The sequence below is a fragment of the Cimex lectularius genome, unplaced genomic scaffold (assembly GCF_000648675.2).
Source record: "Cimex lectularius strain Harlan isolate CLEC.00 unplaced genomic scaffold, Clec_2.1 scaffold320, whole genome shotgun sequence".
Classification (NCBI taxonomy): domain Eukaryota; kingdom Metazoa; phylum Arthropoda; class Insecta; order Hemiptera; family Cimicidae; genus Cimex; species Cimex lectularius.
The window spans coordinates 292,455-353,402 of record NW_019394176.1 but is presented as its reverse complement, the minus strand read 5'-3'; the positions used below and the strand labels follow the sequence as shown (position 1 = coordinate 353,402).

At 36.1% G+C, this 60,948-nt stretch overlaps 4 protein-coding genes and 1 long non-coding RNA gene across 8 annotated transcripts; 3 read left to right on the top strand and 2 right to left on the bottom strand.

Annotated features, from left to right (window-relative positions):
• The first annotated feature begins 1,178 nt into the window (after window positions 1–1,178).
• On the top strand, window positions 1,179–1,894 carry LOC106663102. Its single transcript, XR_001339993.1, has 2 exons — window positions 1,179–1,276; window positions 1,364–1,894. It is a non-coding gene; the product is annotated as an uncharacterized LOC106663102 (long non-coding RNA).
• Window positions 1,364–32,990, bottom strand: LOC106663100 (intraflagellar transport protein 172 homolog). 2 transcript variants are annotated; one of them, XM_024229983.1, is made up of 31 exons: window positions 32,456–32,990; window positions 8,665–8,824; window positions 8,460–8,603; window positions 8,288–8,400; window positions 8,040–8,225; window positions 7,892–7,979; window positions 7,627–7,835; window positions 7,399–7,566; window positions 7,152–7,339; window positions 6,933–7,089; window positions 6,759–6,877; window positions 6,523–6,701; window positions 6,310–6,453; window positions 6,046–6,251; window positions 5,758–5,990; window positions 5,504–5,684; window positions 5,241–5,443; window positions 5,024–5,181; window positions 4,820–4,964; window positions 4,557–4,747; window positions 4,403–4,496; window positions 4,258–4,346; window positions 4,047–4,193; window positions 3,647–3,985; window positions 3,399–3,590; window positions 2,937–3,054; window positions 2,666–2,810; window positions 2,408–2,612; window positions 2,186–2,353; window positions 1,915–2,130; window positions 1,364–1,859 (listed from the first exon to the last, which is right to left on the bottom strand). In XM_024229983.1, exons 2-31 carry the CDS (start codon window positions 8,701–8,703, stop codon window positions 1,380–1,382), a joined length of 5,244 nt encoding a protein of 1,747 aa, XP_024085751.1. In that variant the 5' UTR covers window positions 8,704–8,824; window positions 32,456–32,990; the 3' UTR covers window positions 1,364–1,379. The 2 variants fall into 2 exon arrangements, with proteins under 2 accessions (XP_024085751.1, XP_014243162.1); XM_014387676.2 differs by lacking the exon at window positions 32,456–32,990 and having other exon boundaries at window positions 8,665–8,879.
• LOC106663101 (E3 ubiquitin-protein ligase ZNRF2) lies at window positions 13,470–42,277 on the top strand. The gene is made up of 4 exons (XM_014387677.2): window positions 13,470–14,227; window positions 39,838–39,933; window positions 41,637–41,742; window positions 41,804–42,277. Exons 1-4 carry the CDS (start codon window positions 13,912–13,914, stop codon window positions 41,859–41,861), a joined length of 576 nt encoding a protein of 191 aa, XP_014243163.1. The 5' UTR covers window positions 13,470–13,911; the 3' UTR covers window positions 41,862–42,277.
• A 4,671-nt stretch (window positions 42,278–46,948) lies between these two features.
• On the top strand, window positions 46,949–49,039 carry LOC106662961. The gene is made up of 4 exons (XM_014387417.2): window positions 46,949–47,051; window positions 47,846–48,059; window positions 48,116–48,546; window positions 48,608–49,039. Exons 1-4 carry the CDS (start codon window positions 47,033–47,035, stop codon window positions 49,030–49,032), a joined length of 1,089 nt encoding a protein of 362 aa, XP_014242903.1. The 5' UTR covers window positions 46,949–47,032; the 3' UTR covers window positions 49,033–49,039.
• A 2,466-nt stretch (window positions 49,040–51,505) lies between these two features.
• Window positions 51,506–59,155, bottom strand: LOC106663181 (E3 ubiquitin-protein ligase MARCH6). 3 transcript variants are annotated; one of them, XM_014387826.2, is made up of 10 exons: window positions 59,046–59,155; window positions 58,726–58,981; window positions 54,710–54,867; window positions 54,413–54,653; window positions 54,057–54,353; window positions 53,712–53,991; window positions 53,519–53,646; window positions 53,185–53,460; window positions 52,923–53,123; window positions 51,506–52,774 (listed from the first exon to the last, which is right to left on the bottom strand). In XM_014387826.2, exons 3-10 carry the CDS (start codon window positions 54,847–54,849, stop codon window positions 51,680–51,682), a joined length of 2,658 nt encoding a protein of 885 aa, XP_014243312.1. In that variant the 5' UTR covers window positions 54,850–54,867; window positions 58,726–58,981; window positions 59,046–59,155; the 3' UTR covers window positions 51,506–51,679. The 3 variants fall into 3 exon arrangements, with proteins under 3 accessions (XP_014243312.1, XP_014243310.1, XP_014243311.1); XM_014387824.2 differs by lacking the exons at window positions 58,726–58,981; window positions 59,046–59,155 and adding an exon at window positions 58,552–58,587; XM_014387825.2 differs by lacking the exons at window positions 58,726–58,981; window positions 59,046–59,155 and adding an exon at window positions 58,505–58,524.
• Between the last annotated feature and the right edge of the window lie 1,793 nt (window positions 59,156–60,948).

The window sequence follows — 60,948 nt, the reverse complement described above, 5'->3', positions numbered from 1 at the left end:
ATTAGATAATAAAAATAATAACAGATTGGATTTACTCTCCACCCAGATGATACAGTTATGTTAAAAACATTATGAAATGAAAGTGGGTGGCAAGTTGGAATATTGTATGAAAGTAAGCCAGTTGCACATAAATGACCAACTGAAGAACTTGAGAGAAAAGAATTTGTGTTCTCTCTAGATTGCAAATATGTTGCATCAGCCATAATAGGCTTTTAATAGACAACAATCTTCTAACTTATTCTCGATGTATTCGAAGTTGAGAATATATCATTCCGACTGTAAAACATATTTTATGTACATACATAACCCTTTAGGCAAAGGCTCAACCTTTCGAGTGATTTGAAGTAGTTCTAGGTCCTCAGTGTTCATTTCGAAAAGCACTTTTCAGCTTTCTTAAATTTTTGGAATTTACAATGAGATTTAGGCCTTTACCCAAATTCTTTGAATGTTTGTCCGCTAGTGTTTGAATGAGTGTTCTGCGTGCAAGTTCTTTTTTTTTTCTGGAATTTTTGAGGCCGCTGGAGCGGAAAAATGAATTAATGAAAATACAAATTGCGGGGTAATAAACTACAATGCCCAAAATCGCAGTTAAAATAAGATAGCGCCCTCGGAAAAAAAAAAAAAAAAAAAATTGTTTTTTGCATACATTTGGCCTGCCAAATTAAGTATTTTAAAATGATAAATTAAAGCTTTGGATTAGTTTATGAGTGAATTTTTGGAGTCAGAATTTTATAGCACTCAGAAGGGATATAGCTAACCTAAGATAGAAGGTGAATGTTAGGGTGTGAAATGAACTTAGCGACAAAACGCCCTTAAAAATTAATAATAATAACATATTGGAATGGCTATTTAAATATTAAATTGTGAGATAGAGTTATGGCTAATTGGTAATAAGAAAAAAAGTGAGATATCCTCTTGTCGTCTGTACTCGGTCGAGTGTTGACCTGCAATTTGGTCGTTTCTGATCATTTAAGTCTGCCTGTCCTCGATGTTTGGGCCAGGTTCACTTTAGTGGGTTTTTCATTGAATAGAAAAAGTTGCAAACATTCATTAAAGACTGTCTTTACATTTGCAGATTCACTATTATATTTTTTTGTACATAGATACATAGATTTATTTAACACATGTGTGGGAAAAAAAATGAAATCTGAAAAAAATTAAAAACATGTGAGCCGTGATAGTCTCATGTTTTTTTTTTTTTTTTTTAATGGCTTAAGAATTTTTGAAAATCCATATTTTTTGTTAGAACAATTTTGCAAAAGAAACACACATGCATGTAAGTGTTTTTGACTTTACAAATAATTTTATATTATTAAAATAATCATTTGACTTTTCTTTTTTTTTCTTTTTCTTTTTTTTTTAGTTGACCATTTGTTAATTTATAGCAGGGACATTTCTGAAGGGGGACCAGCCCACTTTCCCAAGAAGGATATCACATCAGCAAGGGAATTGTCCGTCGGGTGCATCCTAGACGTCATCTGGAGAGCCGAGTAGTCTTCTGTGTTCGCCGCTCCTCTCCTGAATCTGACGTGTTTATGAAGGACGGGATACCCCGTGACGAGGCAGGGCTGGGCCGGTGCGCCGGACAGTCCTGTGAGAGAGGCCGGGTACACGCCACGGTCGTCAATAGGCAGGGCCATGTCGACGCTCCGATCGACAGAGACAGATAAGACCCAGTCTTTCACCGCTTCTATCTCGTCTGACCGGAGATAATTGCTTTCCGGAAGCGGGACCTGCTGTGGGAAATCTGTCACCAGGAGGTCTGAGTGATCGATAGCTCCTCCTCCGTCTTCCATGGCCTCGATCACATCAAGACAATGATTCAAAAAGACAAACGCATCTGTGTTCATGCCAACTTCCTTTAAAAACAAAATAAAAATAACTACCATATAAATAATTTTTAAATATTTTTACCTTAGCGTCCATCCCTGCTTCAAAATATGCCTTATCTGCCGGTATTATGTCTGAATAGCGCAGTAAAGATATTGAAATCTTTGCCACCAGTTTGTCCGTATTACTCAGATATCTTAAAGCGCTTCTCAATGCATAATAATGCCCGATCATCATGATCGTTTCAAATTCTGTCTGCGTCGGTGTATTCGCATCCGGAGTGTTACTCATATTTTCCGTCTGAAATCGACACAATTAAATTTCTTTTCTGTTTTTTTAATAAAAATTCACTTACTATTTCAAAAAAGAGATCTCTCAGCTTAGCCCAGGATTTGTACGTTTCTTTACTTGTATGCGTCGATATGACTTGAGAAGCTATCGTCCTGTAAATGTTGTAGTTTTGAGGTAAAGGAGCCGCTCCGTGTTGGGCATAAAGGTCCAACGCTTTCATCGCAGAACCAGACTACAAAACGATTCCCTCTTTTACAACAAAAATTTCGAATAAAATAAGTTATACCTTGATCAAATGAGCGGCGTAAAGTGCGAGGTATTTGTTAAGAACGTGTATTCCGTTCGACTTCGCCATGTCTATAGCTCTCTGCCATTGTCCTTGTTCACAGAGCAAATCAAGTCCTGAAATAATATCGACATCCGCCAACTGATCCGCCCTGCCCTGCGACCTCAACGACTCTTTATACCTGCTCTCTACGTAGGGCTCAAAACTAAAGAAATTATTTTTCAAATAGAATTTTATTTAAAGAAATTATTAACAAACCTCGGTTCAATGTCTTTGACTATTTTTAAAGCCTTCTGCCAATCCTCGTTCGCTATTAGAGTATCTAGTGCTTCTTTCACCATGTCCACCGCCATGTAAAGTTGAGCTGCCATGTTGTGCTGTTTCATTTCAACCAATCTTGCACCTGAAATAGTAATTTTTTTTATTGATATATTTTAGACTTTTAATTATAATGATGAAGATGAAGTAAGGAGGATGACATAAGTCGAAAGCTTAACAACAACTCTTTATTCCATTATTTTGAACTAACCTAAAATCCGAGTCACCTCTGTCGCTTCATCCCCGTCTAAATAATTATTTGTGATTCTTGCAGCTTCTGTCAATGCTTTCACGATCGTACTAGCATCTTGACAATTAGATACATTTACCTATAATCAAATATTGTTGATGAATTTACCATTTATCTATGAAAGAAAGTAGACTTAGTTTTCTACATTATATTTCTTGATTTTTCGACCATCCTCAGCAGCCATTTTTATATTTTTATGATTACAAGAATATGCTCAATAATTAATGATGATGAGGCATAATTTGAGATGTTAAGAATTTTATTCAATTTATAAGAAAGGTTTTTAATTATAAAAGTAACACACAGCTGAAATGTCGACGGAGGTGTTAAAGAATGTAATGTAGAAAACACAAACAGGCCGTCTTTCTTCCTTGGACGAACTCTCAAAGAACAAATACTGAAAAATGGAATTTGTGTTCAAACCTTAAGGTAGCACTTGACAGCAGTTATATATTGCCCGCTTGACTCCCATTGTTTCGCTTCGTTTAAAAGTATGGTCACATCACGAGCGCCTCTGTTTCCGACCATTTTGTCATACTCGGCTTGCACTATGGCCAGTTTGGTCGGTAAATAATCCCGACAGACACGCAACGCTTCCATCCACATGCCAGCATCCTTTTTACGAATATATGTTTATATGTTTTTTTTTTTTTTTTAAATCATAAACCGACCTTGTACATTTGAACAATCGCTTCCGGCTTGTGTGCCCTTAGGTTGAGCGTTTCGAATTTTTCAAAGTTTTTCATTCTGAATTCATCCGTCGCTTGGGCATGGAGGACTTCCTGCATGAGAGTCTCGTTCTTAAGCGTCTCGGCCAGGCGTTCGGCGTCGTCCCATCTCTTGTGATCCATGTACATCATGACGGCGTCCTTGACCTTCCCGCTTTTGAGAAAATGCTGTTCGGCAAGTTTCAACTCGTCCTTCGCTTCAAGATACAACGCGTATTTATGATGGATCTCAGCCATTTTCGTTTTCAACCCAGTTTTTGCCAGGTCGAATGCAAACTCAAACTAACAAAAAAAAATTTAATATTACAAGCTTTGAATCGTACAAATTTATGCGTTAAAAGACCTGATTGCTATCACAAGCGTATTCAATACAAGGAGACAGCAGATCGTATCTGTTCAGCAATTTCACAGCTGAATCTCCACCTAAGCTCTTTGCCCATGCAAAAAGCACGTGTCGCGCAGATTGTTCTCCTCCTCCTTGCTTCGCCACCTAAAAATGCACATTTTTTAAATTTAATTATTCATTTTAATTAAAATCCAATGAAATTATTTACTTTGTAAGCTTGTTCCCACATTCCATGAGACCTGAGCATATTGACTGCTGTCGTCCATTCCCCGGCTGCTACATACAGTTCTTCAGCGCCTATAAAATTATTCAAATAATTAAAAATTCACCGGTTAATTTTTAAACAAACCGACCCAAGATGTTTCCCTCGTCTTCTAGTTGTTTTGCTAAATGGAGATTCGTCATGTTCAAAAGATCAGATCTGTACTCTTTAACGAGTTTAAGCATCTGGAATAATACCATTGTTTTAAAAACAACTTAAAAATGTTAAATCGTAAATTGTTTTACTTGATCATGCTGCCTTTGATTTTTATACATGGCTATTGCCGAATCGACTTGCCCTGCAAGTACGTAAAGCGTCTCGGCATCTTTATACTTTCCCATCGTCTCACATTCCTGAGCCTTTCTCAGCATTATTTCGTTCAGGAGGCTACTTTCCAAATGAGCCGATGCAAAATTGTAAGCCTTCTCCCACTCGCCTGTAATTAAATCATTTTATATTATTTCTTTTCTTGGCGTGTGCAATTTTTTTTTTTTTTTTTTTAACAGACCGGCATCAAAATACATTTTCACACCATCTTCCGGCCTTCCGGCCTGTATGAAAAGTTTCTCGGCGACTTGATAGTCCTTCACGGAAGCAAAATGTTGACAGAGTTGAGCGTAATGTGTCGCCACTGAGCTGATATCATGCACCGCCTGAAATTTTTTACAATTAAAAATTTGTTTTGGTCGTGGTGTGGGTTTTTTTTTTTAACCTGAAGAATTTGAACTGCTTTCTTCCACTGTCTTGCTACAATGGCAGCGTCTAGTGCTTTCATGGTCTTCCCCGATTCGATATAATGGTTGATAGCTGCATCAAGCTGCTTACTCTGGAGCAAATAATCGCCCCATTCTTCTTCCAAAGCGACCACGTCTGAAAAAAAAAAAAAAAAAGATCATCGGTGTGTTTTAAGATTTGGCATAAGCTATCACCTTGCGGTGCGACAAATCGTGCCAAGTGTAGCGCTGTGGCGAAAGCGTTTCCTTTTCTGTAACACTGCATCGCTCTCATGTTGTCGCCTGCAGCTTCGTAAACCTGCCCTGCTTGCTGGTAAAGCTCAGCTTTTGTCAGTTCTGCTGTGATTTTCTTCAGGAGCATCGAGTCTTCGAGCAATTCGGGCTTTGACACGACCAACCTGCAATAATCGGCTTAGAAAAAAAAATTTTTTTTTTGTGTTTGTAAGATTTTTATTCACCTTCCAGCTGCCGCGGGTAAACCTGCTGATAAGTAAAGGTCTATCGCTTCCGTATATTGGCCTGATTCTTGTTTTACCTGGCCGGCTTTCTCCTGCTGGCCTGTTTTCATTAACCAGATGACATATTCGTTCTTAAGAAGGCTAAGTTTTGTATAACCGCTGGCTTCAGCTAATGATATCGCTGTAAAAAATCAAAAACTTTGTAACAATCAATTTGATTTATTAGAAATTGTATCAGATTTTTTTTTTAATACCTTCGTCCCATTTATGAAGTTGTTTATACATGTCAAGCGCTTTGTCAAGTTGATTCTGTTCTAGATAAACTGCCTCGGCTGTTTTTAACTGTTTGTTCAGAATGGCCATTCTCGCCCATACCTCAGGACAATCCATTCCATCGCCGCCGTTCGTCCTGGCAAAATCCTCTGCGATCTTGAGAGTCTCGTTTAAAAAGTGAGTCTTTGGTATATCCCCGAGTGCAGCATAGCATCTAAAAGATTTAAAATTAAAGATTGAAATTTTTAACAAATATTTTTTCCACATACCTTAAAGCGACTCTAAGATTGTTCAGCTGTAATGTGATTTCGGCTAAATTGTGCCACATCGCTTCAGTTTCAGTGCTGCTGGGTCCGAGCGACTCGAGGAACAATATAGCTCTGCCGAAATCCGAATCGTGTACTGCAGTTCCGAACTCGACCAACCCTTCGTCGAGCTGATAGCCAACTTGATGAGTTCCTTCTTGAGCTACGATCTGAACAATATTTTGGTATTAAAATGAACACAGGTGTTCTACAACAAAAAAAATTCACCTCGGTTTTTTTATTCTCTCGTACAATGTCGACTATTTCCCCTTTCACTGGAAAATTTGTCACCCTTTCAGGCGTATCGATATTGTACCAGATGCAAGCGTTATTTCTAGACTGTGCTACAACAACATCACTCCCAGGGACCCACTAAAAACACAGAACAAGTTTAAAAAAATAAAATAAAATAACAAATTAATTAAAATTTTAAATAATTACTTGGACATAAGTGCAATAACTAAGGATGACTTGTCGTTCTCCCGTTCTTGTGTCCAATAGGGTCAAGCGCATTTTTTTATCCCTGAAAAGAAGTTTGTGACTCGTCTCGTTCAACTCGAGCCAGTCGATCTTCGAATCGTGCGACACTTGGAGCATCGGTATTCCAAATACAAGATCGACTGAATTTTAAAAATTATTAATAATTAAAAATTAATTAACATTAAAAATTAATTCACCAATGCAGATTGTTTTTCTGTCGAGCAGATAGGCCAGTTTTTTATTGTCATCTGTCGAATTCGGATGTTTCCTTTCGTTCAGTCGTACGCTTATTAGATGCGGATTCATAAACTCAGTCCTGCATTTTTCTCTCATTAATATTTATAAAATTAAATAGTTTAGGAAAAAACTACCTGACTGATGCTAATATTTTATTATTGCCGTATTCGACCAGAGTTAACTCGCCGACATTAAATATAAGACAGACGTTTGGATTGTCCAGGTAGAACTTTTCCTGGCTACCTGTGTCAGTCCAGTTCACCTCGCTCAACAAGTTTCTATGAAGATCTCCTTTATTTAAAAAAACCAAATATTTTAAAAAAGAAAATTTTTAAAAATAATAGATTTTTTACCTAGTAAAAGCGTTTCAGGGGTTCGTGCGACTAGATATCTATCGTTTCCTAGAATCCTTACATCGTCTATTTCATAACCAAATCTAGATCTTAATATGACGCCTCTGGAATTGTCATCTAGTGGTTTTACAAGGACCTGGCTTGCACCAACATACGTCAGTTCAAATTTGTTCTTCCAGATCATTCTCCTGCGATTTGAATGAAATTTAAAATAAGTTCAAAATAAGTGCGTTAGAAGGGGATTTACTTAATGACGGATTCGAATAGTTCGACGGAGCCGCAAAGCGAACCGCACGTGACCCTTGATCCATCTCGCTTCCAGCTTAAAGCAGTTATCGTATAAAGATTTTCAATTTCTTTAACCGGCATTTCTTCCCACATGACCTTCCTCGGGCTCCAAGTGTACGTTCTAATTCTAAAAATTTAAAAAAAAAATTATTTAAAATTTAATTTTAATTTTTTTTTTAGGTATTACCTGTTGAAACTTCCAACTGCGACAGCTTGCCCGCTGGGGCTGCATGCAGCGACTGTGAATTCCTTCTCATTGGCATAATCGAATTGTTTGAACAGATGGCCGTCGGTATCGTAAACTGCTACTTTCCTGTCACACCCTGCTGCAAGGACGAAGCCCCCGGTGGGCCATGCCAAAGCATAAGGAGGTGTTGTATGCATAACGACGCGACACTGGATTAAAAAGTTCAAATATAACGTTCGATTAAAATTCCTAATTTATGACATACTTGTTTTTCCATTGCGGAATCTTCTGCGACATAATATCTAATTATGCTGCCGTCAGCATGGCCGGATAAAAACCCCGTACCTCGCACACTGTTTATAAAATTTGAATTATTTCTTTTCAGCGATTTTTTTGTGATTTTAAATGCTCACTTTGAAGCGAGGGAAACTACGAAAGAATTGGCTGAAAATAGCGTCTGCGTCTTGTTGGACGCCAAATGGGCCGCTCTGACTTTTCCATCCGCCTGTCCGAATATGATCGGACCTTCGCTCAGCCATATCAGACAAGTCACAGGCGACTGCTGCGGGAATTTGGAACAAATGACTTTTTTGTCTCCCCTGAAATTAATATTTAAAATTGACAAAAATTGGATGGGGAATCGAAACAATTTCACTCTTACCAGTCGTCTCCAAGTTTGTAAATATATATTATATTATCTGTTTGTCCGACTGCTATTTTATTGGAATCGGGCGAGAAAGCCAACCCCTTCACTGTATAGCTCATACGGCCATTCTAATCAGATAATTTATTTTCAAAAATAAATTGTATTATTTTTTTATTTTAAAACTTACTTTTGAATTAGCCGGCTTTGTAGGAAATTTATCTTTTCTGTTTCCATTCTCGTCAAATAATAATATACACCTGTCATAATTGCACACGGCTAATTTCAGATTGTTCGGTGACCAAGCGATGGCAAGGATGTTCATTGGCGCATCCTAAAAATCAACTTCAGTGAATTTCCTCTGTGATTTTTTTTTTTAAATCTGTTTCACTTACTTTCGCCTGAAGTATGTTCCTTAAATGTTTCAACTGCATTGTGCGTCAGGGATGAGTGCAGCTAGTCAACCTTCAATGTTTGCTTATCCGCGACCATAGCGACCAGGGGTGAAGCACAAAAGACCAGCAAACAGGTTGCACAATATTGTCTATTCACACTCTTTAAACACTCAATATTACATACAGAATAACAAAAACCCACATGACTTTGCCTTGTGTGTTTTGTTTAAACAAAAAACAAAAAAATCTCATTTATTATAAATTTTAAGTTAAAATAAGGGAGATAACTTTCTTAGCAATGATTACTAATAAAATAATCATTTATGGTTTTTTTTAATACCATACAATGATCATTAATGAAAAACTCAATAATCTACTGTTCAATATGCACAATATTCTATTTAAACATTACTATTGTGTTAGCTGTGATTATTTTTTAAGTGGTGGTTTAAAGTAAGTTTTGATTTATACGATTGATGGAGTAAGACTAAATATTCTGAGGTATCAGAGAGGCACTGGTCTAACCTATTAACCACGGCTGCCAATGGGTCATTTGGCTCGGATTGCATAACACCTTCGATTGGGGAGGATGTTTTCTGCCTAGCTCAAGACCCTGTATGGGAGGTAGTGGATGCTGACTGTAGGCGGGACTAAGTGGTAGGAGTTTGTTCAGTGAGGGATGGTTACGGAGTTTGAGTAAGGGTATTACTCAAACCACTTTAGCCTACTCGCACAGTGCCATATATACCGCGACCAAGACCCGAGGGGTTAAATGCCTGGGTAGACTCGTACCCCATCCCTAAAAGGACTTCATCGGCTCACGTGTCCTGCATAAACCTTCTGGACTTGTTCACAAACCCCAAGATTTTGGACCGTTTTATCTCGGGGAGTGATTTGGTGATGTCCACTCCTTCAAAGATTTCAAATCTAGACCTAGCATACCTATCACACTCTGCGAGGTAGTGCCTTGCCGTTTCTTCTTTTATTTCGCAAAAACGGCAAAAGGGATCTGGTAGGATACCCATTACGAAGAGGTGTCTGCTCAGTGGGCAGTGGCCCGTCAGAATACCACCTATCAGCCTCCTAATTCCCTTCCTTGAGATAGAGAATAGCCATTTCGATTCTGCTGGTTTGATCACCTTAACGAACTCTTTCGATTGCCTGTGTCCGGGGGATAAATTCCACTCCCTAAGGAATTGTTTCATGCCCCAGTTATTGATGCTCTCTTTCGCTGTGCTCGTAGAGTGAGGTAATACCGGTTGTGGCCCGACAAACGCAGTATTAGAACCTTCTTTGGCTAGGCCATCCGCCTTTTCATTGCCATGGTGTCCTTTATGTGCTGGTATCCAAATAAGGGTCACCTTATTCTCAAACCTGAAAGAGATCCTATTGATAAGATCTATAGTTTCCTCCACCAGTCGTGAGGTTGACAAATCTTTTTGTAATGCCCTAAGACTAGCCTGACTGTCAGAAAAGATTTTAATATCTTTTCCCTTAATTTTATTTTCCATAAGTGTTCTACAATACACATTGATGGCCCAGATTTCCGCCTGAAAAGCAGAGGTGTTATTGCCAAGAGGGGAGGAGATGCTGATTCCTAATTTTGGTATGAGGATTCCTGCACCACTCCCTCTTCCTTTGATAAGTGATCCATCTGTGTAGCAGTCTGTTACAATGGTCATCATCCAGACTATAATTATAATCACAAGGGGTGACTACCTGAGCACAGTGCCATAACACGGATGGTCAAATAAAGCCCCAGTCTTTCCTGACAAGGCCTTGATGCGAAACAATTCTGAACTTTGCCACCAATTCCTTAATTGCCTTGGGTTGTCTGGCGGTCTGAGTAGCTGGCTATTCTGTTTACAATGCCTTTTAATTATCTATATTGAAAGCTTTTAATGTAAACTTTTTCTGCCTCTAAATAAAGTTATAGCAATAATAATAATAAAATATACAAAACAATAATGACAATAATATATTTTTTAAAACATTAGTTATTTATAATCGAATGATGTAACCACATGACAAAGAAAAGGACAAAGAGAAAAAATGAAGGGAAAAAGAAAAGGAAGAGGGAAGAAAAGGAGATGATGCATGTCATTTTTAAAAACTCAGATGCCATGGACTTCAAACAAGCTAGCGAAGAAGCAGACCATACTTCCTCAGAAAGCAAATTCTATAGTCTTCACCCTGCAATTGTGAAGGATAAGGCTAAAGAGGTTTAGAGGAGTGTTGAAGGCTTGAGATATGATTATGCATTTGGATAAAGCATGAGGGGAAAAATTTGATACACATTGAGGACATTTATTTAATTTAATTTTAAATATATAAATTAAAACTCTAAGTTATAAGTGTTTAGTATGTTAAGGTTGCTGAATACATAAATATAGGAAAAAATATGTTCACTTGGTTTAAGATCATAACAGTATCTAATATAGGAATTATAAGCAATTTGAAAGCAATGAGCAGTTTGAGAGTCTAGGAAAGTGAAAAATAGCGCTACAGTCAGAGAATAAAGGAATTATTAGGAATTTAATAACGAGAATTTTAGTTTCATGTGGACTGAAAAAGCTGAGGCATCGAAGAGAATGGAGTCTTGACTAGATCTTTTTAATAATAGGGCTCACATGGTCATGCCATGTAAGCTTGGAGTAAAAAATAACGTCGAGATTTCTAACTTTAGGACAAAAAATAGTAGGGCAAATGTTGATATGAGTAGGGGATAATCTGAACTAATTGCTTTATAGGAAATTAAATTTGTCAGGGTTTAAAAGAATGCCGTTATTTCTTGAGAGAATGAAGATCATGCTTCAGAGATGTTGAATGTAGGACATTGGATGTAAAGTTGAGTATCATTGGCATAAAGATGAAATTGGGAGAAATTAAGAACTAATGAAAGTTCATTTAAGAACATGGAAAATAGAAATGACTAAGAATAGAGCCTTGGGGTACACCAGCTGGAAAAAAATATTTTAAAATTAATTAATAATTGTGTTAGTCGAAACGTTGGCATGATAAAGAAAATGTTTCTCTAAAACCTACATTATACCAGACTGCATCTCACGATATCCAAATAATCATTAATAATTGTGTAGACTCCCCAGTGATAAACTCCAATTTTATGTACCTCCTTACCACCTCAGAAGTCAAAAAATATTCTTAATATAAGCATAATAATTTTAGTTAGTTAAAAAAGGTACAAATGTACTATGAATGTAGTTGTAATGCTTTACTATATTATTTTTATATATTTTTTCTATAATTCCTAGTCATTATAATCATATAGATAGGGGTATAATCATATAATTAAATCTTTGTTGTTTTATTTATTAGGATTTTATTTTTTTCCTTGATGTATAGTATTGCGTTTTATTCTTTATTAATGTTGAGTTAGTTATAAGCATTATATTGTATTTTTTCTCCTTGCTTTTGTATATATANTATAATTTTTTTTCAGATAATTTTATGTACCTCCTTGCCACCTCAGAAATTGGAAAATATTCTTAATAATATTATATAAATAATCTTAATATTATATAAATTAATTTGTATACTTTTATTTTAGCCAACAGAGAACATTATATATGGTATTAATTGTTTTAAAAAAAAATATTGTGTCCAATAAACAACAATGGAATATGAAATATGGAATTAAAACCTTTTATTTCGTTATTTTTTCAAAATTTCTTAATTAAATTTCTTTGAGTAAAGAATGTAATAATTTCCAATGCAATTTGTAATAAAAATGAAATAGGAAAGTAAATATTACAAAATTGTCTATATCCCTAGTCACCAGTTAATAAATGATTTGTCATGTATGAAAAAAAGTGTTTATTTCCATTGTGTTAATTTGTTTTTCTTATTTTTTCTATTTCTATTAATTGTTATTCTCATTTATTATAAAATTAATTAATAATTGTATAGATTCCCCAGAAATCCTTGGTAAATTCCAATTTTATGTACCACCTTGCCACCTCAGGAATCAGAAAATATTCCTAATAAAGCATAATAAAAATAAAAAATAAAAAAGGTGTTTTTGTGAACTATCTCATTCTTGACCTCACTACTTCAACTGTTGATTTATTTAATACTTCCATCTCCCCGTTAAAACGTCAGTTACTTACAGCATAATAATTTTATTTAGTTTAAAAAGAATCTCAATACTATGTATGTAGTTATAATGCTTTATTATATTTTTTTGGATAATTCCTAATCATTATAATTATATAGTCGGGGGGGGGGGATTAAATCTTTATGTTGTATTAATTGTAAGGATTTTAGTGTCTTTTTTTCATTGATGTATAGTATAACGTTAGTACAACATATTTTTTCTCCTTACTTTTTTTTGTTGTAAGAAATGGGTTTTTGACCCATGAAATAAATTTTAAAAAAAATTGTGGGACTACATCCCTCAAACATTGGCAGGGATTTTATTTTTATTTTTTTAAAGCTAATAGAGAACATTATAGGCTATATTAATTGTTTAAAAAAATATTGTGTCCAATAAACAACAATATGGAATTTAAACTTTTTATTTTCTTATTTTTTCAAAATTCTTTAATTTAATTTTTCCTTCAGTAAAAACATAATAATTTCTTATACATTTTAATGCAATTTATAATAAAAATAAAATAAATATACTAGGGAAAGTAGATACTACAAAATTGGCAATATCCCTGTTATTTTTGATAGGTTTATTATAAATGATTCGGTCGAGTATTAAAAAGGTGTTTATTTCCATTGTGCTGATTTGTTTTTCTTTAAATAAAAAGACAAAACAGTCTCTCATACGATTTAATTTTGCCAAATGGGAAAAAAATCTCTTTTTTGAAAATAATTTTTTTTTTTGTAGATTTCATTCTTGGATACAGGTTTGAATCTTAGCGCCGTCGGGCTCGAGTCGGATCAATTCGGATCAATGTATTTCTAAAGACAAACGTATTCAGAAACAAATTTAAAAGGTATCGGCCAATTAAAGATGCACAGTAATTCGTATATTGAAATAAAAAGGGGTTGAATAAAAATTAAAAAAAGTTCGTTTAATCGGGAAGGGTGGGATCAAGTCCGCTGGTATAGTAGACGGTAGCGTCAGGTTATCCATACACATACAATATGGCCGCGGCAAAGGACGGGTGTCCTGCAACTTTCGGGAGTTAATATGCGCCGTCAAATCGTAAGAGAAAGGGATTTCTGAGAAGCGAAAGGAACCGAGCGACAAGTCGAGGGACGGCAGATCCAGATGTGATGGGGGCGAAGGCGAGCACGGCGAACGGTGAGGGCCAGAGGGAAAGGACTTTTTCGACGAGCAGTTCCGAAGTCGGCGGGAGCGGCGGTTTCAACATACTCAGGGGTATACCCGGTGTCGTATCGGCAGACAGGGCCCGCTCCTTCTCCAGCCCGGACGGTCGGGAGCTGCAGAACGGCCAGGAGCACCACGCCGCTTTCGAATCCGTCGAGACTGACAGCAGTTCCACGGAGGAACACCTAGACAGCCCCCTCAATCCGTTCCCGAGGGTCTACACGCCACACTCCCTGCCTTCACATATTTTCTCCTGGAACGGTGAGTCGCATTTTGTTCATTTCACCGGCCCGACGGCCTAGCAATAAGACAATAACAATAATAACTGCCAGGTCACATTCTCATACTCTCACGTCCGACCGCATCTTCCATAAAAACAATCTTGACCGACATAATCATCTTTTATTATTACCTAATCGCTCGACTTGAACCCTCCTTTAAAAATCTATAAAGACGAATAAGTGGATAAAGAAATATGGCTTCGTTTATTTTTTTCCTCCTCATATTGGATTTTCACTTTATTTAACACAATCACTTGGTTACATACAAATCAAGCTGTCATACGTGATGATTTAGGCTGAACTGTTCATAGTTACAAGTGTTAAACCTAATCGTAATGATAACATGTATACAGAACATGCAAGTGCTAAACTTACATTCAGAATGTCTGCGTATACGTTTGTACATGCAAAAATGGTAATCTTACATTCAGTATGACATACGTCATCATTCTCCTACTATGCAAGTGCATAACGTTAAACTTAAAACATCATATGATTATTTTACTTACATGTTTTTACAGGCAAGTACTAAACTTACACTCACATAGAAAGTCATAGTGATCTTTCTGCTACCATATTTGTATTGTATATGCAAGAGCTAAAAGTTAAACTCAGAATGATACACTTGATGAAAGTGCTAACATGTTTGTATAGGCAAACGCTAAACTTACAATTAGAATGTCATAGTGATCGTTTTGTTCACATGTTTGAACGTGCAAATGATAATCTTACACTCACATAGAATGTCATAGTGATCATTCTGCTAGCATATTTGTATTGTACATGCAAGTGCTAAACGTTAAACTCAGAATGATGTACTTGATGAAAGTGCTAACATGTTTGTACAGGCAAACGCTGAACTTACATTCAGAATGTCATACGTGACCAAAGTGCTGAAATGTTATATTTTTCATGCAAGGGCTAAACTACGCTCACAATGTCATAGTGATCATTCTGCTAACAGGTTTGTCCGTGCAAGGGCTAAACTTACATACAAAATCGGTCAAATATAAATCAAGGTGTCATAGGTGATGATTTAGGCTTATTTGTTCATAGTTGCAAGTGTTAAACATAATCATAATGCTAACATCTATACAGGACATGTAAGTGGTAAACTTACGTTCAGAATGACATATGTGATCATTCTGCTGCCATGTTTGCATTACTAGAGTACACTCATGTCACAAGTGATAATTTCGCTAACACTTCGATGAATGCAAAAGTTAAAATTAAATTCATAAATAAGTGTTAAACTCACATTCATAATTAACTGTCATACGTGATACATAGTGCTAAACTTGCATTCACTTAGAATGTCATAGTGATCATTCTGCTCACATGTTCGTGCATGCAAGTGATAATCTTACATTCACTTAGAATGTCATAGTGATCATTCTGCTCACATTTTTGAATATGCAAGTGCTAACTTACATTCACTTAGAATGTCATAGCGATCATTCTGCTCACTATTTTGAATATGCAAATGCTAAACTTACACTCATTCTGCTCACATTTTTGAACATGCAAGTGCTAAACTTACACTCATTTAGAATGTTGTAGTGATCATTCTGCTCACATTTTTGAACATGCAAGGGCTAAACTTACACTCGCTTAAAATGTAGTATCTTTTTATTCTGCTCACATATTTTTTGTACATGCAAATGGTAATCTTACATTTAGAATGACATCGGTGATCATTTTGCTAATGTGTTTATACATGCAAGTGCTAAACGTTAAACTCAGAATGTCATACTTGATCAAATTGCTAACATGTTCATACAGGCAAACGCTAAACTTACATTCAGAATGTCAAAGTGCTGACATGTATTTTACGTGCAAGGTCTAAACTACACTCAGAATGCCGTAGTGATCATTCTCTAACATGTTTGTACATGCAAGGGCCAAACTTACATTCCAAATGTCACACTTGATCGAATCAAAAAATATGTTCATACTTGCAAATGCCAATCTTACACACATTCACTGACTTTCATTTAAAAAAATTTTGTGTGATACTTGTTTGCATCATGTTTATACATGTGAGAGCAATGATTTTATGCTATAACTTGTTTAGGCACATGCCAATTGTGCCAAAAAATCATATTGCTATTATATTTTATATTTTTTATTATAAACATACTATAAAATCATATTGCCATATTTTTTTATTGCTATGCTTAGCCATCACAATCACGTACATGTTTGATTTAATTATCAATTTGTACAAGGAAAAATTTCCAGTCTTTTTCCTCTCTCTCTATCTCTTTCTCATGAAAACTAACGAACTATTATTTCTTTAGTTACAAGGGTCATGTTTGATTTCTTGACATATTCACATATATGTTCACGCCATACATTTTTGTCAGAACTATACAATTATATTGTATTGAGATATACAAAATTTTCTATATTTAGTTTGTCTTTTAGGGTTGATAGTTTTAAGGTATCTATTTTATTATTATCTTATTGATAATTCCACAATTTGGGGAAAGTATAAACAAACAACCGTATCAGTATAAATTGACATTATCTTGTCTCGTAAACAAGTGTACTCCGTATCTTGGTCAAACTCCTTGTTGGGTCCCGTTTTTTTCGCCTTTCTAGGATAGATGAAAGGTTTGTGATTTTAGGTTTGAAGGGGCTGGTTTATTTTTCGAGAGATAATTAAATTTTAATTTAGATAAATAAAATCGATCCCTGTTGTCTTGAGTCTAGCGCAGCAGATAACGTTGGGTGGTCAGTTTTATCGATAATTATTGTCATTTATTTATCAAAAGCCACAACTTAAACCTTGAAAGGGACGGGAAGTCTGTTGAAAAGAATTATAATATTCGATAGATTAGATTCCTTTATACCTCCAATAAATATTATACAAAATTTAGATTTTCATTTTTATAATCTTTATGTAGGTAATATATTTTTATAACTTCTGATTTAAGAGGTAAAGGAGCTCAGGAGCTTAGAACAAAAAGAACGAAGATTTTTTCCCATCCGAGGTTATATCATTTGTTTAAAATGTAATTTTGATATAGGTATAATCAATCAGTTTGGAATTTCAAATAATAATTTGATATCGAGTTGAAGCAAGATTATTGGTTAGAAAGTCCCAGGAGCTTAGAACAAAGAGACCAAAATTTTGGCCCATCAGAGGTCATATAATTTGTTCAAAGTGTATTTTTGATATAGGCCCAGTGAATCGGTTTCGAGTTTCAAATGTTAATTTGATATCGAGTTGAAGTGAAATCATTAGTCACAACAGCTCAGGAGCTTAGAACAAAAAGTCCAAACGTTTAGCCCATCCGCGGTCATATCATTTATCCAAAGTGTATTTTTGGTTTAAGGCTAATATTTCATTATGCAGTTTCAAACAATCGTTTGGTATTGATTTAAAGCAGAATTATGGGTTATAACAGCCCAGATTGTAAGAACAACGTGTTCACAGTTTTGGCCCATCCATGGTCATATAATTTGTCTAAATTGTATTTTTGGTATGCGCCAAATTTATCACTTTTTGGTTTAAAATGCTGTTTTACTAGCCATCTGAAGCAAAATAACGGGTCAGAACTGCCCAAGAGTTTCAAACCACTCGATCACATTTTTGCCCCATCCGAGGTCATGTCTTTTGTCCAAAGTTTATTTTTAATATAGGCTTAGTCTCGATCGGTTTAAAGTTTCAAACGATAGGTCGATATCGATTTGATGTGAAATCATTGGTCACAAGAGCTCAGGAGCTGAGAACAAAAATACCAAACTTTCGGCCCATCCGAGGTCATATCATTTATCCGAAATATATTTTTGGTATGGGTCTAATCGATCAATTTTTAGTTTTAACTGATCAATTACTTTCGATTTGAAACAATATTATTGACTAGAACAACCCAGGAACTCAAAACAATGTGTCCACAGCTTTGGCCCATCTGTGGTAGTATCATTTGTCAATGCTGTATTCCCGGTATGCTCCCAATCGAATTCAAATTTTTTTCAAAGGTTTTAAATCATCTTTTACTATTCGTTTGACGAAAACAAGGGGATCAGACTGCCGAGGAGTTTTAAACCACTCGACCCCAAGTTTTGACCCATCCGAGGTCTTTTGTGTATTTTTGGTATAGGCCTAGTCTATTAGTTTTGAGTTTCAAATAATAGTTTAATGCTATATTGAAGCAAAATTATTAGACACAATAGCCCAAGAACTTCAAAGAGACCAAAGTTTTGGCCCATCCTTGTTTTATACCATTTGTCCAAAGTGTATTGTTATATAGGCCTCATCGATCAGTTTGGAGTTTCAATTGAAATTTTTGTACCAATTTGAAAGAAAACATATGGTCGGAAGGCCCAAGAGCTTAGAACAACAAGACCAAACTTTAGGCCCATCCGAGGTCATATCATTATATCCAAAATGTATTTTCTGCATGGCCCTAAATGATCATTTTGTGGTTTCAAATGATAGTTTAGTATCGATTCGAAGCAATATTGTTGGACAGAACAGCCAGGATGTTTAAACCACCGACCAATGTTGTAAACTTAAAACAACGTGGCCAAATTATTATTATATTTGTTAAAAACTATTTTCAATGTGCAATTCTTCGGTTGTGAATTTCGGAACTGCGCTCCGATTAGCACTGCGTTAATTAATTAATGTTGTGCTTGTTAAAATTTCCTCTCCTCTTAGCGAATGTTTTCCTTTAGTCGATTACCAAAGAAGCTTACTTGTTTTATCAAAATTATTCTAGTAGGATAAAATGTCTGTGATATACCGAATTTGTTCGTTTGTGTGATATTTCTGTTGCACAGCAGTTATAAATTTTGCACAGCGGTACTAAGCGGATCCAGGGATGATGGTTCTACCCCCTTTCCCGTTAATATTGGACATGTTCTTTGGAGTTTAGATACGATTTCTTTTCTTCTTATCTCAATCTAACGATGTGATAATATAGGTCATATCACCAAGGAGAGTTAGGTTTGTCAATTACATAACGGGCACTGATGAAAAATCACTGTCCGTCCTTCGGTTTAAATATAAAGTTTCACTTTCTTGTTTTCCTATATCAATCCAATACACGATGTTATTTGTTAATAAACTTTAAATATTATTATGTATTAATAGTGTATGACGGGACTATTTTTAAGTTATTTATTGTTATTGTTACTCTCTCTCAGATCAGTATGGTTGATTGGAAAGTTTGTCTTCCAGAAAAATGTGCCCAAAGTTTTGGCCCATCCGAGGTCATATCATTCATCCAAAGTGTATTGTTGATGTAGGCTTAATCGATCAATTAGTAGTTTTAACTGGCCATTTACTATCGATTCGAAGAAGTATTATTGGTCAGAACAACCCAGGACCTCAGAACAATGTGCCCAAAGTTTTGGCCCATCCGAGGTCATACCATTCATCCAAAGTGTATTTTTTAATGTGGGCCTAATCGATCAATTTGTAGTTTTAACTGGCCATTTACAATCGATTCGAAGCAGTATTATTGGCCAGAACAACCCAGGAGCTCAAAGTTTTGGTCCATCCGAGTCATATCATTTATCCAAAGTGATTTGTAGTATGGGCCAATTAATTATTGCCGCTCGTGGCACTGACTTTTTTATCTCAACCAAGACCTTACATAGAAAGAATAATTAATTGGAAAAAAAAGAATAATAGAATATCGATTTGAAGCATAATGGTTGGTCAGAACAACCCAGGACCTCAGAACAATGTGTCCAAAGTTTTGACCCATCCGAATCAAATCATTGTACAAAATGTATTTCTGTTATAGGCTAAGCGATCAGTTTGGAGTTTCAAGTAATAATTTAATATCGATTTGAAGCATAATAGTTGGTCAGAACAACCCAGGAGCTCAGAACAATGTGCCCAAAGTTTTGGCCCATCCGAGGTCATATGATTGCCCAAAGTGTATTTTTGTTGTAGGCTAAGCGATCAGTTTGTAGTTTCAAATGCTAGTTTAATATCGATTTGAAGCATAATTGTTGGTCAGAACAACCCACGAACTCAGAACAGTGTGCCCAAAGTTTCGCCCATCCGAAGTCCCTCTTCTGTCCAAAGTTTATTTTTGGTATGGGCCTAGTGGATTAGTTTGGAGTTTCAAATGATAGTTTAATGACGTGTTGAAGCAAAATTATTAGTCACAGCAGCCCGGGAGCTTAGAACAAAGAGACTAAAGTTTTGGCCCATCTGAGGTTATATAATTTGTACAAAGTGTAATTTTGCTGTAGGCCTAACCGATCGGTTTGGCGTTCCAAATGATAATTTTGTATCAATTTGAAGCAAAACAAAGGGTCGGAACAGCCCAGGAGCTTAGAACAATGTGCCCAAAGTTTTGGCCAACCGAGGTCATATCATTTTTCCAAAGGGTATTTCTGTTAAAGTCCTAAATGATCAGTTTAGAGTTTTAAATGATAGTTTATTATCGATTTAAAGCAAAATTATTGACCAGAACTTCAAGACTATAGTTATTAATAATTTACAAGCTTAACAAATCCTAAAACTTGCATTATTGGGCCTTTAGTGTTTTTTATTTTTTCAAAAATTATGCTAATGAATTACACAAATCTGCACGGTTTATGGTAAATAGTCAGCGCTGTAATAATTTGACGTACGGTATTAATATCTGTGATGGAAAATTAAATGGATCCTTTCTGTTTAAGGTGATTTCCTATTTGTTTATTCTGACGATACGATTTCAAAGCGTTTGTTTTTAGAAGTTTAACAGAGAGAGAGAGAGAGATGAAAGTTTCCTTTTTCGGAAAAACAGAACGAAATGATTCTGATGATTTTGCACCTGAAGCTTTCTTAAGCAAAATAGCTGAAATCAACAGTCGGTGGCACACTGAGGGCACATTGACAAATGAGCAGCAAACCAACTCAAGACACGACGTCCTTATCCTTCAGCTAAAAAAATCGAGGTCATGAAATATCACGTTCGTCTCTTTTAAAGTATATGCACTTGTTGCAATTGCTCCAGTAAAATCTTTGACCGGTGTCATAAAGTGTGTATGGATGTTCTACCAACGCACCTTTCACATCAGTGCAAGAGTACTCTGTATTCACTCGTCGTTTCATAACAATCAGGGCGCCGATGATAATGGCTCCTAATTTCTAGCTTATTATTAAATTTAAAAGAAATTTAAAGATAAAATTTTCCGGTATTAAATTCAGCTCAATTTTTATACGAATAATGTTGGCCAATGTAGCATGACCTGGCGGCACATTTTTGTCTCGTCACAAAAACAAGGTCCCGCGGCATGTTGCGACTGACGAAGGTCGATTATTAATTATTGTTTATGATAAGTGCACTTTCCCGGCAGTCTGGATTGATTTCGTACTGCCGTTTTTCCGAAAACTGAAATCTCTGTTAAACTTCTAAAAACGAATGACTTTGAGGTCATTCTATCAATTTTCGCGTCGTTGACTATAAAGAGTTACAAACATGTTAAAACAGTGGTTAAACTTAGAACATTTTCCTGTTACTGCTAATAATCATAAAATTGCATGCTTGACGGTGAAGTTTTTTCCCTTCGGCACAAAGTACTTGGCCTATGAACGCTGGAAAAAAAAGGCAATTTTAAACACGAGAAAAATTCTGGTGATGGAGTAGTTCGAGGAGTTGATTCAACTATGGGGGGAAAAGACCTTTTGCCGTCGAGACACGCCAACCCCCCCCCACGATAAACTGAGTACCACCGCGTGCCGGTTTTCCATCACGTCTAATCCGTTTTATGGCTTTTTTAAAACGAATCCAAATGTTTTGCGTTCTACCCGCTCTGGACGGCACCAAATTGAAAACTTTCTGAAGATATAATGTACAGATCAGAGAAGAAAAACAAAGATAAGGGGTAAAAAGTAAATTGGAAGAACGTCAATTCAATTAATCTTATGAAGTAGTATATTTGCGTATAATACTAACTTTTAAGAAAGGCGCAAAAACCGAACACTTGTATTTATTTGTTTATATTCCATAATAATGTTTAAAGAAATAGAACGGTTTTATGTCGAGAAGATCTCGCCAGAAATAGAACGGTTTTATGTCGAGAAGATCTCGCCCGGGCAGATGTATTGTCCAACGATGGACAGTCCGTTACATAGTCAAAGTCCTGGGTGTGCGCAATGTACCATCCATGATCCAACAGCTTAATAATTTCAGCCCGAGCGCATGCGAAATATAACAACACACATTCAATATGCATTCGCACAAATAAATACATTCACACCTACATGCATGGCATTCATTCCCATTAGTTGATGGAGTAGTCAATATTCCTCCATCAATCTGCAAACAATAACAAAATAATCTATTTAGGGTCGACGGAGTACTTTTATAAATATTCCACCATCGACCCAAGTCACGTACACATCTCGAGGAGCGATGTGGATGCTATTTCGCCATCAGCCCTTCGCCATTCACTCTAATAAATACACTCACTCATAGAAAAGCACATATTTTGACGGTTATATATTAAAAAAATTCCCAATTCTCCTAAAAAGCGGAACAGGGGACCCTGAAATTCGCTATCGTGTCCGAGAACAATTCTTAAATCCGGCGGCATATACACGCTCTGTATGGAGACAAGGCATGGCATGCCTCTATTATGTGAGACACATCGAGCAACCTTTCTCTGCATAAGGGTCTCCTCCACGTTGTTCTAAAGCGGTTTAGGGCCACCGGAAGTCTCGATCGAAGTGTGGTCGACCAAGATACGACGGATAGAGACGATCGATATGCTGCTTTTGCCGTACTACGGAACCATCATTTAACGGGCTTCCTTGATAGGTAGTCAACTCCAGACGGTCCGTAATGTAAAGGTGGCTCCAGACATGCGGTATTCGCCGAATGCTGATAGCTGCCCAACATTTGCCAAGTCTCGAGATACTCGTCTTGGCATTCACCAAATAGCATGCCTATGTATACTCACATGCGGGATTCGTACCACCAGCCAGTATTTGTGCTGAAACATCGAATAGGTATTGGCCAAGTGCCATGCGAATCTTCAACGTACTATCAACCGTTATGGACAACAGTGATACGTCATTGCTGCAGCTGCGGTTACTGTTTTTTTGTAGCGGCTGCAAACCCAGACGTAAATCCTTCACAAAGTACTGTTGCCCCATCTTACTTTCGATCTGTTTCCACGCATCGAAAACCTCGTTCCGATGTTTGTCATCAGGAAGAGAAGCGTTCCAAATTATTGGATCAGCTTGGTACAGATCGAGCAACTCCAAGACTGTTACGTTGGGCCAATCCATTCCTTACCGATGGAAACAACACTATGGTGTTCTTTCATTAATTTGTACTAAAACTTTAGTTAGTAATCGTGTATTATTGAAAAATAAATAGCAGCGTTGATTGATGATTACAGTTGATATCCGTACAGTACAGTTAATTCCCGAATGTGTGGATGCTTTGGGTTCGGCGACTTCACGAATATTTATGCACTTTGAAGTAGTCAAGGAAACCAACAATTAGCCTAGCACCGAATATTGCTGCTTGGCGAATAACCGAGCACCCATCCTCACTAGTTGGGATTCGGCGAACCTTTGCTGTACATTTGGTGAATCCCGCATATCTGGAGGCACCTTTAAGGTGAGCTCTAAAACCGTGATCAGGTTCTCTCATACTGGAGAGGCATCGAGTAAAAAGGCGTCTATTCGCAAATCAGCATCTCGCTTGGACACTTGAACTGCAGTTCTCTTATCAGATCCGTGCCGGTTTGGTTTGTGTCAATCGTGGCCGGGACCTTACAAGGAGAAGAAGAGGAGAACGCTTTGCTTCATGTGCCATGCGTTGAATCACATCCTTTTCAAGTACAGTTGGTATTGGGTGGATGACATGACCGTACCGAACTGATTATCATACAGATTCTTTGACTGCACTGAGGTACATTGAATAATTTCCATTCGTTCCATTTATTGAGAACAACTTGTTCATACATGATAATGCTCCGCATGTAGCTCGAGTTGTCACTCATTACTTGGAGGATGTTGTGATTGCCGCAATGAATTAGCCAGCATGTTCCGACATGAAACCCATAAAACAGTCAGACCTGATGCATTGATTATACATTAGACAGGTTCAAACTTCAAGAATGGGATTCTGTTTCACAAGACGAAATCCGATCGGCTTATTTACTCGATACCTAGCCGACATAAAGCCCTCCGCAAGTCCTAGCTAATAAATTGTTAGTTAAATTTTTAATCTAAAATTAATCGAATTTCCTTACTTTAATTTAGAAAGGTATTTTTATATATTTTTATTATTTAATTAAATTCATGAGTTTCTGATCTCGTTTAATTGGGTTTTTCATTGAAATAAGTATGTATTCAGCTGTAATCTCTATGTATATTATTTCTCGGGGTTTGTGCTTTATCATCTCTCTCTTTTCTATCTCTCTCTCTGCCTTCTCCTTTTTTTAGCTCTCTATCTATTTATTAATTTATCTACCTTTATATCTATAGGTATCTTTTTTCTCCCCCTCTGCCTGTCTTCTTCTTTTAGCTCTTTATGCATTTATTAATTTATCTACCTTTCTATCTGTAGGTATCTTTTCCCTCTCTCTCCCTCCCTCACTCTCTATCTCTGCCTTCTTCTTCTTCTTTCAGATCTTTATCTATTTATTAATTTATCTACTTTTTATCTATAGGTATCTTCTCTTTTTCTCTCTCTCTCTCTCTCTCTCTCTGCCTGCCTTCTTCTTCTTTTTGCTCTTTATTTATTAATTTATCTATCTTTCTATCTATAGGTATCTTTTCTCTCTCCCTCTCCATCTCACTCTCTCTCCCCCTCCCTCCCTCCCCACTCTCTCTCTCTCTCTCTCTCTCTCTCTCTCTCTCTCTCTCTCTCTCTCTCTCTCTCTCTCTCTCTCTCTCTCTCTCTCCCTCCCCTCTCTTTATCTCTCTCCCTCACACGCGCGCGCCCACACACACACAGCGATTGTACGTATTCCTTTTACATACGCGTTTGTTTCTTTGACCTTCCTTCTCTTTCTCTATTTGTGCTTTACATTTGGTATTCATTCTTAAAAATTCTATTTTATGCAGTAAAGGATTTTGCCTGGGTACAAAGACGTAGATCCAAAACAATAAATAACTGATATGAGAATTTTTATTGCCTGGAGGAGGGATGTGAGGCGGATACGTTGTACAAAGGGGCCCACTAATCTACGTGTTCACGTATCGTTCAAAACGTCCTGCGTCACAGAGTAAATTGTAAAATTCAAGTTACGCAAGTGTTGTTTGGTAAACATCTCGCGTATCTCCGTTGCTCTTTTGTTTCTTTCCGCGGTCTGTATTGTTTCTGCTTTAGAATTTCGACGCATCGAGGCAGGACTCACATTCAATCAATCCCGAATAAAATAATTCATCGGTAATTGTGACGGATTTACCCCGCTTGCGTAACATTTCATCAAGGTCCCGTCATTTAGACTGTGAAAATCTTCATGATCAATAAACGATCAGTTTTCCGAAAACCTGTTTGCATGAATTGTACTTTTTAAACCTTCAAACATTCAATTAAGTTCAAGGTTCATCATAATTAAATTTATTCGGGTCGTATTTTATGCCTGTTATAAATTCTTTTCAATAGACGACTTCCTTCGACATTCCATTCAATGTTGAATTTTTATTTTATTTATTATTTATTAATTAATGCGAAATTGTCCATTTAAGAATTTACATTTTTTTTTTGCTCCTTTTTATTTTAATCACCTAGTTATGGTGCCGAATGGCAATCAGCTCGTCCAATTTTACCTCACCCGACCTTTGTTTTTGTACTCAAACCATTGGACTAACATGTATTGGAGAATTTGTCAGAGTGGCGGTCAGAGAATGAGCATCTCAGCAATTCATGACTTTTTTTATTGGCGACGTTTCGGACCGATTATAGTCCTTCATCAGTCAAAACATTTAGGATATGGAGACTGCGAAAACATGCTTGCTCAAGTTACCAATCAAAATTCAGAAATCAAATTTTAAAAAAATTGAAAAGGAAGCCTGTTATTGTTTGAATTCAAATTATTAAACATTCTAACTTTTTATTTTCGCAGTCTGCACATCGTAAATGTTTAGCCTGATGAAGGACTAGTATAAGTCCGAAACGTCGCACATTTTCTGGCCGGCAGCCTGACAAATTGTCCAATCATGTATCCGTCATCCGGTCATTCGAGTAACGTTTTTCATAATATCTAGCCGTCCTACTGTCCATTCGATCTTCTTACGTCAAAGGAAGGAAATAATTTTTCTGCCACCATAAAAAAAAAATCAAAATGCCTCGTCCGTTGTGTTGAAATTTAATTTACCGAGGGTTCAGGGGCGCAGTACGATGTTCGTTAGTGGAAATATCATAGATGGAGACCGACAAATATTTCTCATAAACCCGAGGAATCGAATCCACCCTGGCCCGGTCGAAATTATGTTTCGATTGAGAAATTCCAGACGTGGCTGGGAGGTCTATTGGAAAAATCAACCTGGAATTTCCACGTCGAATTTGTACCGATATAATTCCTCTCTGCCGCCCTAATTTTAAAAAACGGATTTAAACAATACAATTAAAATAATTTTTTTTATAAAAGTTAAGTTTTTGTCAGTCCGTCAATCTGTGGTAATAATATAGATTTACGAGTAGTGATAGTGTAGGACCTACTTTCATCTGCCCCTTTGTATATGTGCAAAATGAATGCATGTATTTATTAGCGAGAATGTTTGATGAATGAGGATGAATGAGCACAGGCCGTTCGTCGGATTGTTTCATTACCTCGACGGCCTTTTTCTAGGTTTAGTCTTATGGTATGAATGAGGTTATCGGGCGGAATATCAGTACCCAGGAGGCTCCCTGTTTATCTTTTATTTTTACAAAATGTGGCAGACGAATGAGTGTATTTATTAGCGTGATTGATGATGGATGCACGGGCACTTTAAATACGTTCAGGAATTGGTGTGAATATCGTGTATCCCTGTGGTCCTCGAATTATTCTTAATCTTAGTATGTATGGCATGTGAGTAGTTGAGTGAGTGTATTTATTAGCGTGTTGTAAGCTGTTGTCGGTCAGTGATTTTGGTATGTGCTGGTATGGGAATGGTGCGGATGTGTCCCAGGTCATTGCAACCGAAAGATAAGCATTGGTGACTAATTGAGGTGGAAAATTCAGAAAGGAAAAGTGTGTGAAAAACCTAGCTGTTAGACCGGCAGAAAAACTATCCCCTAACTAATTACAGATTTATCTTAAACCGCCTTTGGCCTTTTATGGCCGAGGATGCTGCAAGGTGGGCTGATTATAAATAAAACTTTCTATAAATACAACCACCTGGAGAACCGTGTCTGACTGAACACCCTCCTGCTCGTCTTGGAAGTGCTTAAAACAAACAAAACCGCCCCTAAAGATAACTCGCGTTAATATTAATTCTAATGCACAGCAAGAGATATTTTTGCAAAGAAAATTATAAAGCATGAGGCCCTGGGTAAATGATGTACTTTGCTCTGATAGAAATAAAGCTGTTGTTTTTTTTGTTTTTTTACCTTGCTTGAAAACATTGTGTAAAGTGTAAAGTTAGGTTGTTTGTTGTTGTTTTTTCTGCAAGACCTCTCTGACTATTAAGTGAGAATATATGACCCCATAATTTAAAAACAGGCTTATTCTTGTCTGGGTTTTTCCTTTGCATACCTTTTAGGTTTAACACTACTGCCCTGTATGTGGGTTATTTAAGGTCAGTCGCCTCCATAATTGTTTTTAGCCCCACGTTATGTCCATTTAAACTTGAAATAGACGATATTCCCCCACTTGGATTAATTTCGCAGATCAGCTGTTTAAGCCGGGTGCGAATCCTTCCTCCAAGGCCTAAAGATAGTGACTGTGAAAGTCGTGGATGCAGAAAAGGCAAAAAAAAAAGTGAAGGAAAATCCTGTCATTTGAGAACATGAGCATCTACAGCGTAAGGGCTTCACGCTACCTTAGGAAAGAATTGGGTGGGTACATTTTGATCATGCCTTTACTTCAATTTCATATTGTATTTTCCTTAAACCTACAATATTCTGTTGGTCGTAATTATCAAATTTTATATTCTCGGTAATTCTTAATCGTAAATAGTGTTTGTCTTTGTGTTCTTAAAACGCGGCCTGATAAGGTCAATAGCGATTAAAATACGCTTGTGTGCGATAAAACTATGTATTATTTTCCACACGTGTCAAACTTATAAAACAGAAGTGATTTGTTAATTATCCATTTATAAATTAATAATAAATTCTCAGTAATTATGGCAATTCTTGTGTTGTTTAAACTCAAGCTAGGCGGGCTGAAATCATAGTATATATATAGAAATGGATATGGGCGTGAAAACCTAGAATCTGACTGGTTTATAATATCGCGTTACTCCATTTCCGCTACTTGTGAAGATTATTTTAAAAAAATCAAAAATTAGGTTTTCCACTGATCAAATCGTCTAAATTTAAACTTTATATAATTTTATTTTTTTTAAACATGGAGATAAGTCAAAAACAAATCGTTATTGAATGAGTCAAGCCAAGTAAAAATGGGAACGGAGCGATTAGGGATCATTCCCTGTCTTAAAAAACAAAACAAAAAAACATGGAAATTCCATCGAGATGGTTGCTAAAACGCCTGGAGAAAACTTGTTCTCATCCGGCGTTTTTTAATACCGGTTTTTCCCCTTGGACACTGTAATTGAGTGATTTTTAAATTTATTTACGATTTTTCTTTATGGTAAAAATGACTGTATATGAGTTGCGAGACCCTTCGATGTGCGGCAAAATTTGTGCGTTTTTTTTTTTTTTTAATCATCCACCAGACATTGATAGTTGATGAATTTGGGGAAAAAACTACCCGCATTAATGGAACAGGTCTTTTAAATGTTCTAATTCGCTTAAGTAACAAGCCAAAATCATTTTTTGGTTGGACGGAAAAAATTGGTGGAATTGGCAGACTTTTTTCTCATCCACCAGAAATTGACAGTTGATAAATTTAGAAAAAAAACCGACCCGCATTAATGGGACAGATCTTTTAAATGCTGTCATTTGCCTGAGTAACAAGCCAAAATCATTTTTCGGTTGAACGGAAAAAATTGGTGGAATTGTTTCAATTAATGGACAACGATCTGTATAAATGAAAAAAATTGCTCAATTGCTTTAATTTGCTAACGTTGTCATTAAAAGTCAGTTTTTTGGTGAGGCGACAAAAATTGGTGGAATTGACCAACTTTTTTCTCACCCACCAGAGATTGGCAGGTAATGAATTTGGAAAAATACCGACCCGTATTAACGGTACAGGTCTTTTAAATGCTGTCAGTTGCCTGTGTAACAAGCCAAAATAATTTTTTGGTTGGACGGAAAAAATTGGTGGAATTGGCAAACTTTTTTTTTCTTTTCAACCATCGGATATTGGTACTAGATCAATTAATGGACAACGATCTGCATAAATGAAAAAAAATTGCTCAATTGCTTTAATTTGCTAACGTTGTCATAAAAGTCAGTTTTTTGGTGAGGCGACAAAAATTGGTGAAATTGACCAACTTTTTTCTCACCCACCAGATATTGGCAGGTAATGAATTTGGAAAAATACCTACCCGTTAACGGAACAGGTCTTTTAAATGCTCTCAGTTGCCTGAATAACAAGCCAAAATAATTTTTTGCTTGGACAAAAAAATGTGGAGGAATTGGCCGACTTTTTGCTCATCTACCAGGTATTGGCATTGATGTATTAATGGATGACAATCTGTATCAATGAAAAAAATTGCTGTAATTTGCTAACGTTGTGATTCAAAGTAAACTTTTTGGTGAGGCGGCCAAAGTTGATAGAATTGGCCGACTTTTTGCTCATCCACCAGGTATTGGCAGGCGATGAATATCCGTTGTTTTAAAGGCAGAACGGAATCTTTTAACTGCTGCAATTTGAGCAACAATCCAAAGTCGGTTTTTTGCTGGGGAGGAAATGTTGGTGAAGTTGGCCATTTTTTCTCACTCACTAGATGTTCATGTTCATGAATGAATTAAGGAAAAATATCCTGCATCAATGGACAGATTCGCTTAATTGCTGTGATTTGATCATGAAGCGATTCGTCAGTCATTTTTGGTAAGCGGCATAATTTGGTGCGGTTGATGAATTTTTTGGCAATTTTTTCGCCCCACCATATTGACACAAGAATATCCGCAGTCTAAAAGGCTAAACGGAATCTCTTAACTGCTATTTGCTTAAGCAACAAACCAAAATCTATTTTTTTGTGGACGGGAAAAATTGGCAGAGTTGGTCATGGCCTGAGTGTAAAATTGGTGACCAGCCTTGTCACATTGGTCTTTATATGTTTCTCAAAAACAAGTTTTTTTTAACTTTAACTGTTTTGATCTTCTCAGGATTGACTCCCAGATATTTCTGAGTTGTTTATGGTCAACAATTTCGGCCATTGTTGTTTTAAAAATCTATGAGTTCTTTGTTCATTTCAACTTGCTTAGTTTCGCACTACCCTATAAATTGAGACATTCTGACCTTATTGATGATAATGAACCCAGTGTTTTTGCAGCCGGAGTTGAACGAAGGATTCTATTTCCGTCGGGTTAATATTCAGTTTTACCCTCATATAATAATAAAGTATAATCGATGAGGTCGATAAGGGACGCTTTTATTCGACCCCTTCCTCTTAACCGACATGTATTTACAGCATATAAAGAGTCCATTCAACTTTTTCAAAAACTAAAATTAAAAAATTTTCCATTTGGCAACTTGGCGTTAAAAGTTAATATTTGTGACAATAGTCTCCAGCGAGGGTTTAGAGGCAGATGTTGTGGTAGATAGGTTGTGGATTAATGGATTGGAAGGTCAGTTAAGAATGGAAACTTTTCAGCGAGTCTGGGGTGGTAAAAAGTATATCGATTGTGTACGTAGGTTCAGTCCAAAAATATTTTGCCAAGTAGTCTTTTCAGAATTTCGTATCATATTTGCCGGATGAATTTGATGTGTAAACTAAATATTGGGATTTGTGATGGCTTTTTTACTCTACATTGAGGGGCCCGGGGTTCTAGAATGTAAAGATAGGAAGTTGAGGGTGTCAGTAAGGAGGTCGATATTCATAGGTAGATGGAGAGTAATGGAAGCAGGTTTGCTCCTCTCGACAACTGGTAAAATGGGGTGAAGCGAAGATGATCAGTTCCTAACGAACCCTACATGCTTGGGATGACATGGAATAAACGATTTGTGTGGTAGGATTAGAGCCCTCATGTCAGACTAGATCCAGATCAAAGGATTGGGTATGTCCAAGAAAACCTTCAGGAAGATTGTCGCAACTCGAGGTAATGTCATTGGTGTAGAGACCAAATAAAACAGAAGAGCTTTGGATGACTTGGGAGTATCGGTTTGTGAGGAAGGATTTAAGGTCAAGACATGGAAATGGAATTCCATGAGTTTGTTGACTCGTCCAATACCTTATTAAAGGCCTGAGTTAAAGGAGAATCGTCAGATGGTATTGTGGATACTCGAGGGAGGTGGCGATGGTGTCGAGGTGAGATAAAATGGTATGTATCGAAGAGATATGAGCGGAAGTATCGGTTTGTGAGGTAGAACTTAAGGGTATAGTAATACATCCCTGAGCTTCCTTACAAGACCTCGTATCTGATGTAAAGCCCACACAAAGAAAAGTGCTCAATTATTATTTAAGGACAAGGGAGGTGGATGGTCGAGTGTGATTGTAACAAAACCGTGATAGTTGAGCCATAGCTAGTATAGCTTTTTCAAGTACTTTGCCGAGGATCGGAAGGTTCATAGGGACGATATGGAAAGTCGAATGAATAAAAGAGAAAAAAGGGGAAGAAGTTTAAAACGTGTAGGGCAAACTTTTAAAATTGGACGTCATGTCTTCTCATCGATAGACGGTTGAAGGAGTCTATGATTATGATGATGACGATTTGTCATGCAACAATGAGTTGAATTAAAACGATTCTACAAGGTCATCAATTCATGGGCGAGTGGACAAAGTTGGTTGCATTTGCTCGTCATGTCTCGCCCACCATATTCACCAAATGCGGCAGATTTATTGGCAATTGGTGGTTGAGTCAACGATATCCGTTACTGCGTTTTTAATAACTCATTGATTAAAATTGGACGGAAAATGATTTATAAAAAGTTAGATCGCCTAAGAATACTCCGGTACATATTCAGGGTATACAAAAGATGATTTTTAATTTTTAAGAAGGATACGTAAATCATTAGTTACATGTTTTGACTGGTGTCCTTGCCATTGCGTAAGTCATTGCAGCCCTGTTGGCATTCCGTGTTGCCTGGGTATATCTCGTACCTCGTAATTCTAGAAATTATATCCCATTCTGATCGACCTTGCTTTAATATGATGCTTGCTTCTGGGGGAACCGCACCGGTTGCGAGGGTGGGTTCTCATTGACCCGGCCGATTATCCTCCCACTGCACCGAATCATGCGATATCGAACATCCCGGCTGGATATGTTTAACCATGAATAATCATAAACCGAAAGTTAAAAAACAAACATTGTAAGAATTTCTGTTTTCGTGGGTGTAAAAAGAAGGAATAAAAGCTCCTGGCCGTGGTGGGGATATCGATTTTGACCGTCTCTTTCATGCCCATTCAGTTGGGCTTTCGTATGCTGAAGGTACACAGCTCGTCGGTCGTCTTCTGCAGAATCAATTTTTCCCGCCTGGTATGAGCAGTTTTTTCAGTTTGGTTATGTGAATTTCACTTGGAACAACTAGACGTCCGGAGGACACAAGGGGAAACAGTGAGGCTATTTTATTTTCCTTAAGACTTCTTATATTATTGGACGCTGTGGACGCTCGCCGGCTACCGACAGGATCCGTTTTAAACTTTCGAATTTAAACACAAAACAACAATAAAATACTTATATTTTCAAGTCCAAATTGAGATATCCATAAACGAATAGAATAAATACAGTGATGCTAATATAATTTCACCCGATATATGATTTGTACCCAAAAGAAATTATCACATGTAAGCACAAAAGAATATTTTTATGCCAGTATTAAATCCATTAGATATCGTGGTCCGATTGACGAAATAACTTCTTTCAATAAATTACTCTTTATGAAAGGTATTGGTTGAGATAAAAATCCTGGGTTCGAATCCCGCTCGTGACACTGACTTTTTTATCTCAACCAACACCTAAATAACGTGTTAGTACTCTCTCTATTTCTATCTTTCATTTCTCTCTCTCTTTCTATCCCTATGTCTCTCTATCAAGCAACCAAAGGTCCAAGAGACTTAACTTAGCATGAAAAAATTGTATCTCTTTTTTTCTCTTCTCTTTCCTCTCTCTCTTTCTCTTTCTGTCTATATTTTCTTATCTTTTTGCTACCTATCTTTTTATTATTTTATCCACTTTTCTATTTATAGGTATCTCTTTTTTCTCTCTTTCTTTCTATATTTTCTTCTCATTTTAGCTATCTCTCTTTTCATTATTTTATCTACCTTAATATTTACAGGTATCTCTTCTCTCTCTCTCTCTCTCTCTCTCTCTCTCTCCCTCTCTCTCCCTCTCCCTCTCTCCTTCTTCCTCTCTCTCTCCCTCGCTCACTCTCTCCCCTTCTTCCTCTCTCTCTCTCCTCTCTCTCTCTCCCTCTCTCNCTCTCTCTCTCTCTCTCTCTCTCTCTCTCTCTCTCTCTCTCTCTTTGTCTATATTCGTTTCTCATTTTTGATACCTATCTTTTTATTATTTTATCAACCTTTCGATTTATAGGTATCTCTTTTCTTTTCTCTCCCTCACTTTCTGTCTATATTTCTTCTCATTTTTGCTCTCTATCTTTTTATTATTTTATCTACCTTTGTAGGTATCTCTTTTCTCTCTCTCTCTCAGTATTGAAAGATATACATATTCGTCCATTTTTATAAACAACAACTCGATTGTTTGTTTTAAACGAAACTATTGTCGCATTAAGTGGCAGTACGGTGCAAAGTACGATTGTTTCCGCTCACTAGGTGTCGATCGATTGTGCTTGTTTTAATTTTTGGTATAAAAAAAAATCAATTTCACGACATCGAATAGACAGAAACAATCTTGAAATTATGGAAGATGCACGGTCTATCAGTCAATAGACGATCGTGTATGAGAAAAAATAAATAGAAATATGCCTGGGGTGTTTCGTTGAGTCGTAACAAAATCCATGTCTGATTTGTGTATTTCTCGTTTTTTCTTAAAAAATGAAAAAAATAAAATAAAATATATAAATAAAATAAATGTCGAATGGGATTGCTGGAGCTAATGGCGAATTGATTAGCCGTTCTATTGTTTTTTTTCTTTTTTTGAATAACACAAACTCAATATATGAAAATGCAAAATCACACATTTATTAGAAAGTATGACAAAACTATTAACTTGTTGTCGTCCCTAATCGGTGAGCTCTTCGAATTGGGTTCATAAAGGCAATGATACCCCTTTGTTGGTTTTTGCCTATTAAAAATAAATAAATACATAATTTGGCAGTTATCGCCGTCTGTGAAAGTCGGAAAATATGGATATTTTTCTTAAATTGGTGTTGAAAAGCTAGTTATTTATTTAAATTCGATGTAAGAGTGTTTTCTTGAATTTAACACAAATACTTTCATAAAAATTATAGTTTTTTATTTTTTCCCCTCCGATTGGAACGACTGTGAAATTTTGAATGTTTAAATAAAAATAAAATTCTCTCAAATATTTAGTTAAACAGCGGTGATTTAAAATTGTTTGTGCTATTTACGAAATGGGTCTGGAGATAGTTTGAAATTTAGTTAGCTTTTAGAAGATGAAGCGTTGGAGTTGCACGAGGGTTCGGCGACACAAAACCTCTAAACCGGCGGCAGTTTTTCAGAGTAAGTTAAATTTAAGTGAAAATATAATTTTTGAAGAAAAAAAATGAAAATTTTAAAAACGAGACTTGTAGGAAAAGGTTTTCAGCTGCGCTTTTTCACCTGATTTGTCTAAATTAAAATAAATAAAAAAAATTATCTGAGATTCCCGAGTAAAATTCTTCGATAAAAGCCTTTTGTGAAATTTAAAAAAAAAGTCCGAGGTGTTGATGCGGTATCGCGAGGAGTTCGTGTCACATCGTAATGCCGGAGTGTCCGTCCAGGGCGTCCATTTTCAACAGCCATCAGTGTTTGGTTTACGTTTTGTGTTTGTCGAAAAGGACCGAGGTGGAAAATGGGCCCGACGGCGACATGACGACTGGAAATGAACCGATTAAGACATGGGGATCATCATCGGAACGTGCATACCCGACGAACGGCCTCCTCAAGACGAAGTTCTACACATACGACGCATCCTCTACGGTAAAACCGGCTTCCTCCTCGACATAACATTTTTTTTCTTTTCCATTCCCGTGCCATCACATTATGCACAATCCATGCGACATCTTCTAGTATCATGTTGCAATCCAAATCTTGATTCTCCAACCAACCCACTTTTTTCCTATTTCTTGGTCTGTGGGGTGATCTGCACATTAGGCTTCCTATCCTCCTTTATCTGATATAAGCAGACCAAACTACTTTTTCCGAAACTTACGTATAAAAATAACTATAACAGTAACAAGTTGCGTAACAATTGTTATTAGAAGTCTTCCAATCTTCCGACAAGTATATGTAGTACGATAGTATGCAGTAAGTGTAATAGCGAAAGCTTGCGGACCGGAATAAGAGACATGCTTTAAACAAACGCCAGTAAAATGGGATTTTATTAGTTTTATACTAGTTAAGTTTCTTTTTCTAGTATTTGTAATGTTTTCATTCTGAATCCAAATACATTTTGTCTGTTTTCTTTTTTCCCTTGGCGTTCTGATATGATTCTTAATTTGTGATGATTTTCTAATTGAATTTGAATTGCCGTTTTTTAATGGGTGTTTATTAATGTAAAAAGCACACATGTTCATGTTGGTCAGGAACAAGAAGCATAGAATTTTAATCAAAAGAGACCTTGGGTGAAATTGTACGATTCTTTTCTTTTGGAAAGGACAAAAACTGTACAAACGCGTAAGAATTGAAAATATTAATCAAGGAAAAGGTTTTTTTTTTAAAAAAAAAAAACGTCCTCGAGTGCATTACTTTACCATTTACCCACACATGCTATTGTTTTCTTTTGAAGATGGCTGGATATGAAAAATATTAACCAAGAAAGGTATAAAAGGCTTCTAATGAAAAGGGTCCACGAGTGATGCCTTTTTTCACAATTCGCCCCTTAATTCGCTTACATTTTTGACGATGGGAAAAACACGAACGGGTCAGAATTAAAAATATTTACCAAGGAAAAGAGGCCATCATATAAAATACTTCTGCGCAGATGTTAAAACATGATGGCCAAACAGCCATCAAAGAACTAAGCTCAAACATAGGTCCCGAGCCATTCTCTGGCATATAGATTTACACTATCAATGAGTACCTTAGGCAAAAAGACAAAATGAAAATGCGGAAACCGTGGAATTCACTCATTGGGAATGAACAATCCAACTAACTTCTCGCACATTTTGGAAATACATCGAAGGAACCTGGAAAAAACTTCAAATCGTAACAGGATTCTTAACAGGACACTCTGCAGACTGTATTGCCGTCTAAAGAAGATTAACAGCGGGGCAGATTCTGCACAGAAGTAGAGGAGACACCAACACACTTTCTAAACCGTGGCAGTACCTTGCAGGAGGAAGTGTTTTGGGATTCTCAGCTTAACCGCAGGAGAAATTCAACCATTGATACCGGGCCTACTAATCAAATTTCTTAAGGAACTCACCAGTGTTCTAGATTCAGAACATTTGAAGGACATCTAGGTCATTTCAGCCCCAACGCATGCAAAAATCTAGTCTAAAACTAACTTCTACAATACAGTCACACAGATAAATACACTCACATCTGTGTACATTGCACTCATTCTGATTGTACTCGATATTTCTCCATTGACCTACATACAATATTAACAGAAGAAACAACAGAATGAAAGAAAGCAGGAAAAAACTTCGAACCTAACAGAATTCTTAACAGGACACTGCAAACTAAATGGACTTCTGAAGAACGCAACACGTGCACATTCTGAGAAGCAGAGGAGACACCAACACACCTACTGACAAACTGGAGCCATATTTTCCCACAGGAGAAGGTCCTCTGGAGTGTATAGCGTAACAGCAGAAGAAATTCAACTGCTTAAACTAGGCCTACCAATCAAGTTGCTTGATGAACTAGGACTCAGTAGTGCTCACATAAGCACAGAACGTGGGTTAGCTAGCTCTTAGCTCTTAAAGGGCGTAGTGTAATACACCGACTGATACATCTACATCTACAAAGTTAATAATAACACAAGCAAGTTATTCTTACAACTCGCATCATCTTCCAATATCATTTGAAGCATGTGTCGCCTACTGCTAAGATGGGTTTTAATAGAATTTTGTCTGGCTTAATGTTAAATTACAACATCCCTCTGAATGCTAAACCCAACATATTTAATACTGTTTCTAAATCTCTATCAACAGTATTAAGTAGATGAGAAATTTCTAAAAAATTTTATCAAAAAGTTTTTTGGTCTCCCCTCCTCGGCTCCTAGTTAGTTATATGTTGTATCCCCATGGATCTATTAATGGTATCTGTCTGAGCCTTCGCTTTGTCCTGAAAGGAAAAAGGGTAAAGTTCTCTAGTCAAAAGACTTTACAAGTGCCTTTTTTCACAATTTGCCTTTAGATGTGCTGTTTCCTTTCTTCAGAAGAAGGCTGGACATAAACGGGTCAGAATGCAGAATATTTAACCAAGGAAGAGAACTCTTCTAAAAAAATAGACTTCTAATCAAAAGATTCCTCGATTGCATTTTTTTCACTATCACCTATGTAATGTATGCAGAAAACTGTGGAAAAATATAATCGTGGACTCTTTTGATTAGAAGTCTTTTTTTGTATGGCCTTTCTTTCTTGGTTAATGTTTTTCATTCACCTGTTTATATGAGTCTAGCCATCTTCAAAATAAAGGAACAGCGCATGTAGGTACTCGAGGACTCTTTTTATTATAAGTCTCATCTTCAAAAGAAAAGACAGCACATGTCCTGCCATCTTCAAAAGAAGAACGGACCGCATGTAAGGGCAAATTGTGACAAAAGGCACTTGTGAACTCTTGATTAGATAGCTTTTTACCTTTTTACCTTGGTTAACATGTTTTCATTCTTACTCGTTTATACATTTTCGTCATCTTCAAAAGAAAAGACAGCACATGTTTTCAAATGAAGAATCGACCTCCATGTAAAGGCAAATTGTGAAATAAGGCACTTGTGGACTCTTGATCAGAGCGCTTTTTACCTTTGTGACTGTTGATGGTAATTTAATGTGGTTTATGTATATTACTCGAGGACTCTTCCTTGGCTAATATTTTTCGTTTTGACTTGTATATATGCCCAGCCATAGAAGAACCCAGCCCCCTCTTACCCTCCCATGCAATCGTCTTCTGAAGATGGCTGAGCATACCGATCAGAATAAAAAGTATCAACAAAGGAAGAGTCCTCTAGTACTATGTTCAATCATTATTTTACCTTTAACCCTCACAGTTGATTTCTTTTAAAGATTGGACGTATATTAACGCTTAAGAATGAAAAATATTAATCATGGAAGAAAGGCCATAAAAAGACTTGAGGCCTCGGGTGCCATTTTTCACTATTTTCACCCTCGAATGTGCTGTTCTTTTCTTTTGGAGATGAAAATTAATGTATAAGGAAGTTCTTTTAAGCATGTAAAAATGTAAGGTCGAAAAATGTTAGGCAAGGACCAACTTTGCCCATTATTATATTTTACACCTTACTTATTTTTTCTTAATAGAACAATGAATATAAGTAATTAATCCATATTTTTTTAATGGCCATAATTGACCATATTAATTATTCCAATGAACCATTAATCTGAGGTTTTTGGTTGAGATGAAAAATTAGTGTCACGAGCAGGATTCGAACCCACGGACCTTCGGCTGGTTCGAATCCTGCTCGTGACAGTTATTTTTCCAATCTATTTTATTTATTTCCAACTTATTTTTCCAAATCCAAGTGTCAGGTGGACTGTTTGAAAGAAATGTTTTCTTCCCCTGCTTCTCTCTCTACTCAAGAGGCCTTTTTCAGCAATTCGTCAAAACTTTTGTTTATTTACACGAGATTATCGTAGTATCGTCATGACATAAACTATGTAGTTGCATTTTCCCCCTTTTCGCTCAGAAAAGGGTTTTTTTTTTCAAGAGAGTTCAGCACAGGTCTCAGGCTACTTTCTGGACTACCTGCTGTCGGTTTCCTTTACCCTGCTTACTCTGTCGGTGTTTTTTGTTTTATCGGAGTTCGGAAACAACGAAATATTTGTTTTTCTATTATTAAAATGGAAACAATCCAGAATGCGGAAGAGAACGACCCGGACCCCGGGCTCATCGAGACAGTCAGGAGCATCATACCAGAACTGAGGGATTATCTGCCGGATTGTGACGGCCCCGGTAATAAACATGCAAAATTAATAGCTCCGCTTAATGTCAAAATCAATATAACAATGTTGACTTAGTTCAAGGTTCAATCCTCGTTCGGACCTTATCCGTTAATTAAACCTAAACGCTATTATAGTAACTGTTCTTTTTTTTTGTTTCAGGAATTAAATGTCCCGTCTGTTCAAAATTTGTCCTTCCCGATGACATCGAGTGTCATCTGGTTATGTGCCTCACTAAACCAAGACTGATATACAATGGTAAGTTTCAACAAACAACTCCTACATCTGCAGATAAACAGGCATCATTTTTTAAACCTATTTGAAAGACATTAGATTTCCCAGTTGAATATTGCAGAAAAACGCCCTTATTTCCTGTATTCTGTAAAGTATCAAAACAGGAGCAAACCTAAAAGCCTATCGAGCTAAACCTTGTAATGGAGCAGAGCTGTAATCAAGAGCAGGGTGTCCAGAAGAAGGATTCTCACCATTTCTCTGCCATTCGTTTCTACATGTTGGATGAACTGATGACTTAACCTTAATCATAGTCTGAATCTTTATTTTTGGCAAGTCGTTATGGCTTGAAACCATTTATGGTTGATAATGTGTCCTAATAGATAGTTTGGTCTGATTATCGACTTCCTTGCTAACCCTCAGCCATTTATCCCGGTGTATATTTTACGGTGGCTGGGGGTGAATGCAATACTCAGACTTTGATAACATCCATTTTCACATTATTTATGATCGAGATCATCAATGCAATCCTACCCTCTGATGATTACAAACCCATCACTGATGACCAAAAAACTAACGGTAGATCATAAACTCACCAACAACACAATTAGAAACAATCACTGGTAATCACAAACTCACCAATGAATGTAGGATACAAGGAAGCTGGGTTTGTGCTCTCCAGGCACTGCATCATTCTGGCTTACTGTACCTTCCTCACCAATGATGAACACAAAGCTACCACTGACTACAAACTCACCCCTGTGATGGCCAGAAACCAAACACTGAAGCAAAAGCCTACCACTGATGACTACAAACCAATCATTTATGATCACAAACTCACCAATGAATGGAGGATACAAGGAAGCTGGGTTTGTGCTCTCCAAGCACTGCACCCTTCTGGCTTATTGTACCTTCCTCACCAACGATGAACACAAAGCTACCACTGACTGCAAACTCACCCCTGTGATGGCCAGAAACCAAACACTGAAGCAAAAGCCTACCACTGATGACTACAAACCAATCATTGATGATCACAAACTCACCAATGAATGGAGGATACAAGGAAGCTGGGTTTGTGCTCTCCAGGCACTGCATCCTTTTGGCTTTTGTACCTTCCTCACCAATGATGTACACAAAGCTACCTAAATAATGTGAAAATGGATGTTATAAAAGTCTGGGTATTGCATCCACCCCAGTCACCGTAAAATATACGACTACAAACTCACCCCTGATGGCCAGAAACAAAACACTGTTGCCACAAACCTACCGCCAATGTCCAAAAACCAGTGATTAACACAAAGCTACCACCAATGATGACAAACCAGCCCTGATGATTACAAACTCACAAATGGATGGGGTATAGGAAGCAGGGTTTGTGTTTTCCAGGCCCTTCTGCCTTCTGGTTTACTGTACCTTTCTCACCAATGATGAACACAAAGCTACCGCTGACTATAAACACACCACTGATGACCAGAAAGAAAGCTGATGCCAAAAACCCAACTGTAGATCACAACTCACCAACAGTTAACACAAAGCTACCACTGATTATTGCAAACCCACCACTAATGACTACAAACCAAATCTTTTGTAGTACACTTCCCCCCTCCATGATTCAAATCCTGTAGCATTTATCGGTTTTTATTTATTTATTTATTTATTTATTTATTTATTTATTTTNTTTTTTTTTGCTTTGTCGATTATTTTTATTTATGTTATATTTTATTTTTCAGAGGATGTGTTGACAGAAGACAAAGGTGAATGTGTTATTTGTCTAGAGGAGTTAACCCAAGGCAATACCATCGCGAGACTACCCTGTCTTTGCATATACCATAAAAGGTAAGATGAACACATCAAATTTATATACATATAATTTCATTTCCTCTTCATATTGTTTTAGTTGTATCGACCGATGGTTTGATGTGAATAGGAGTTGCCCTGAGCATCCAGGAGACTGAGAAACTATTTAAAAACGAAAAAGAAAGAAATGCACCCCAAATGGTAGCAAATTAGGTTGGTGAAGTACTACAAATCAAAAAAAAAAATCATAATAGATAACAAAAAATATACAAAAAAAGCCTTGTTTAATAAAGTTTGTACATAGCTTTCTTGTACATCGCAAAACAAAACCAAAAAAAAATGCAAGCTTTTTAAAAAAAAGAAAGAAAAAGAAAACGAAAAAAAAAGTAGAGATTGTTTTTATGTGAAAGATAACTTTTATTTGTGATATGGACTGCAATCTTTCAGTTGTATAGTTAAGTTTTATTGTTTAGATTTAAAAAGGAAGTTTTTGACAATTATTGGGAAACCCAAAAATCCTGCCGAGCAACCAGGAAATCCACCCAAAATGTACATTCATATCTTCAACTTTATTACAAAATAAAATAAAAAAATGACAAAATAAATAGCGGGCGTCTGATAAAACTAATACTCCCGAAGTAAGGAGCCTAATTAGTGTACATCGATTTTTTATTTTGTTAATTACAAGACCTGAGGCGATTGGGTGAAGTTTTGAAGTATGACACATAGCCGCGGAAAAGGTGTGAAAAGTGAACGTCGGGAAAAAAAAATTGTAATTAAAAAAATATTAAATTTTAAAATTAAGATTATTCAAACAAGAAAAGGATTTTTTATGATAATCGATGTTTTTAAAAAGATAGTCAATTTTTAGTTTTTTGTTTTGTTTTTTCCTACGTTTTCGGACTTGTGAATGGATGATTCGAGTTAGTGAAAAGTAGGAAGAAAGCGAGGATGAAATTTGCTCTTTATTTTTTTTTCCTTAATTTTCTATAAAGATATGCAAGCCTCTCGGATTAACTTTGGTGAAAGCGTTACCTTTAAGGAAATGTTCATGTGATATATTTAAAAGTAAATAGCTAAAATGGCGTCAGGATTTTTTTTTTTTTTTTTAATGAGTTTAAAAATTGAAAACATGATGAAACTCCAACGTTGTCTTTTCTACCATTGCAACAGACAGAAGAGAACAAAATTAAGCATTCACATTTTACTTTTGTTTTTATCATTGCTTAAAAAAATCTTTTTTAAATTAACAATAGCACGTCTTTAATCCAAGGTTTACTGTGTACATAATTTTAAATTTTGTTGTTAAAAAGTAAATAAATAAAAGTATTTTTATTTTGTTATAAACGTACATTGTTGTTGTAAAAATTTATCAGTCGGATATATTAGCTACAACCAGATTCTTTTTATTATTATTATTGTTTATTATCATTGTTTTTGAGTATAACTTTGTTTTAAGTATTAAACTTTTTAAAAACCTAACTTGTAGACGTTTGAAAATAAAATTATTAAAGGTGTGTATTTTTTATTAACCTTCATGAATATTAATAAATTAATATTATATGCTTTAGTTGGTTCTTTAAACCAATGTATTTTTAATTGATTTATTATTTTTATGAAAAGTTTAGATGAGTTGGTGTCTTAAAGGCAAAATTATTATAGCTCAAGCATCCTGGGGAACTGATCCGGATGTCTTGAGTTCGAATCCTAATTTTTCATCTGTACACTAATAAAAATATACTTTAAGATGACCAACAAAAACATATAAATTTTGTTACAATCATATAATGTAATGATTAATGAACAGCTAACCACAAGAATCGCAAGAAGCATAATTACAAAAAATAAAAAGCCCTGAGCAATACAGTCATGCTTAATATAATTAAGCTTAATTATTTATTTTGTATATTTTAAATTGTATAATTTTCCTATAATATGTACTTCCAAAATGATTATGTACTAGGCCAAAGATAAAAAACATCTAGGATTTAAAAAAAATATTAGTGGGTTGATGTTTCTGGTATTCATGCTGCACATTTTATTTTATTTATTTTTTAATGCATCTTATATCACATATTTGAGTATTTTTATTGCATAGTAGTGATGATACTAGGAGAAAAAGCACAATCCGTAAATTGCTCAGTTCAGAAGGGAAAAATTTTGATTTGGAACTTCTTTGACCATTGACGGTAACCAAATTCTTTGTCACCAATAACCCACACTCAACGACATGAGACAACATATTTCTTAGTTTGTTGGAGGCCAAATTCATCTTCGTTTTTAAAAAGACCTGATAGCTAGGGATGAAAAGTGTGTCCTTTAAAACAATGATCAGACAGAAAAATTCTGGGGAAAACGACTCCGTTAACAATTCCAAAAGCCAGATTAAATCCCGAGAAAGTAATGTGAATTTCATGGGTTGGAAGGAGGGGTGCTTTAATTTTATGATCTTTTGGTGAAATTTCACTCAATTGGAGCTATTAAAGTTAACAATTGACCAAAATTGACTGGTATTGGCTAATCACAATGGGATCATTTTCTACCAAGAAAAAGACTGCAGAAAATTAGTGGAGCTCTGTTTGGTTGTGCCCACCCTATTCACCTAACTTTGCCCCTTTAGATTTTTAATTAATCCAAGCTTGGAAAAAACCCTGCTTGAGTTTGAAAAAAAATACAATTATAGCGGGATTTCCTGCATTGATGTCATTGCCAAAATTAAATTGGAATAGGATAGTTTCTTGGGCAATATTTTATGCCTCATCAACCAACATGCATTTTAAAAAAAAAATCTTAAATGTTGTTCGGAGTATTTTTCAGACACACCAATAGGTATCGTTGATATCGAATCCTGTCAGCCACCTCTAGAGATTGAAGATGATGACTAAGAATTTTGTGATGAAATCTTTTTTAGCCGGAAACAAAAACTATGAAACTGGGCTTTTAGTTAAGAAAGAAAAATCTATTTATTCTAACAGTTTCAAGGAGCTCAGTAGAGAGCATTGAAAATTATCGTCTGAAGCCCAAACGTTCTAACTAGTATGTAATATTATGGAAATTAATCAGAAGTTCAAAGGCAAGTCGTAAATTTCTGCTGGAGGAAAGAAAATTGTAGATTGTACAGCAAAACAAGCCATGACGGAAGGCAAAGTTTTGAATTATCCAATCCGAACACAAGGAAGGAAAAAAATGAAGTGTACGGAAAAATAGGACAAGTTTTGGATTTCAGGCGCTTTTTATTTGGACATCAAGCCGAATATTAACAAAAGACTTTGGTTCATCATTTTCAGTTGAACAAACAATACAATAAACAGAATTAGATCAAATTATGGCATTGCGGGGTACATTTAAAAGCTGACATCTGCCCACCAAGAGAAAATATTTTAAGAAAGCCTTCCCGCTTCTTTCTTTAATTAGAAGATTCTTCAAGAAATAAGCATGAGATTTCCGAACTATAATGTGATATATACTGAAGGATCTTTGATCAAGGGAGAAGTTGGATGTGCTCTGTACGATGCAGATATATTGCATGAAAATACAAACTCCCATACCAAATGAGCGTATCCTCAGCTGAATTGTTAGCCATATTGAAGTTTTAGAATTTTGTAAAGCTGATAATAAATTTACATTATATGCCATTTGTTCTGACTCCATGACTGCTTTGCTTTCCATTCAAAATACTAGACCATTGTACTATGAAAACAACCATGTGATATATCAGATGTTGAGACTCACATAAGTTGAAGTCGGAAGGAAAAATGGTTAAATTTTTCTGGGTCAAAGCTCACTCAGGCTTCATACAGAATGGATATGTCGACGAATTGGCTAAAGATGCCATTCATATTGACTACCTCAATGTTGAAGTTCCTTATTTAGATCTGCGTCCTCATATTTCCGTTAGAATAAATATAGACTGGCAAATGTTTCCACTCTGACAAGGATGCATTTTACAAGCCCCTATTTCTAGTCGGCCATAGTCCATGTTTTAGGAAGTATGATATCCCGAGTGCTCAAATAGCATCAATTTGCCGCTTAAAAACAGGTCAGCCATTTGCGGAGCGTATCTTCATCAATTTAAACTTAAGAATAATGCTAACTGTTTACTATGCAATGTAGCCAGAAGATACCAAGCATATCTTTGAGGTCTGCCCAAAGTAAAAGTTCCCACATACGCAATTACTTCAGGCGATTGAACAGGAAATGAAAGATATCCAAGAAGTATCACTCAACATCTACCTGACAAAAGAGTGTTTACCCCGCTATAGTTGGTTTTCTGATAGACTGGCCTGAACTTCTAGTGTCTGTAATACATTGTGCATTGTATTTTCTGATGTAATATGATTGTATATATTTTTAAAGCTAATAAAACAAAATTTAAAAAAAGTTCCCGCCAAGTCTGTCATGGGTATTATTTCATAGTGAGCTACAATAATTATTGAAAAACAGAAGTACAACTTACGAAGGAATCATTTTTATCATCGGAAAACTAGATTGCAGTGGTTTTCATTACCCTGTATGTTTTTAGTTTAACTATTTTATCAACTTTCAATTAATTAATCTTTTTATTATAAGGTTTCGGTTGAAATGAAAAACAGTGGCACGTGCGGGATTCAAACCCATGACCTTCAGCTCAAACGCCGCAGCTCTAACCACTTGAGCTATCGTGACTTTCATTTCAACCAGTACCTTACAATAAAAAGATTAATTATTTGACAGAAGTTATTTGGTCAAATTGACCACAAAATATAATGTATTTTATCAACATTGATGTAATTTTGATTAAATATTTTTAATATTATAAATATAATTGTTTTTTATAGATTGCTTAGCCATTTTCCTTACCTTAAAATATCCAGCTGACGAACATCCAAGCCATGCTTTGGTATCACTTATTTTACACTATGTAAATTTGTAATTATTTATTATTATTATATTACACATTATATTACTTATAAATTATGCATATAGTTTTATTTTATGGTTCATAATGGATGAAAGGATGATTTTATTAGGTTTTAAAATGATAAGTCAATAATTATGATGGCCGTGTCCCCCCCCCCTTTTCAAACAAAATTCACCTAAAAATTTGTGAAATCATTTAAAATATTTTTATTTACACAGTAATTTATATTAAATAGTTATTTTATTTTGCTGATATATTTATCTAATGGACAAAATCAGTTTTAATGTTAGAAAAAAAAAGTTGGTTGAATTGAAGGTAAGGTTAAACTGACTGCCACATTGGTAGGTTAAGGAGAAGGAAGGACATATTTAGTTTTAAGTCCAAGATTTGAATTATTGGGCATTTTTTAATTATATATTTTGTTTAAAAATGTCTACAATTCATTTTGGTAAGTAAATTTTGTCAAATTGTCAGTGTGTCAAAGTTTTTTTTATGAATACATGCGATACAGAGTGAAAAAAAATAACCTTTCACCTCAGATGTTATTTTTGCATTTTAGACTATTTATAATGACAGAAATATGTAAGATCGAGTTGAATCAATTAATCGGGTGAAAAATTATGGTTCTACTCACAAACTATCTTTCGTGAGGTCTGCGTGTTTTGATATCTTGCTTGGTTTATATTGAGACTGAATGTATTTATTAGTGTGAATGCAAGAAGGCTAATGGCAAAATATTGAGACTATCGACATTGTCTATACGATAGAGGAATGTACAATTACTTGAGTGAATTGTAAATAGGAAAGAAGGCAGTTATAAGTATTTATCTAAATTTAAAAACTGCACATATTGAGGGCTGAAATTCCTGGGTACACTGTCTGGAGCCTAACTTTGGCGGGACCAAAGTGTGATTGGGTGAAAGTCATAAATTTCATGTTGTTGAGTTTATTAAATAAATCAATACTTTTTTTATCTGAGACCAAATCGAAGATCGTTTTTTAAGCCTATGATTGTAAGATTTCCTACTGGGGTCTGCTCTGTGATGATCGTGTAATTTGATCCTTTCCAATCTTGGTCTGTCAGCGTTTCGCCAAATTCAATGGTGGGTCTGGTGACAATATTATCCCGACTGATTCCTCTAAGTTAAATTATGGTCTTTTACACACGTCTCACAGACCAAGCTAGGATAGACATTCAAAAATGGTTGGTAAGGATCAATAATTTTGAATGAGTTTTTCTAGGTTTGAATGGTCAAAGGCCACCTTTGACATACTCGATTCAACAATGGTACAATTTTTTTTACGGCAACTGTACAAGAGACAAAGATTTGCATATTTATTTCAACCAAGTCGTGTTGTATTTCCAATGGCACTATTCGTTTTTGGAAAAGTCTCAGATACTCGGGAAAGTATATCGATACCTTCGCATACCCAATGTATGCGGGAAGCTTAACAAGTGAGTAGTACATAATCATTTAGTAACTTTTTGCTTTAAAACTGTCGAATTTCTAGAAAAAAGTTTCTGAAGGTTTTAAATGAGGAAAAGGTAGGCAGAAAGAAAAAAATATTTCAGAAACTTGAGAATGTCGATTCATTCCGGTCCCCTTACAACAGTGACATTTCCTCAGCCATGCCTTCTGATTTCTATTTATCACCCAAGTCTTACGAACACTCCGTACAAGACATAACTCAATTAAGCACTGACAGTATCTCTTCAGTAGAATCACCGAATAATTTTGACTGTTATTTTTCATCGCCTGGTTCAACACTCGGCGAAAATGAGCACACCATAGTCTCCGATACCCAACGTACATCCTTGCAGGATCTCGCCACGAGCCAAATAAGCACATTGACTAATAAATCTGCAAGAACAGAAAAAATTGAAATCAACTCGAGTCACACTGACGTTCAAATGGCAGATATGATTAATGAATTATTTACAGGTAAAATTTGACAGAAAAAGAAATCCTATTTGTCATATCTCGTACAATTTTTATTTTTTAGGCGTGAACAAAGACATGAATGTTTTGTGCAAGGGCGAGATCTTTGTCGACTCAAAGCGTAACTTTATACGTAAGCAGTCAATTTTTTACGAACCGTGTAAAATTGACCAGGAAATCGACGTTTCATATGAAATGATGAACATATTAAAAGACTCCGAGGAAAGGCCGGTATTTAAAACGTTGCCGAATGCTTCGACCTTCTCTAGCTCTTCAGACAGCGTCGTGGAGAACGAATGGAGGGAAAAAATAAAACCGAGTTATGTCGAAACAGACTCGACGAATCAATCTGTACGGAAGAAAATTCCCACTATCATCTCTCCCTCTTTGAGCTTTACGAGCGACAAAGATTTAAGCTCAGAAACCTCAATGGAAAGTTTCCCTACAACAAAATCAAGCATTTGCAGATTATTAATAGAGAGAAAATAACATTTTTGATCTGTTTGTACTGTTAATTTGTTAATTCTTAAAACATTTTTTTTTCTCAACTAAAATCGTTTTTATTAGATGTTATATTTATAAAAATTTGCCAAAAAAATATATGTTAAAATATATAAAAGGTTAGGTTTAAAAATATATAAATCTTGCAATTCGTTCAAATTTAATGGTATATATATTTTTTTGTTTAATAAAATTTATGTTTCATTCTATATTATTAATTGTTCAATGTACACATAAATACATTTAAAATCATAAATTTATTCAGTATGGCCTCTGAAGTCGGACCTCTCTTTGTTAGGGTACTTTTTGACAAGAGGCTAGACGGCTGGGCCAATTTCTCAATTTATGGATGGCCAATTTTGATCCTGAGACAGATGAGAAATGTCGTCTGCTATAGACATGTACACATAAATAAACTCATATTTTTAATCATAGATTTATGCAGTATAGTCTCTCATGTCTCTTCCTACCCGAGGCAAAATAGTCAAAAAGATACTCCTAAAAATCCTACCTCACCAGTCGGTTTCATCGCTTAATAATAATAACAATAATAATGTGATAAGTTTAGGGGCCGAGAAGCAGTTGAGTTCATTACCGGCCCCTCTGCAGTTAATGACTTTTATATGAAAACTAAGACGATAACCTAAAATTCTAGCTTCTCATTTGTAGCTCAGGTTTTCAACTAGAGAATATACATAAAACATACAATACATATACATCACCACCTTACACAAACATGTCTGGTCATATTCACTTCCCCAGAGTAATCGATATTCCTCATGGCAGGATTAAACCAAATCCATTCTCGCTAATAACTTACTTTTACTTTCCAGATATCTCACACTCACACCAGAGTAGTCGATATTCCTCAGAACGGGATGAAACAACCTGTTTCTTTCATGCTAATAAATTAAATTAATTTTAATAAATTGAATAAATACAAACATCGTATAAATTTAAAAATCCCTACAGTCCGATGTACCAAAAGAGCGATCTGTGCCAGCCACCGTGGCTCAAGACTATGCACAGATCACAGAAAAATAAGTTCAGTTCAGCCCGTACGTTATTCTTGTATGACTTACGCGTAGTCTAGTCAGTAAGCCTTTATTCCCTTTTCGACCCGCTCTCCATGGACTAGGGTTCAACGTCTTTCCTAATCTGCCACAGTTTGGCAGTTAAATTTTTACAAGCCAAGCGATTTTTTCATTTTTCTTTTACTGTATTCGAAAATTAAAGAAATTTCCGCTCCTTAGTTCCTTTACCTAGCGGCTTTCTTCCCAACCTCTCTTCATAAGTATTAGAATATAATATAAAATAATTTATTATTTACAAAGAATTAATTTATACCGGTGAATCTTATTTACAAACAAAGTATAAGGATTGTATATACATGATAATAAAAAATACAAATGATAAATGAAAAGCTAAACATAGTCAAACTATAATAAAATTTAATTATTTGGAATGACCAGTATGAGAAAATTTGTGGTAAAATTGCAAAAACGTTGTACTTTGGCAGGCGTGTTGTATGCTACATGGATGGGAATGCATTGTGAAAAAAAGGCCATTGGTGACAGTGGGAATCGAACCCACGACCACGGGGTCTACAAGCCAAGTCTCTCATGCTAACCACTCGGTTACCATGGTCCCCAAAACATTGGGGATTAACTAAGATGAAGTCAGACTGCAATTTCCATGTTGAAACTTGCCGAATAAAATACAAAGAAAAGAAGTAATTACATTTGGCAGAATAATGTGAAGAAAGCCCAACAGGGCTTTGTTGGAGTGGTTTCAGTTGTTGACCGAGGATGGCCAACAAGCTATTCTCTACTATTAATTATTGATCGTAAGAGGCTGACAAGTTGATTGACAATCAACTTATTATTCTACAAACCTGCTGAATCTCTCAGGGTTTTGTTTTCTCATGTTCCTAAGCAGGGATCCCCCAGAGCAGCCCCTACAGCCATGCCTGTTCACAATATACACAGCTGATTTTAATCAATTCGTTTTAAGTTATATTATCCTTATAGTTGTCATAAACACTAAAAACCCATGGGCTTTTTGGCCATGTCGTAATAATTTCAATATCATTTCACCTGATAGGCCTTCTTCAGGCCCACTTGAGATTGTTCCAAATGCCTCCCAGTACATTTATATTATGGAGCTAAAAGTTCTCTGTAATAAAGTCATACAACTCCGACATTGACCAGTGTTCGGAAGAGTCAAGATTCAGCCGGAGCCACTCAGATTCTTTCCAACCTAGAAGGACGAAATAAAAAAGAAAATACAAAGATAGTGGGGCAAAGAATGAGGATATTAAAAGCAGTAGTTGACCGACTTCAAAGGGCAACTAAATGTCTAGTCAGCCTTGTGAGATACCACCAATTCAATTTATTCTTAATAATATCTAAAATGAAGAAAAAAAGTTTAAATGAATCGTGTTATAATGATTAATATTTCAGTTTACTACCCTTTATTTACAGATTCATACATCGAAAACAAATTTAGCTTAATTTATAATAAAAAAATTATTTTGTTGTCTATAATTATTTACAAAACCTCCACTTCTTCCATTTTTTTCAGGATTTTTTTAATTCCATTTTTGTATATATATTTTTTTTCTTTTTTCTTTTATTTAAGAAGTTAAAGATTTATGATGATAGTTGACAAGACGACGGCCAACCAGGTATTTATCGTTTTTGATGTGCTCGTAGAGTTTTGCAAATTGTTTAATGTGAAAAACGATAAGCACGCAAACGACTAAGAGTAGTAATGTACAAGGATATATCCTTCGTGCGACGACAACTCGTATGAAAGTGTTCGAGACGAACAACGGTATGATGGATTGGGCGATGACGTACGGCAGAGCTAGGGCGATGGCCAGAAGGCCAATGACGGGCATGGCGAGTTCGACAATGATGAACTTCAACTGCATATTGCGGAGGCCGTCTCTGTAAGCCCTTTCGATGGCTTGTCTCATAGCCCATTCGGGGCCCATCATTGTAATGGCGCAAACGATTTTCGTATAAAGTACACCGAGCGCCCAATCTTGCCAGAACCACAAAACAGGCGTCTGTTCCAACGGCACCCTCAAAGGCATAACGAGTATGAGTTCGAGAAGAAGGCCCGATAGTAACGGTATTATTCCTATAAGCAAAATCCCTGCAATCAGAGATTTTCCAGTCAAAACCAACCAATTGTAGAGCATTTCCACGATCGCTCTTCTCCCTTGGGGCAGCCAAGAAAGTATGAAAGTGACGGCTCTAGCCATAACGCAGCACATGTACGTCCCACAGGCCGCTGTGTACAATTCGTGGATTTGGCCTCCGGGTCCGGAGTTGGTCAGTTGAGGATAGTGGACCATGACCTGCCTTCCTAAAGCGACCGGAACGGTGAGCGTAATAAGGCTGACGCCTACGAGGCTGCAGCATACCAAAATCACGAGGACAAAAAGCCTCAGGAAAAAGAATCTAGGACGCTCGTACGGCTGGAAACCTGTCGGTCCTCCCCTCTGGAACAGGGCGTGGTGCACGGCGCCTAGGTCGACTGGCTGTCTGTCGTCCGCCGCCTGCTGGTCCAGGGCGTTCACCTGCGGCAACTGAGTCTGCATCTCTCCCAGGAGATACGATTTGATGTCCAAAATATGAGAAACTACCACACACCACAATCTAATCAGAGCCTTCAGCCAAGCACGTGTATGAGACTGCTCGAGCAACGCTGGAAGTATGACCTGTCAAATAATCAAAAACTATCAATTTAATCAAGTAATTTAATTACACAGATTATGATGAAGGATCATTTGAGGGTCAGATCTTTATTCTACAGACCAATTCATTCATTATATACAATCAAAATTAGTGGCTTACAATAAAACACACCTGAAGTAGAACAAGTTCTAGTGAAAGTTCGGTGACTTGAGCTTCTGCCTGCATGGTAACGACATATGGAAGAAACTGTGGCATAATAAAACGAAGTATCCTTATCGGCAGCCAGAGCATGAGGATGACGGCGGAACCGAATATCACAGCGGATGTCACCAACCTTCTAACATGTTTTATAATCGGAAGGTGGATCATTTCCTGAAATAAGTGACAAATTTTTTATAACGATTCGAAAAGGTAAGTTTTTAAATTTAATTACTTGAATCGGGCTAAAATCCGGGTCGTTTAGATTTCTAAGGAACCATAAAACGCCCGGGCGGATCACTTCTCTCAGGAGAAGTATGAACGAGGCGAAGTAATATACGTAGACCATGCCGACGAGCCAATGGATGAACATGGATGTACCCGGCGCCATTCTAAAACTCGCTTCTCTGTCTTTCAAAGTGGCGTCCAGGAGGGAGAGAGAGCAGATATCGAGCCACCAACCGCATATCAAAGGCAAAACGCCGATCTCCACTACAGATAGCAATGACACCTAAAAATTTTCAAATATTAAATCCATTCGTAAACTTTTACAATTTTCAAAAATTTACTTTTACGACGACATAACAATGGCCAAGGACCCGTCTTGACTTCACTAAACTGCAAAGCGCTGCCAATGAATGTAACCCGACTAGACAAATCCCAATAACACAATAGCCGCACAGTGTGGTTACGAGTCCTTTAAAATTAAAATTAACAAAAATCAATAAAAAATCCAATTTAAAAATCATTCAGTGTATTCACCTTGAAAGTGTGAAGCGTTGACATGATTTTTCATACCGAGAGCGACAATGACGAAATGGCCCATGTGGTACGGGCAGAATGCGAATACAAGGATGAACAACGTGTTGAGCGATACGACCCAGAATACATGCTCCAAGAAAACAAGAGAACCGTCAAGGCCCAAGAGTCTCTCCCAGGTAAGCTCTTCCGCGGCCCTGTCCAAGTCGAGCGGATTCCAGTCACCGCCTGCCATCACCCCTTCTTCGACACCGCCTTCGCCAAAACCCCCTTCACCAACTTCCTATGAGAATAATAATAAATTATATACGCAGGTAAAAAAAAAGATTTTTATAAAAAAAAAAATACTTCGTTTATTGGAGGCTCTTGAGGATTGTTGTTGCCTTGTCTTTCTTGAACGAGTAGTGGTGGAGGCGGTGGCGGTGGTAAAGGAGGTTGGATCTGCTGAGGTGGCAAGTTCTGCCCGATGGGCTGCTCGTCAGCGCCCCTTTCCAGCCAATCCGGACCTCCACCGAGCACGATCTGCTCCTTGAGCCATACGAGGCCGATAAACGCAAAAAGGGTGCACGTCACGACAAAACACCCATGGAATATATCCGATCCTATATTTTCAGTTGACAACATATCTAGAGGAAGCGTTAAAACCTGTAAAACAAAAGCGTCAATTATTATTTTACTGTTTTTCAATAATTGCTTTTATTTACAGAATCTACTGATCCGTTGAAAAGACATCTGTATATTCTGCAAGCGGTTAATGGTACTATTCCAAGCCATGCGATGGCGACGAAAGTGTAGTGGAGCCAACACTTCACCACCGTCGCCATGCTGCTCAACAGGCCCCCGACGACGTCGCGTAACGGCAGCCTCCTCGGCATATCCGGAGAGTATATCGGAGTGAAGGAAAACCGGTATCCGCATAGTTCGCAAAATTCTTTCTGACTGTACCTATTTCAAAGATTTTTTTTTTACATTTTATCGAGTTCATTTAACACACAACGTACCTCATCCACTGTACAAGACACTCCTGATGGATCCATTTAATACTCCCGGCGCATATGCACGGATGGAACAAAGGCCTGTCGGAGTTTCCTTCTGACCTACAAACTCTACATATGTTTTCGTTTACACCATCGTCCATCATGGTTTTAATCTCAGCTCTCTAAAAAACAAAAAAAATTACAAAATAAAAAAAATCCCAATGTTACAAAGTCTAAGTATTTAAATGTAACTGTTTTTGCTCAAGACTTAATCAAACTGAATGTACATTTTGACAAAACCGAATGGTAAAGCGTTGACGGATGACCAGCAATCACCAAAGTTTGTTGTAAAATCAATAAATAAAAAATACTTTAAATTAAAACAGATTGATGAAGTGGTGAATTTGTTTAAGGAAAGAGATATGCAAACGTCAACCATCGTTCACTGTTACATATTCATGCATTTCAGCTTACGTAATAACTGTAAATGTTGAACAGAAGTAGAATCTTAGTATAAAAAGAATTTTAATCGCATACTAATACCGGATAGATTGTTTATAAAATAAATACAACATGGAATATTGTGTTATCAGTATTTAATTCATTATTAAAAGTGTTAAAGGACTTATTTTATAAATAGATTGATTAATATTTCGACCGGGCACCTCATTATGGCAAAGTTCACTCGATAATTTACTCCAATTGAAATTTTTGTAATTGTCCGACGTAAATGTTGAAGTATCGTTTAAAATGATTAAATTTACATATTGAAATTACAAGTCACAACTTGCAACGGTAGATTTGACTGAGAGGTACAAATGGGCAACCTTCTCACATCAATAGTACAAAATAATTTGATAATATGAATGAAATTTCATGAAAAGAAGAAAAACAAGGAATTTGGTTGGGGGGGGGGGACGAACTTAAATAGTTTCTTTTGTTATCGCAAAACTAATTCATTTCTGGACTGTGTGTATTAGACATAGAACAAACTGAAACAGAAAGGCTTGTTAAAAGGTGTTCTACAAAGTTTTTAATAGAAAAACATATGGTAGAATCAAAAAATAGACCTTGGTGATAAATGGTGCCCGAAAACCTTCTAAAAGAAGATACAAAATCAATTTAAAAAATTTAAAAATTCTGTTTATAGGAGGGCACAGGGGGATTGCTCACCATTGTTGACGAGGGGTCAAATCCACTTGACAGCCCATTATTCTTATCATTATCAATTGAAAAGTCATGGGTTCTGGCGAGATTCGAACCCAGAACCGCTAGCGTGGCACATTTGAACCACTCGACAATGCAGTATTATCAGTAAATTAATTATAGCCATAAAGTAGGGTTGAATGTCCAACTACCAGTTGGGTGTTGTAGACAAGGAATTAAACCACATTGCATTATTCATATCATTATCAATTAAAAAATCATGATCTGCCGGGATTCGAACCCAGAAATGCTAGGGTGGCAAATATGAGTCTGACGCCCTAACCTAAGCAGCCTTATAAGTGAATTAATTATTGTCATAAAGGAGGGCTGAATATCCAACTACCTGTTGGGTGTCGTGGACGAAACGTGAAACCACTTTAAATTTTTCATATCATTATCAATTAAAAAATCATCAGCTCTGCTGGGGTTCGAACCCAGAAATGCTAAGGCGGCAAATATGTGTCTGACAAACTAACCACTCGACACCGCAGAATTATTAGTATATTAATTACTGTTGTAAAGGAGGGCTGAATGTCCCGCTATGCATTGGTTGTCACGGACGAGAGGTCAAAACCACTTAACAATACATTATTCGCATAATTATCGTTAAAAAATCATGGGCTCTGCTGGGTTTCAAACCCTGAATTACTAGCATGGCAAATACGAATCTGACGTCCTAACCAGTTGACCAAAGCATTCTTATAAGTAAATTATTTTTTTTAATAAAGGAGGGCTGAATGCCCCCTACTCAGATGTCGCAGACAAGGGATCAAAACTACTTTACAAGACATTATTCATGTCATTATCAATTAAAAAATCATTGGCTCTGCTGGGATTCAAACCCAGAACCGCTAGGGTGGCGAATATGAGTCTGACACCCAAACCACTCGACCAACACAGTCTTATCAGTAAATTAATTATTGTCGTAAAGGAGGGCTGAACATCCAACTACCTGTTGGGTGTCGTGGACTAGAGGTGAAACCACTGTACATTATTCATATCATTATCAATTAAAAAATTCTGATCTGCCACGATTAGAACCTAGAAAAGCTAGCATGGCAAATATGAATCTGACGCCCAAACCACTTGACCAAAGCAGTCTTATAAGAAAATTAATTATTTTCATAAAGCAGGGCTAACTTCCCACTACTCAGATGTCGCAGACAAGGAATCGAAACTACTTTACAATACATTATTCATGTCATTATCAATTAAAAAATCATCAGCTCCGCTGGGATTCAAAGCCAGAACCAAACTGCTAGGGTAGCAAATATGAGTCTGACACCCTAACCACTCGATCAACACAGTCTTATCAGTAAATTAATTATTGTTGTAAAGGAGGGATGAATGTCCCACTATTCATTGGGTGTCGTGGATGAAACATGAAACCACTTTACATTATTTATATCATTATCAATTAAAAAAATCATGGGCTCTGCTTGGATTCAATCCATGAATTACTAGCACGGCAAATATGGTCTGACGCCCTAACCACATGACCAAAGCAGTTTTATAAGTAAATTAATTATTGTCATAAAGGAGGTCTGTATGTCCTACTACTCAGATATCACTGACAAGGGATCAAAACTACTTTACAATACATTATTCATGTTATTATCAATTAAAAAATCATTGGCTTTGCTGGGATTCGTACCCAGAACCGCTTGCATGGCAAATACAAATCTGCTGCCTTAACCACTTGACAAAAGCAGTCTTATAATTAAATTAATTATTGTCATAAAGGAGGTTGAGCGTCCAACTACCTGTTGGGTGTCGTGGACTAGAGGTGAAACCACTTTAGATTATTCATATCATTATCAACTTAAAAAAATCATGATCTGCCGGGATTCGAACCTAGAGCCACTAGCATGGCAAATACGAATCTGACACCCTAACCACTGCACCAACAGTCTTATCAGTAAATTTATTATTGTCATAAAGGAGGGCTGAACATCCAACTACCATCAAACGTGAAACCACTTAATATTATTCATATCATTATCAATTAAAAAATCATGATCCGATAGGTTTCAAACCTAGAACCGCTAGGGTGGCAAATATGAATCTGACACCCTAACCACTTGACCAAAGCAATCTTATAAGTAAATTAATTATTGTGATAAAGGAGGGTTGAATGTTCAACTATCTGTTCGGTATCATGGACTAGAGGTGAAACCACTTTGCAATACATTATTTGTATCATCATCAATTACAAAATCATGGGATCTGCCAAGATTTGAACCTAGACCGCAAGCATGGCAAATATGGATCTGACACCTTAACCACACGACCAAGTGTTATCAGTAGTTTTACCTACATTAAATTATTTTTCGACACAAGTGATTCCTGTCATAAATGAGTTTGTCGCAGAGAATAAAGATTCGAACCGTGAAAGGGCATGTTAGAACCTGCACATGTGTGGAAAATATTGTGTTTCTGCTTTCAGATGGCAAAAATTTGTTGATTTTAATAAATTAAGGTTTTTTTTATATGGTATTTCGAGTAAAGAGTGAGGGTAATTGGATCGGTTGGTTTGGATTTGGCTGATGGTTTATCGAGTCGGCTCTCCTGTCAAAAAATGCCTGCAGTGAGCAGACATCGGCCATCGCTTACCATTCGCTCCGACTGTCTCGACCGCGTAAAACTTTCTAACTGGTTACCTTGAAACTTTTTGAACTCATTGTTTTCAAAACTAAAAAAAAAAAAATTAAAAAAAAACTACACACAAAATGTAAAATAAAGGAAAAAAAACTGTCTTGGGAAAACACATGTTCTGTCAATATGAAACATTCGTCGTTGAAGAAGGGCGAAAATACTTAGAAGGACGGACTTACCGATGAGACGTTATTAAATCAGACGTCTTTTTCCATGAGGGGAGGAAAACGGGGTCCGCTTAGCTTGAGATCATCTCAACCCCGGCTCCCTTCGGCGGCCCTCAGGACGAGATAGTCGCACAAACTGACACCTCTGGGGTTTGGGACTCGGGTGTTTTTCTTATCTGGCCTCTGAGGCAGCTGGGACGGCTGCGGCCGAAGAAAATCCTGTCGGAATAAAGGAAAATCGAAACGGAGGAACGGGAAAACCGTAGACCTGGAGAGAAAAACGGCCTTGTCAATAACCTGAAATCATTTGTAGGGGATTTTTCAGTTTTCACCTCTCTCGGCTGTCAGCAGTCAGCCTCGCCTCTACGACGAACAGTGTTGCTCTACGTCCCACGGCATCGTTCTTCGTAGTTCGTAGACGAAGGCCTATTTTGGACTGGCGCCTATTTACAATTATTTCCAAATATTAATAAATAGGCTCTGCAATACAAAATAATAATCATATTGTTAACAAAATCGGAAAAAAAAATAAATGAAAAAAAAATTATTTACTAATAAAACTAACAGAAAATACATTCAATGTCGTTAAATAGTTTAAGTTGTATTAATCTAACTATTGAAAAATATGGAATATGGAATTTTTTTTTATCTCTTACAGCCTCAGACAATACAGATGTGTATGGAGGTTGGCCTACATTACATACAATATAACATACCAGTAATAATAATAATAATAATAAAACACGTTAATAAATATTATAATTTAGCATGTAGTAATTTATTGGAGCATGCAAATGAAGGAAAATTTAAAAAAATATTATAAAGAAAATAAAACAAATTTATTCTGACCTTACATTTCATTATACTACTGTCACTTTTTCCTATTTAGCATAAAATTTCTTCATTTTTGTTACATGTAATTTTTATTTATTCATATAACAAGATCGACCTTTCTGGTTTTATAATAGTATATGCTTTTATAATGGAAAAAATAAATAAAAAGTATTTATTAAAAAAAACTAACAGAAAATACATTCAACGTCATTAGATACACAGTTTAAGTTGTATTCATTATCATTATAGAAAATTTACAAGTATTATTATTTATTTGGATTTTTTTTAATCTCTTACAGACTCAGACAATACAGATCTGTATGGCAGTTGGTCTACATTACTATACAAAAATTATAAAGCTTATTATTTTAGCACGTAATAATTTATTGGAGCATGAAAATAAAGGAAAATTTAAAAAAAAGTATAACGAAAATAAAACAAATTTATTCTGACATTACATTACATTACTGTCAGTTTTTTCCTATTTAGCATAACATTTCTTCATTTTTGTTACATGTAATATTTATTTATTTATATAACAAGACCGACCTTTTTGGTTGTATAATAGTATATGCTTTTATAATTGAAAACAATAAATAAAAAGTATTTACTAAAAAAAACTAACAGAAAATACATTCAACATCATTAGATACACAGTTTAAGTTGTATTCATTATCATTATAGAAAAATTACAAGTATTATTATTTATTTGGATTTTTTTTTTTCTCTTACAGCCTCAGACAATACAGATGTGTATGGGGGTTGGCCTGCATTACATATAACATAACATACCAGTAATAATAATTAAAATTTCTACATTTTTGTTTCATGTAATTTTTTTAAATCATTTTAATTTATATAACCAGACCGATCTTTCTAGTTTTATAATGGATATCATGGTGTATCCTGAAGTAGGCGAGGCTTCAATCTGTGAGAAATCCTTAGTCCCAGGGAAAGAAATAAATAAAAATTATTTAATAAAAAAAATAACAGAAAATACATTCAACATCGTTAGATACAGTATAAGTTTATTCATTATCATTATTGAAAAATATACAGGTACTACTATTTATGCTGTTTTTTTTTTTTTTTTTGGGGGGGGTGGACTGGACTACATTACATACAATATAACATACTAGTAATAATAACAATATATATTTATAAATATTATAAAGCTAATATTATATTATCGTGTAGTAATTTATTAGAGCATATAAATAAAGGAAAATTTAAAAAATATTATAAAGAAAATACAACAAATTGAGCCTGGCATTACACACTGTCGTTTTTTCCTATTTAGCATAAAATTTCTTCCTTTTTGTTTCATGTAATTTTTAACAAAAATAATCATTTTATTTTTTATTTATATAACAAGACCAACCTTTCTGGTTTAATAGTGGA

Bases quoted from the DNA above. Each gene is read 5' to 3' on its own strand.
- LOC106663100 (XM_024229983.1), bottom strand. From the start codon at position 8,703: ATGCAGTTGAAACATTTAAGGAACATACTTCAGGCGAAA. The intron at 7,980-8,039 runs GTGAGCATTTAA...TTTTATAAACAG, and splicing joins GTAGTTTCCCTCGCTTCAAA to TGTGCGAGGTACGGGGTTTT. The intron at 3,591-3,646 runs GTCGGTTTATGA...ATTCGTAAAAAG, and splicing joins CGATTGTTCAAATGTACAAG to GATGCTGGCATGTGGATGGA.
- LOC106663101 (XM_014387677.2), top strand. From the start codon at position 13,912: ATGGGGGCGAAGGCGAGCACGGCGAACGGTGAGGGCCAGAGGGAAAGG. The intron at 14,228-39,837 runs GTGAGTCGCATT...TTTTTGTTTCAG, and splicing joins ACATATTTTCTCCTGGAACG to GAATTAAATGTCCCGTCTGT. The intron at 41,743-41,803 runs GTAAGATGAACA...ATATTGTTTTAG, and splicing joins CTTTGCATATACCATAAAAG to TTGTATCGACCGATGGTTTG.
- LOC106662961 (XM_014387417.2), top strand. The intron at 48,060-48,115 runs GTGAGTAGTACA...TCGAATTTCTAG, and splicing joins GTATGCGGGAAGCTTAACAA to AAAAAAGTTTCTGAAGGTTT. The intron at 48,547-48,607 runs GTAAAATTTGAC...TTTATTTTTTAG, and splicing joins GATTAATGAATTATTTACAG to GCGTGAACAAAGACATGAAT.
- LOC106663181 (XM_014387824.2), bottom strand. From the start codon at position 58,572: ATGAGTTCAAAAAGTTTCAAG. The intron at 54,868-58,551 runs GTAACCAGTTAG...TTTGTTTTTTAG, and splicing joins TGAGTTCAAAAAGTTTCAAG to AGAGCTGAGATTAAAACCAT. The intron at 52,775-52,922 runs GTGTGTTTTATT...ATTATTTGACAG, and splicing joins TAGAACTTGTTCTACTTCAG to GTCATACTTCCAGCGTTGCT.